The 72,089-nt window shown below is 38.0% G+C and overlaps 1 protein-coding gene and 1 long non-coding RNA gene across 2 annotated transcripts in view; one reads left to right on the top strand and one right to left on the bottom strand.

Annotated features, from left to right (window-relative positions):
* Positions 1–4,901, bottom strand: part of LOC118020764 — a 6,454-nt gene extending 1,553 nt beyond the window's left edge. The window contains exons 1-2 of the long non-coding RNA XR_004682001.1: positions 4,633–4,901; positions 2,490–2,543 (exon numbers count right to left, since the gene is read on the bottom strand). This is a non-coding gene — a long non-coding RNA (uncharacterized LOC118020764). The remainder of the gene's footprint in view (positions 1–2,489; positions 2,544–4,632) is intronic.
* A 6,913-nt stretch (positions 4,902–11,814) lies between these two features.
* On the top strand, positions 11,815–69,530 carry CALCR (calcitonin receptor). The gene is made up of 12 exons (XM_035021389.1): positions 11,815–11,904; positions 12,907–13,063; positions 15,409–15,519; positions 21,536–21,648; positions 24,783–24,874; positions 32,486–32,612; positions 50,666–50,819; positions 55,987–56,047; positions 56,133–56,199; positions 58,545–58,763; positions 59,469–59,510; positions 69,294–69,530. The coding sequence occupies exons 1-12, from the start codon at positions 11,815–11,817 to the stop codon at positions 69,528–69,530; spliced, it is 1,470 nt and encodes a 489-aa protein (XP_034877280.1).
* Positions 69,531–72,089: the final 2,559 nt, after the last annotated feature.

Genomic DNA, 72,089 nt, shown 5'->3' with positions numbered 1-72,089 from the left:
AGATGACCCTGTTGACAACTCAAATTCCATTTGTCCAAAGCTGAGTATTCCTTTCATGTCAGATGGTAGTATATATGTAATGACTAAGAACATGAACTTCAAAATCAGCCCAGAGTTTCTTCAACATATTCAGTGATTCCCACATCCTCATCTTTGCTTATGCTGACCCTTTAGACTGGACTATTTTTCTCCCAACCTCTCACATATTGAAGCTAAACTTTATCTTGAGATGGTATTAAAACACACATAATAAGTGCATGATGTGTTTTTAATTAAATTGATTTGAAGCAAATAGTTTCTATCTCTCCTTTCTCTATCATGGCTGCTATTGCAGGTCCAGTACTAGAAAGTATTGATGAGGTCACAATGCCTTTTCCTCAAATTAGTCTTAATTAACGAAATCCTATCTAATTATTCATTAATTGTATCCATTTGAGTAATGTCACACTTTTGAACTACACATGATCCTGAACCACTTCTCCAAGATTTCCCACTGATTAATGTTGCCTAGCCAGCTGCTTAGAGGCAATCTATCTTTTTCATTCGATAAATGTTTATTGAACACTTACTATGTCAGGTCCTTGACAAGAGTCAAAGAAAAAGTCACTTTCTCCCAATATGACATCATTTTTATTCCACTACCCTTCTCATCTAGAGTCTTTTACATGATGTGCCAACCTGTTTACCAAAAACAGCTCCCCAATGCAGAAATACCAGTTTTCACTAACTAAACTTGGAGCTTGGAGTCAGATGAGCATTTTAAACTCACAATGAGGAGCAAGGTTATTCTGCTTTGCTCAATATCTCAACATAGATTGGGTTTATGACAACATTATGTCTTGGCAAGTGAGTTCCTGTAGAAATCAAGAACGATTTTCTAATAGATTGTGTAATCAAGGAGTTATCCAAACAGAAGGCATTGTTAAGGCAACAAACCAGCAGACCCTGTGGTTCCACACAGTGTATTTACCTGTTCACTTGGACTATATCTACAGAAGCTTACTGGATAGATCTGTCTTTAAACAAATGTCAAATTTCAAATTTGAAACAGATTCCAGGCCTTGGGTGACAAAAGGCTATATAGCTCTTCTGAGATAAGCAGTGCCTGCCTCTTCTCTTTCCTGCTCTTTGCCCCTACCCTCATCCCACTCCTGTTCTCATAGCCAGGGTATTAGGGGAGAGGTTCTTAACGAATAATGCTCCAAAGGAGCAATTGCCTCTGAGATGCCTTTTATAGCTTTGGGCTTTGTACCAAGGCTGGGGAATATTTAAGACCTCAGAAATTCCACTTTTGCTCCATGGAGAAGAAAAAAAGAAATTTTTAAGTAAAAGGGCAGCTCTTTCTCATGACTTGCAAACTTAATAGACTATGGTGGGTTAGAAATTGCCATTGAGCCAAAAGAGCATTTTCCAAAGTATATTCTGTAGATGGGTTAATAATTGTGACTGCAAAAAAAAAATTTTTTTTTTTGTTTTTCATAGTCAAACAGGTTTGGAGAATGAAGATTTAAAGTCAAACTAGTGCTTTTGGTATAGGAAAATTAGGTACTTTAAAGTGCTAATGTCTATGGTAGATCTCTAAGAAGAATATAGGAAATGCTTAATTTCCTAAACATTTTTGGCCATGGAAACTTTATTTTATGCTGCTTCTCATGGGATTACTGCTATTCTATGGAATACACTTTTGGAAATGCTGATCTATGAGAATAGACACATTATTTTCAGACATTGACATTTCATATTCTTTCCACAAAAAAACAAATAAATAAAAATAATGTAACTTTACATGTCAAGGAAATTTGTTCTCCTTAAATGAAGATTATTCTATTCAATCATCATCACTGAATTAGTGATTTAGTCTGTGTGTATTAATAGAAGTGGTTTCCACTGACCAACTCATCCCTGCAACAAAGGAATACAATTTTCTAGAGATGAGATTAGTGATGAGTGCTCATTTGTGGATTCAGAGCAGTGCAGATTCTCTTGTCCCATCCAGTAATTGAACCACTGTCCAAGGTTATTTCATTTACATGTTCTGAATCACGCTCCACAATCAAGTTTTTAGATTCCACATTCATCTGGTTTATATATGGGGCTCCCATAAGAGCTTTTGTTTTGTTTTGTTTTGTTTTGTTTTGTTTTGTTTTTTAAAGGTGGCTAAAAGACATCTTGGAAACCACTCCCCTAGTAACTAGACTGCTGGACAGATCCAGGGGGATCAATATGCTTCACATATGGAAGTGTGTTCCTCTCCTAGTCAAGAAGGATTGGCTAAGGAGTCTTTCTATAGACAGGAAAATGGCATAGAGGTGAAGCTCCTTGCCCAAAATAAAAGAAATCATGAAAGTAAATGCAGAAATTAGAATCTCTTGGCTCTATTAGGGCTCTAATTAGGGCTCTTTAGGAAAAGAATAATGCATGCTGCCTTACCAAATTTTGACCCAACATCATCCCTTGAACTAAGCAACCAATATTTACTGAGCACTTACTGTGTCCCAGATTTCTTTCTAGGTTCTTGGGTGACAAAACTGAATAAGTCCTTCCTGTAGAGAAAGAATAGGGAAAACAACAGGAAGTAAACAAATAAATAATCTAATGTCAAAATTAAGCTTTGTTCTGGTTTTCTCGGAGTCATCTTCCAGGTATTCCAGATGACTGTCTGATCACAGGCTACCTGTCTCATCTGTACCCAATCCAAATTGAACATTTCCAAATTCCATTTTTATCTCCATTAGCTGCTATTTGCCTGACTTTGTCCTTTCCTGTTTGGGTGCAGGTTTAACTCCCTAAACCTAAATCAAAACTGTTCTCCTCAGGGTCATTGAATTCTAAACCTTGCCTATTGGAAATTCCATGTTAGTCTTTCCATGTTAGTCTTTCCCGAGATTCCACCCTGCAATCTATCCATTCTTTAATCATCCATTCAACTAAGCTATAGGTCTCTGTTAGTTCATTTTGGGTTCTCCACGTCTGTCATTCTTTTTAACTTTCTTCATTCTTTTTTTTCTCTTTCCTTGGAAGAATCTTAGCAAAGGTGAATTACTTCATTCTCCATTCTGATTCTACTCTTCTTTGCCATGTTTTTCTCCCTTAAATTCATAAAGACCCGTCTTCCTTCACAATTCTACTTACATGTTCTTTCTGTCCTCTTCACAGATCACCACGAAATACTTCTCTCAAAGAGAGGCATATCTGCAAAGTACTGTTTAACCCTGGAGAATTATAACTGAACTTTTCTAACTAGAGGCAGGTTTAGTACAGCCCCGATCTGCTATAAAGTTGCACATGAGAAATTTGTTATAGTTCAAAATAATGCAAGATTATTTAAAATTATTGACCTCTCCACTTAATAGGAAAAAGGAAAGGACTTTGTTTCTTGACTAAACCCCTCTGTCATTTCCAAATGTTCACTCTCAGATCCATGTTCATACTATTTTCATTCCCCTTAGTTGTTCATGGTACAATCATAAAAGCAGTGTGTGGGGCTTTGAAACCATGGGGCTCTCCTTTCCTACAGCAAAATGACTGTGCAGCCTCATTCACCTTCAGCAGGACAATTCTGCCACAGCCTCTCATGTTCCCCATGGTAATGATACTGTTGAGCCAAAACCTAGCAACTCATACTTTATAAAATTTCAAATGACACCAAATATATTACATAGATAGAAAAAGCCAATTAACTGCCTAATCACCCCATATTCACCTTCATAGAGAAACTGACTTCTCACTGTGCTTAGCCCTTACATTTGAAATTAATGAGTAGGACTTTCATCTGAAGAAGAGATCTGGCTTTTAATTCTGGCGCCTGTAATGTTCCACACATCCTGCTTCTCTCAGAGGCTAAATCATAGGACCACCATAAGCAGCAGACCTTTAGAAATTCAATGTATGTCTATATTTTCCTTCTTAAAAAAAAAAAAAGCAGGATCTAGTTAAGAAAAGCTGTGTTAATTTCATGAGTACACATAATACATTTCAAAAGTCCTACCTTTCATTCCAGAAATAGGACTCATCTGATACTCAGGTAGTAATATTTTCCATTAAGGGAGAGGACAAATTAAAAAGTCCTTCTCTTTCCCTTACTTCCCTTCCTGAATCTCTTCACTATCCATCCTTGTACCCATGCTAGCAAGCTGAGAGAAAACTTTAATTTCTCCTTCTTCATTTTCTGATATATAGTACTGATATATAAATGGAATACAACTTACTCTTTTGGGAGCAAATATATCAGGCAAACAATGTAAATGCTAACTTATACCTAGCAGAATACATTAAGTATAAGACATATGATGCGATCATAACCACTCACCCTTAGGTGAAATAGTTTCACACAAATCCCACTGATGAAAAAAATACATATATATTTTAAATTTTTCTCTCTTTTATTATTTTTCCTTGGGTAAAATTATCTGTACAGTCATGCAAAACTGTTATTTGTGACACAGCAGCATGTTTCTGACTATTATATGCTTTTGAGAAGGAATGGTGAGCTGTTAGGTGACATACTCGATCCTTGCTATTGAAGAAATTTATTCTTAGTCCCAACTTGAAACTTGTAGAAAATTTTGTAGGAAAGAAAAATACTCAAGGCTCTAAATAAGACTACTTAAATCAAAGTTGGCCTTAAATTACCTAGAGGGCATGACTAACGGTCCTTTACAAATCATAGGTTGTATTTGTTCATGTCCAATGAAGTGATTTCTTTGTGGATGTTTCCATTGAAATTTTCAGCAGTTTTACTGATGCCGCGGGTTAATGGAGGTCCACACTGGTTGCTCTTGATTTCTCTGAATCCTTTGTTTTGGTCCTGATATGTAAATGTGGCTCCGGAATTTCTTAATAGGAGGGCTTTCAACAAAAACCAGACACCAGTCATTCCCGGCAGAAAGGAAAGGAGTGGAACATGCAACTGCATTTGCATCACCGGCATATTGCTTCCATACATGAATTTTATGCAGCGTGTCTTGGGACATGATCCTCTCCAAGTCAAATAGAAAAAAGAAATTGATTATAGTCAATATGAAAGCTATGTTTATTAATGTAAATGTCTTTTTTACTTTATATTTTTCTAGGACTTAGAAGATCATCTTCAAAAACCAAAAATGAAGTTCACACTCACACGCCGGTGCTTGGTACTCTTCATCTTTCTAAATGTAAGTAAAACATCATTTAAGCTATGTTAATCAAGAATGCTGAAATAGGGCGCCTGGGTGGCTCAGTTGGTTAAGCGACTGCCTTCGGCTCAGGTCATGATCCTGGAGTCCCGGGATCGAGTCCCGCATCGGGCTCCCTGCTCAGCGAGGAGCTTGCTTCTCCCTCTGACCCTCCCCCCTCTCATGTGCTCTCTCTCATTCTCGCTCTCTCAAATAAACAAATAAAATCTTTAAAAAAAAAAAAAAAGAATGCTGAAATAGAGCGTACGATTGAATGGGCATTTGCAAGGGTAGACATCTTGCCAAAGCTAAGTTTCACCAGCCAAAAGTTCCTCAAAACTATTATTTTCTTGATATTTTGCTAATAGATCCCCACTCCGAAATTTCACAATTTAGATTACTGTTATAGTTCACTGAGAAATGTGAGCTTTGTTTACAAAAATTCAGCATTAACTTGAGACATCTCCACATTATCTTGGAATTTAACATGGAAGGTTAATAATGTTCTTGGGTAAAATGTTTTTGATGTTAGAAGGTGGATTTGAAACACAGTTTCTGGGCTCCTGTCGTTTTCAAACATCTGAACTCTTTCGGTCAGGTTATTGATTTTAAATGCGTCTTTCAAAAGAACTGACTAAGAATCTTAAGTCTTAACAGACCAATGTCACTCCATAACTCTTTCTCTAACCTTTTTTTTTTTAATTTTTTTATTCTTATGTTAATCCCCATACATTACAACATTAGTTTTAGATGAAGTGTTCCATGATTCATTGTTTGTGCACAACACCCAGTGCTCCATGCAGAATGTGCCCTCTTTAATACCCATCACCAGGCTAGCCCATCCCCCCCACCCCCTCCCCTCTAGAACCCTCAGTTTGTTTCTCAGGTCCATAGTCTCTCATGGTTCATCTCTCCCTCCAATTCCCCCCGCCCATTTTTCCCTTCCTTCTCCTAATGTCCTCCATGTTATTCCTTATGTTCCAAAAATAAGTGAAACCATATGATAATTGACTTTCTCTGCTTGACTTATTTCACTTAGCATAATCTCCTCCAGTCCCATCCATATTGATGTAAAATTTGGGTATTCATCTTTTCTGATGGCTGAGCAATATTCCATTGTATATATGGACCACATCTTCTTTTTTTTTTTTATGATTTTTTTTATTCTTATGTTAATCCCCATACATTACAACATTAGTTTTAGATGAAGTGTTCCATGATTCATTATTGGTGCATAACACCCAGTGCTCCATGCAGAATGTGCCCTCCTCAATACCCACCACCAGGCTAACCCATCCTCCCACCCCCCTCTCCTCTAGAACCCTCAGTTTGTTTTTCAGAGTCCATCGTCTCTCATGGTTCGTCTCCCCCTCCGATTTCCCCCACTTCATTCTTCCCCTCCCGCTACCTTCTTCTTTCTCTAACCTTTTAAATCATGTCCAAGTTATGTGATTTTATATTGTTTTATTCCTAAATGGTTAGCAAGTAGTCAGAACTGCAATTATCTTAGAAAATACTACCAGGGCCTATCTATTTATTTGTTTTGATTTTGCTAACCCACCATCATATCAGCTTCCACAACACATGAAAGAGAGATGAGTAAATTTTACATAAATAAATTAGGAGTTGTCTTGATCCTTATCCTTTCTAGCACATCAGAACAACATTGGCCAATGAATCATAGAGGCAATAAAAGTAAGTCAGTACCTGATATTATTATATTCACCCAAACAAAACTTTCCCAGGGTTCCAGGATTTACATTGTTAATTCATGAGTAGTCATAGGCTTACAAGTTTGCATAAACTGTTTCTCTTAACATTATTCAGGGAAAAATATTACTAATATTCCAAAAATGTTCCTCTCATTTTTAAGAGAATTTTTATTTTGTAATGTTATACGTCAAATAAGTGGTTTATGGTTATGATTGTTAATGTAGCCCTCTTGTATCTACTTGGATATTGAGTATAGTTTATTATGTAATATTGTATTATTTTAATCTTTAGATAAAATACAGTATAATTTGCTAAAAGTAATCCAATATTTGGAAATGCAAGTAACTTCATGTCATTGTAAATATAATAAAAACACTTAAACAAGAATATTGTAGGAACTACTAGCATATTTTATTTTGTCTCTAAATGCTCAAGCCTTATATGAGATTCTATAGTGCAGAAATAGTGGTATATTCCATTCGTAATTGATATTGTTATCTTTAGAGCTTAAATTAAATTCTGTGTGATCAATTACATGTAAATATTTCTAAATAATTTTATTTCATAAACCATATAATTATATTAGACAGTGACAGAAGAACAGTTCTAAAGTAGTTACTAAGTTACTAAAGTAACTTACTAGATATGAATAAGACAGTTTGAGTACTACCAGAAAGACTACAGATCATTTCTGATGTGTTAAAAAACTAAAGTAGATCAATTCTATTGAAAACTTTTACCCAATATATCTTAAAATTCAGACATTAGAAGAATATCATATATTTGAGCCACGGGCAGAAATGTCTTCTGGTTTGTGGGCATCTCTTTGCTAGCAAACATACTGCACAGGACACTTTTTTTTTTTAAAGATTTTATTTATTTATTTGACAGAGAGAGACACAGCGAGAGAGGGAACACAAGCAGGGAGAGTGAGAGAGGGAGAAGCAGGCTTCCCCCTGAGCAGGAGCCCGATGCGGGGCTCGATCTCAGGACCCTGGGATCATGACCCGAGCCAAAGGCAGACGCTTAACAACCGAGCCACCCAGGCACCCCTGCACAGGACACTTGAGTGGCTTTGTGCTCTCTGCTGTGACAAACAGAAATTTGCTTCTCTACCCTATATTTGGATCATGTATTTGATTTGGAGAATTTTTCCATAAAAAAGTTTTGATAATTATCTCAGTTTCCTTCTAAAACATTCATTGTGTTCCACATGGATACTCCTCCAAGAAAATTAAATTTTTTTAAAAAATGATATTGATTTTAATTACTATAAAATATTACTTCTTAAATACATTAGTGTGAAAAACCACTACGAGTATATTTGTTGAATTCTATGAAATTGATTTCCAAATGCTCTTTAAAGTATCAGTTTGTCACCACATTCCATGAGTCTCAATTTACATTAAGCAAAACCACCCACTCACTTCCTCGCCCTTATCTGCAGTAATGCAATAGGCTTAGAACAGTGCTTGACACATAGTGAGCACTCAAAAATGTAGTGATGATGATGATAATTATAACAACAATGATGAGGACCTAGAAAAACTAGATTCTTCTGAGAAGCATTTTGTTGTTAACTAAGCTGTATTCCCTCATTTGCTTAGAATTTATCATCATGCAGCAGTTTTGTTGTTTATGTAATGCTTACGTAGGAAGTATGTAGGACACCAACCATCTGATCCTACCTGGAAGAACCAGGGTTAACAGTCTACAAAGTTCTATTTTATCCATTGCTATTTTGAAAAGTATAAGTAACTGAAACATACAAATAATTCCAACATCTACATTGTCAATATTAAGGATGGGACATCAAAATCCTGTTGGTTATATCAATTTGTGGATTCTAGAATCATGTTCCTTTTAGAGTAGTTCTGTCTCTGGCAATCATTAAGAATCTTTCCCGTCAACACTGTAGCGTGGGTTCCCACATTCATTAGGTTTAAACCATGGCAGAGATGGGCCATTTCTTAAAGGTCTACACAGAACAGTCCTGTAATTATTTTGTCTCTGTGCTTCTAGAAACCACCTGGATCCCAAAAGTAGGCTGGTTGTCTTACATCAAAGTAGGAATTGCTTGACTACATGACCATTCAAACCAGATTGCTTTCCACTGGACTCCATGATTAGTGTGCACGAAACCTAGAATGTAAGCCCCATGAGGGCAGGGACCTTACCAGTCTTGTTCACTGCTGAGTCTCCAGTACCTAGAACAGTACCTGGCATGTGGGAAGCAAAGTATCTATTACCCGAAAGAACCAGCGGTGTTTCAGCTGAGGACTACAGGTATTGGTGGCAGCTTGGTGGTCGTATGTGTGGCGCCATTTACTTGCACCTTTAGGAGTGACATCACATATACGGCGGCTAAACTGCTACATAGGACAACAATTAAGAGGTTGTTTTTTGTTTTGCTTTGGAAAAATCATGTTAAGATGGCTTGTATGCAAATCTTTGAACACCAATCTTTATCCACAAAAGCAGTGTGCCCTTAATAGCTCATCTCTATCCTCATGTGAGCATAAAATATTTATTTATGCCCCCAAATATATAATATAAACATAATACGATAAGTAAAATATGTTTAAGTCTTTCACATTGCTTGGTAGTCTTATCTAATCACTATGCTTCTATTTTGTCTCTATATTGCTGAAAACTACACTACCTCCTAGCCATTTTTATTGGTACAAAATCATCAGCAAAAAGTTTATATGTCCAATGAACTTTATGAAATTTTTATATGTGTTATTGTCAAGCAGTAGTAATTCCATTGTTGGAATTATATATATATATAAAATAGTTATCTGTCTATGCCCACATACATAGACAGAATGCCTCAATGTGTATGTTATTTTCAGAAGAAAATCACTGAAACATTCAGTTACCACTGGAAAAATTCCATCGTCAGTGCTCACACACGAACCAGACAAGGAGCGGACTCAGATCACTATGGCTCATCTACGACGGAAGTTCTAATTTCTCATTCCTTCAGTGTTGAAACAATCTCTATTGAACCAGGCTCCAAACCAAGTTCACTGGAGTTTGTTTCAATATTGCAAGAATGATAAGATTGATGCTACTATCGTCTACATGAACTACACCTGCTCTTTCAAATGGTCATATCTATACTGTTACTGATGTTAAAACTGCATTAAAACAAATAATGCTGTAATTGAAAAATACAAGCACAGGGTTTTCCTCTTGATATCCTTGCACATAATGCCTCCCCATGGCTTCCAGGAACATTTCTTAACTGGTTGCCCAGTCAATTTAAAGATAGAATTCAGAATATTACTTCTGGAAGGAATGCCAAACTTAAAATAGTCCCTAATATCTAAAATATAAATATTTATATATGACATCACATTCCATCTTCTAATTTGATTTGAATGTGGTGAGAAAATGGCCCATAAATAAATAATATATGAAATGGTAATTCTCGTGTCAATGAAAGATTCTAAGAATAGAGCCACAAAGAATCTAAAATAGATGCACAGGGTTAACCTATAATTAATATCTCTTATTGTGAGGACACAATGATCTATTAAAGACCATGGTTATGTGATCTCTAGTGAGATTATTAACACACACACAGACACGTGCTTTCATACAAATGTAGGCTCATACAATCCAAAATGAAGCCTTAACATGAAATTGCTTCAAAATATGTATTTTTTACTCACAAACCACATTCCAATTCCTGAGGGAATATCTGAGCATTCAGTGATTGATGATTCTTTACCGCTCACAATTTCTGGTGTCAGAAAATATTTTATAATGTTGGTCTTTCTTGCTAGTCTGTAAGCTCCTGGAGGGCAGGATCTATGTGTGTTTTATTCCGCACTGTATCCTCAGTTTCTAGCATAATGCTTGACTTACTAGCAAATAATAACTATTTGCCAACTGATTGGTCTTGAAATGAGTAAGAAAGGGTCATATGACAACAGAATGATGTTCAACTACATGGGTAAAGGATTTGTACATTTTAAATAATTTCTGTCAGTACATTAATTTCTCTTTTCGTTGTCATACATCCAAGAGGCATTAAAATTAGAAATAATCCTAATATTCAAAGAGTAGTATCAGCCATCTTCACGGTGTCCATCTGGAATTATAAGTAGTAAGTATTCACCCTCTTCTGTTTGCAAGCAATTTCTACTTAGACGGCTTGCTGACACCTTCAAAACAAGTACAAAAGAGAACTTACCTTCTTCCCCCAGTAAGGTTTCCCTTTCCCAACTTCTCCCTTCTCGGGGCACTCCCATTTTTTCCATTATGTAGGTTAAAATATCAGAGCTGTTTGACTCCTAACTGTTCTCCTTTCCGTATATTCCAAATACATCTTTTTGTTATTTGAGAAAGTGCCGAGGGCTGTACTTCCCCGCTGCCTCCTGTGGTGATCTAGTCCCTGCCTTGGGCTTCCTGGCTCCCTCCCCAGCTCTGATCTGTGCACATCTGACGCCCACCACATGAATTTTACTAACACTCTCCTTTCGCAGCCTTCACTGATCAAAAACCTGCATGACATCTTTATTTTATTGTCATGTTGTAATAACATTAGCTAAAATGTATTGAGCCTTTCATTGCACCGCACACTTTGTATTCATGTTTTCAGGGCTCTGTGTTATCTGATCTTCCTTGACTCCATTTCTTACTAACCCCCAAAGATACTCCCCTCCAGGAAGGATGGTTTCCTAACAGTGACTCACACATGCCATTTCCTACCTCTAGGACTTAGACGCATTCCTTTCCTTCCATCCAGAAAGCCTTCCCTCTCCTCCCTGTGCAGGCACTCAAAGTCCAATTCCAGTTCTACCTTGTGTCTGTAGTCATCCCTGACTGATCTTGTTCCATGCCCTCTGTCTGTTCTGAATTGTTGTTGTATTATGCATTGCACAGTTTAGCTTTTAGCACCATGCTATCTTATAGGACAGGACGCCCTGTCTACACAATGACATACGCTGGAAAACAGTGCAGTCCTACTATGAGTAGCCTGACGTATACAGTCCAACTTAATAAAAATGAGTTTGTTTTAGAGACTGTGAGGCATAGAGAAAAGTACATAACACTATTTCTGCCATCGATACATTTGGGGAAACTTTAATCTTAGAATAATTTAGACAGAATAAGGCCAAATAAAAAGTGTGTTTAACAGGTGTGATAGAAAGAGAGCAAGGAGTGTTCTAACTTCAGAAGAAGAAAAGTCAGTGCAGGCTGAAGCTTGCAGTCTTCTCTGAAAAAAGTCTCTACGCAGAACATGGATATAGAAAATCACGGATTCAGGCACCACCAAAAACATCATGGCCACAAAAGAGATTGAAATCTATGTAAACACAACTTAGGATGATGTGGTAGACGGTGATCATGACCAATGTCAGCCTGTACCAAAAATGCAGAAGCGCTAGGAGAAATATTTAAGATTTACATTGATTTTCAGCATTGAAAATAAATAACCCTGTGTAGGTCATCAGCTGATGAAGCCAATTTAAACATATTAAGGCCAATCATCCAATGCAGAATATCTCAGAAGAACAGATTTTGTTTGTTCTATGGAATAACTGGGGTGAAATTTTGTCAGTGTACATAATCTAAGCACAAATTTTTAAAAAGCTGAAATAATCCAATATAAAAGCTCATTTATTGCACTAACATATCTATTTTTAATAGCATGACTCATGATTATTAGAGGTTCCAAAGAAGGCAAAATTGATTTAATATTAGTATTTTTTTTTGGAAATCAGTTATTTGTTTTGTTTACTTCTAAACTTTACAGTGATAATAAAATTAAAACAATCTTATATGATAAAGAGGTACATGAGTTTGGGTGGGCACTATACATTTTCAGTAGTGAATGGGATGAATGCAAATATGAAATTTGTAGGTAGAATTTGTAGATGAAATATAAATATACTTTTTAGTTATGAAGAAAAACATCCTACATGGAGACCATTCGTAATTGTTGCTCATGAAGGAAAATGTTTTCAAACTTTTTGATTGTTTCATTTATCTCTGTATAAGTAACTGATTTTTCTTTTTAACACAGCACCCAACCCCGATTCTTCCTGCCACTTCAAATAACACCTATCCTCCCAATATGGAGTCCGAGCCATTTCTGTACGTCCTAGGACGAAAGAAAATGTCGGATGCACAATACAAATGCTATGACCGCATGCAGCAGTTACCCCCATACCAAGGAGAAGGTAAAAAGAAGGATGGGGGCGCCTGGGTGGCTCAGTTGGTTAAGCGACTGCCTTCGGCTCAGGTCATGATCCTGGAGTCCCTGGGTCGAGTCCCGCATCGGGCTCCCTGCTCGGCGGGGAGTCTGCTTCTCCCTCTGACCCTCCCCCCCTCATGCTCTCTGTCTCTCATTCTCTCTCTCAAATAAATAAATAAAATCTTTAAAAAAAAAAAAAAGAAGGATGTATGCAAATATGTGTTTCAAATATCATGAAAGGCTTATTTCCTTCCGTGGATAAATATGTGTTGACTAATTTTAATATGCCAGCATTTTTAACAGTGGTTTTCAAATTATGGTATGTTTGTGTATTTCATGCTGGAGACATGTCTACTTTCTTTGCCTAAGTTCACCCAATTGGTTTTGGGCTAACAGCTGCACCTATGACAAAATTACTACAATAACTCAGTAGTCACACCTGGCAAAGAGGAACAATACAGGGCTAAGTGATGGAGAGGACCTGGAAAATGACAGGAAGGGAAGTGGAAAATAGAGGGCAGAGAATTAGCCTCAGGTGAATCCTGTCAAAACCCTGTCTTGCTTGGGTTAATTAGGCAGTATCTTCCCTTAACTGTCAATGGGTTGGCAACTCCTGCTATTTCTTCCTCTTTTCTACCCCCAGTTCCCAGAGGAATTAATACAAGCTCTCTCCTAGGCAGGCATTGTTTATCTATCACCTTCTCTAGAATGCTCTATGGGACTGTACAAATATTTTCAGGGCCAAGCACATTCTCTTAGCTATAGAAGGCTATGAGATGGCCAAACCTTACTACATCCATCCATTTCAGTTCTCTCCCCTGTCACCTAAAGCATTTGAAAAGTCCCAACAAGATCATGTACACCCTTGTATATTCTCAGATAACACTGCTTGGTAGGGTGGAATATCGTTTAAGTATATTCTGTTTCTACGCATGGTTTGCCTTCAAATTGTTAAAGTTTTAATTTCTAGTTCCTATTTTTAGCATTTTCCTTTAAACAAAACTCAAGACAATTAAAAGACAGATACATGTTATTCTTCCATCTGCAGTAGTTTCAGTGTTTTTTAAGAACCTGAAAAGTCATTAGATGCAGCTCTGCCCAAAGACAAACCATTCCTCTGAAGCAAATGAAACTATTTTCAGAGACCAAGTGAGAACAGCCTCCTTCACTTCAGTCTTAATCAGAGGTTGAACTTTCGTACTATGATCAGTATTTTAAGATTTCTTTTTTCTTTTCTTTTTCTTCTTTTAATCTTTTTTCTCTTTTCTATTCTATTCTTTTCTTTCTTCTCTCCTTTTTCTTTTTTCTTTCTTTTCTTTCTTTTTCTTTCTTTCTTTTCCTTTCTTCCTTCCTTTCTTCCTTCCTTCCTTCCTTCTTTCCTTCCTTTCTTAGAACTGACTTCAAAGCCTGAGGCTTATTCTTTTGAGTAGCTTTATAGAGGCAAATCTTCATGTTTTAGGGTAAATTTTGAAAGGAGGGAGAAACTACTTGGAGCCAATGCTGATAAATACATAAACTGCTCAAACTGAGCATTATTTTAGCCACTAATGAAGTGTGATTCTAAAATAATAAGACTAGTTTTATATGTAATCTATTAACTGTCTACAAATGCATCTCCAATAGGAATTTTGAACAATTGAATCTTAAACCCTTGGGTTAAGAATAGAATTATCCTAGGGACGCCTGGATGGCTCAGTCCATTAAGCATCTGATTCTTGATTTCTGCTCAGGTCATGATCTCAGGGTCGTGGGATTAAGCCCCGAGTCAGGCTCCGCACTCAGCAGGGGTTCTGCTTGAGGATTTTCTCTCTCCCTCTCCCTCTGCCCCCCCCCCCCTGCTTTTGTGGGTGTGTGTTCTCTCTCTCTCTCTCTCTCTCGCAAATAAATAAAATAATCTTAAAAAAAAAAAAAAGAATAGAGCCATCCAAGGCAACCTTTTTTAAGGTTAATGGTTAGTAGGCTGTATATGTTCTAAAGCTATATAGTTTTTTTCAAAGTAAGCCTCTTATCCAGGGGTGATATTGCATATATTTTCACAAGATTTCTTTGCAGCATTTCTGGAGATATTTTAAAGGAAAGATTTTGGAGGAAAGATTCCATACAGATGACATGTGTGTCTTTTGAAGAGCAAATGGAGAAAACCCTATAAAAATGTAAATTTGATTAAAATCTTTGTTTTGTTGCTGCGGCTGTTCTTTTTCATATTTCCATATGCATGTAGAGCGTTCCAGAATAACTATTAAATAGTTAGGTCCTATTGAACACTGTTAAATCCTGCTGATGATTCTGCAGCTTTTTCCAACTTTTTCCAATTTCTTTGTGAATCATCAGGTCCATATTGCAACCGCACATGGGATGGATGGCTGTGCTGGGATGATACACCAGCTGGCGTACTGTCCCATCAGTACTGCCCAGATTATTTTCCAGACTTTGATCCAACAGGTAAAATATTTCTTTTTATTTCATATTTTGCTATGAAGCTTTTAGAATTTTCATGATTCTGAAAAAAAAATCAGATATAAAAGATACCTATCTAATCATACTCTACATGTTTCAGCACTTTCTGAAGCATTTCCTTACTTGAAATATCACTGAGTTGTACAAATATTTCAAGCTCTCCTTATTTTTTAGGTCACGTTACTGGTCAGATGAGCACATTGGTCTTTAATTCTAAATGAAAGTTGAATTTTTATATATTTTAAATATTTAATATAAAATTTTAATAAAATTTTAAATTAATTTTTTTTAACTCTGTGAAGTTTTACTTAAATGTGGTTATCTTTCAGTTTTCAATTGTCGCACATTTGGTGGCTTAGGCAAATACTTGATCTAGACTTTGGGTATACAGGACTGATAGAGCACACACAACGGAAATTTTATATAACACTGAAAGTTATATAAAACTGTCATGTGTAAGGGAAACTAAATCAGAAAATGGTAACTCTAGACACTTGCTAGATTTCTGTTCCAACAGTAGATTATTAATATATGTTCAGTAAATAAGACTAATGAAGTTACAATGAATGGATCATACTAACATCCAGCTCCATGCCCAGCACAACACAAGCAGTCAACAAATGTGTGTTAAGTAAGTAAGTGACACCAAATTCATTTTAGCTATAAAAGTAACATAGGAGTACTTCTCATTGAGTATCATTTTTTACTTTTTAAAACATTTTCATATATATTATCTAAATTTATATACTCACACAATATTTGACACAAAATTGCAAGTGAACAAAGTCTCCTGAGCTCTTACCTAACCCTCTCTTTATAAGTAAGTGCAACAGTCTTGGAAAAGCATTTGAGAAACAGTACTTCTAAATCCCCATACACACTTGCGCAGATTGAAGTACTTTTAGAACCTCCTAGGGAAGACATGTTTTTCCTTCAGGCCTCAATCTAGCCACACTGGTATAATTGGAAGTTGGATCAGGATGCATAGACAGGATAAAGGTCTGGGAGTACCAGCTACCAAGTGGAGTAAGTAAGAAGCAAGGGGGCTGATGGGATGTATCTCAGAAACATCAGCTATCCAAAAAGATTAGAGGTCTGGAATCCAAGATGCCCAGTGGCTAGTGGTCAGGAGCAATGCAAGGAATGTGTAAAGAGATAAAATTTGAGTTTGTATAACAGCCTCAGTCCAGAGACTAGACACATGGGGATCAGGGGATGGATTTGGATAGGTGTTAGTAGTGATTGATTCTCAATTTGGCTAAGAATCTTGGAAACTTAACAAAATCCTCATGCCTGGTACCACCCCAGACATTCTGAATTAGTTTGGAGTATAACCTGGGCACGAGGATCTTTTAAAGTTCTGCTTATGACAAAATGTGCAGCCAAGATGAAAATGTGTTAAATAATAAAGAAAGTCCAGATAAGAAAGTGGCAGATACCAGAAAAGCTCAACCAATACACTGAGTAGCTGCGGTGGTAGGAGGTGGAGGGCAGAATCAGATGAGACTGATACAATGGAGGAAGGTGGGTACCAGAGGGGTAAAAAGCAGTAGCCAGCCAGCTTCAGGGACTATAGGTGTTGGGTCCAGAAAAACTCTGTTCCAAGAAACTAGATAGAAAATCTGTCCCATTGAAATATTAACTGAGATTAAGAGACTGAAAAGGGACTATACATCTTAGTTATAAAAGAGGCACCTGGGTGGCTCAGTCAGCTAGGCGTCTGCCTTTGGCTTGGGTTGTGGTCCCAGGGTCCTGGGATCGAGCCCCGCATCGGGCTCCCTGCTTGGCGGGAAGCCTGCTTCTCCCTCTCCCAATCCCCCTGCTTGTGTTCCCTCTCTCGCTGTGTCTCTCTCTGCCAAATAAATAAATAAAATCTTAAAAAAATAAAAAAGAGACTCAGATGCTGAACCTAAGCTACAGGCACACCGCTTAAGCCCCAGTTAACAGGTGAGCTTTGTTCCTGAGAGTAGAGTGAGCCTGAGGCTGCAGAGCATGTTTAAGTTGCTCCAGATGTTGAACTGGCTGGCTGTGGGGCAGGGCTCCATGAAGCTGGTCCTTCCACCTCAAGCTCCAGACCTCGTCTGATGGGATGTGATATAACAGAACACAGTAATCCCTCCACACCTCACAGTGCTCATCTTTCTCATTCCTTCAGTATCCTTTTGGAAGTGGTTCCATGGAAGAGAGTTAGAACATTCAGTCAGTGGAAGGGAATGCCAGGGTCCTGAAAGAAGGATCTTCATTGCATTATCTGGTCTTGACTAGAAATAGCATTTTGAAAAGAGGAATCAGTGTTTGTTTCATGCATAAGAGATGATGAAAAACAACCTTGCCTTTCAGATTTTTCCAAGAGTTGTTTGGTCAGAGTTTCTACCACATTTTGGGGTCAACCAGCCCATCTGTTTACCTTTGCTCACTGAGTATGAATGACAAGAGGTTACTTTGCATAGACCAAAAGTAAGAACATCAGTTAAGATAGAAAAACAATCATCAAATGGTAAAATCTAGGCAAGAAAGTTTCTGGAATCCAGATTAGAGCAGAGAAATCAGTCCATCCTTGTGTCAGTGTTTAAGAGATGCTTTGGTGCTTCCAACAAGGATGAGATCCAAAGTTCCACCCCAGTAAAACAGAGATAATGAAAATGAGATTACAGGGGACTACTTTAAAAACCAGTTTGGGCAGCCACTTCTGAAAATTTTCATTGTGCAAAGAGGAAGGTCTGAGTGTCCTGCCCTGCTCAGCACTACTTTCCTGTAAACTCTAACTCAGTGCTGTGTGATGATCATCTTTCTGGCTTTTATTGACTCTTCCCAATAAATGATGCTTCATTCATCTGGACTTGACAACTACATTAGAGATAACTTGATTGGCATAAAGAGCTTTTCTACAATAGAGGCTACAAGGCCATTCCAGAGCAGCAATGGGCTCTTGCCAAAGTGGCTGTAATTATTGACTAAAAGTCAAGGTTTTGGTCAGCAAAACAGGGATTTCCAGGCATAGATCCATCTTATCAGCCTTGTTTTTAGAAAGAACCTTCTCAAGTGGGGGACAAATCCACTTCAAAAGAAAAGCACATCTTAAAAATATCTATATTCAACAAACTTAAATTCGTTGGGATTTTACCATTGACCCAGTGCTATATTTTAATGATAAAACAGTTTAATGAAATGACAGAGATTTCATTTTAGACGAAGTGTTTGGTAAAAGACAGGTCATGATAGAGTGAATAACAGCATTGAAATTCAAAAGAGGCTGGTAGCCTGTAGGAATATGATAGAATGTAAAAAGCACATTTAACAAGGATGTACTTAAGGCCCTGCCCTTAATGTCAAACAATCAACATTAATGGCACAGAGCCAAGAAGGTCAACATATGGTTTAGGACCATGATTCTCAACCCTGATAGCCTTTGGAATTGGTGAGCTTTTTTAAAATGTTGATGCCTGGTTACCTCTTCAGATAAGCAAATTTGAATCTCTGGGGTTCAGGCCTCAGAATTTGTAAAAAGCTCCCCCATGTGGATCTGGAGTGAAATAAGCATGCTGTCCTCTTCATGGGGCAGTCCGAACTTAGAATATTTCAGAGGGAAATACCAAAATGGAGCACATGCAGAGTGGCTCTAGGTTGTGAAGGGACACCAAGCTGTGTAGTGTGAGTAAATGGGGATGTCTGGTTTGGAAAAGGAAGTTAGACCTATCCTTTCTTCGAATTTTGAAAGATTTGCCAGGTGAAGGAGGACAAGTTCTTATAGCCGCAATGGGTGGGTAGAACCAGGAAATGCCTAGACCCAGACTTCAGTGACATCGGAACAAAATAATATCTCCTAGAGTCTTGTCCATGATTGGAATGGATTTTTTCAGGAGGAACACCCCTTCCTCCTCCATAGAATATATTTTGCCTTATATAGCTAAATAACTTTGTTTAAAACAATAAGCTACTTTCTGACAATAGAAGATAAAATGCTTCGTTACAAACCACTTTTTTAAAATAGCAAATAAGCTTGGAATGGTCATCATCGACATCAATATCAGTTTTTCTATGCTGATTAGTGCTAACCCTTTTTGAAATATTATTGGTGTCCAATGGTGATTTGTTAAATAGTTTTTGTCCAGTGACTGTCTCAGCAAATTCACAATTTAAAATTTTTCTATTTAACTTTCTAACAAATTGACATTAAGCAATGATGATTCTAATAGGTTTCTTGAAAACATCTTTTGCTTGAAAAATGTGTTTTTTCAGCCACTTGAAATAATTGTTGGAGTACATACAGACAAATCTACAATTTTTAGTTTGAATCTTGTGTTTAGTTTGGTAGTACCTGTTTCAGTCATACAGTAAAAAATTTTGAATTATACTTAAAAACTGCCAAAGATAAAAGAATTTTCATACTAGCCATTAGCATATTGATTGACTAACCAGAACTACTGATAGAAAATTATTTTAAATATTATCAGACCTCAGTGATATTTCAGACAAGTTTTTTTACATGAATTGTCTTCTTAGCCTTTAAAACAATAATAGTAGCCTCCAAATATTAGTATGTGATTCAGACTTCCACATTTCTGCTAAAACAAATAAACAAACAAACAAAAAAAACCCCAGAAGTCATACATAAAAGGGTTATCCATTGGTGTGACAGCTCTTTACCTTTGCCAATGAAGAAAAATGCTTCAAAAATATTTTTCCCAAAAAATTATCAAAATTCAAAATTTTTGAAGGTTCCAAATACACTGGCAAAATCTTTTTGCATATTATGCCAATTTGGGGTTACTATATGATCTCTGAGGCAATAAACACATTGCAGAGGTACTTCAGAGAACTAGGGAAAGTCTGAATAACTCAGATTAAATTTGGCAAGTGCATTCATTTTAACGTTCACTTGTTCATTATTTCTATTTTATTTAATTCAATTTTTTTTCTTCCAATTGTGTAGCCAATCAGATTCGAATTTTAATACTATCTTGCAGTCAACCAAATTAGTTATGATTCTTTGGGTCACTGAATGAAGTGTAGATAACTTTGTCGCAGGACTATGAAGCTTCATACAGAGCTTAGTAGCCCCGCAATAGCTTTGGAATCAAATAGACTAGACCTGGATTTGACCCCTGGCCTTTCTACTTGCTATCTGTGGAAGGGGAATTCACTTAACTTCTCTGACCCTCAGTTCCCTCATATGTACAATGGGAAGACCAATACCCATCTTAAAGGGCCATTATTAACGTTGAAGAAGACGATTCTGCAAAGTGCTTAGCACAACACCCGGCCCATAGCAAAGTAGAGATCTTTAATATGCCAATCCAGCCAAATCAGCAAATTTCACTATCACCTAAGAGTTGATTCAATAAGTAAATAGTGAAGGCTAAATCTATAAATCCCTAATATGCCCTCTGTGGGATCAAGAGAAATAATTCAAATGAAATCTTTTTGAGAAGCATAAAAATGATTCCTTGATACATCCTTTAGTTTAGGACTTCTTTGTTTTATTGGACTTAACTATATGAAATTGCCAGTATTTGACCATCTGACCCACAAAAACTGCAGTTTCATACAGTCAACCTAATAAATATATATTGCATATAAATGAAGAAAAGTATGGTCTTGCCATTTTCACATAGTTCCTCTCTAAAATCAGAAACGTAAGGTTAAAAAATAGGAGGCACGGTATAGGTAGCACTTTTTAGTGCGATGGACCCAATATTAAATCCCAGCTGACCCACTCTCTAGTGATTTCAAACTCTATAACCTCTCTCACTCCCTGCTTCCTGCTTATAAAGTGGAGATAGCAACATCGGCTTTACATGGCTTTGCTGAAGATAAAATGAGACAACACATACTAAAACATCTTATAAAATGTATGATTCAGGGTAGTTTCCTTTGACCTATATTCACATTCAAGTTCTATAAAGTGATTAACTCTGTGGAATGGCTTTTAATAAAGCTTTATTTTTCCTTCTTGGTATTTTGAGATCACAATGTAATAACTGTTATGTTTCATTAACAGAAAAGGTTACAAAATACTGTGATGAGAACGGGGATTGGTATAAACATCCTGAGAACAATCGAACCTGGTCCAACTACACTATGTGTAATGCTTTCACTCCTGAGAAACTGAAGGTAGGTTCTATTTCACATTTCGGTATTGGGTGAGAATGCCATTATTTTTACATAGAAATGAATGCATAACTTTAAAATACCTGCTACCAAGAAGCCAACCTATTCTATAGAAGGAAATCAGATCATGGCCTGTGAGTTCTAGGGACTCTATGAAGTAGCATTAGAGAAAATGACATTTTACTTCTTGGTTGGCACTTGGTATCAAAGAGTTCCATGAGAATCAGGGCATTCATAACGAGGGAAATAGTGTCCATGGAAGAGAGATGGGATTCCCCATGATGCCAGATATTAGGCAGCATTTCCAGGGACTCTCTAAGATCTCTCTTCTACCGGAAGAGTCCCAAAATTACAGATCTTTTCCCCCAAGTCACAAAGTGACAGTTGCCTCCTATTCCCTGCCCCAAGATGCCCATTATAGTCTTACTATCCAGTCTTGAAGGAACCCTTAGAATCTGGCTTCTCATCTACCTATTGATACAGGTGTGGCAGTTTAGTCCATTCTGATTTGTTGGTATTTGTGTCTTACCGTCTGTTAAATATTCATAATATCATCTCTGCTTGGAAACATTTAAGCCAATGGGAAAAACCCAGATACCTACTCTCCAAGTACATGAGAAATCTGAAAAAAATCACTAAGCGCACAATCAGCCTCCTCTCCCCACCGTGCTGGCAGAAACGGTCAGTCAGTATTTAACCACACAGGCTATCCCTGAGCAGCCCTGGTGCTACAACGGAAACCTATTGTTCCCTTCAAAGATAGGCCTGGATACTAAGTTATTACTAAGTTGGAAGCTAAAAGCCCATCAGTGCTTCTGTTTGCTATAGAGCAGATTTAGGAGTATAGAAAAATTTCCTTTTGTTTAAAACAAAACAAGCAAGAACAAAAAGTAAACAAGACGAATAGGTAGCTTAGAGACCAGTTGACTAGAGACCAGAGGAATATCTTGTCACAGACACAGGCTGGGGGCACCAAATCCCGTCACCTCTTCACAAATTACTTAGTCACCCCCCTGAGAATCAGATGCATGTCTACATCCTAATGGAGAGCTATTTACTTAATAAGATCTGATGGAAATTACATGTCACCAAGAAAGGAATTTCTGAATGAGTCCTGATTATGATTTTACAGAAAAAAATTATAAACCTGTTACCTGAATTGTTACAAAGAGTGCTGATCCAAATAAATAATTCTTAGTGCTGCCATATTTGACCTCACTCTGGCCATGTCTGAGAAAATAGAAATAAAGTACTTTAAGAATAAATGTTCCCCTCCAAGAACCTAACATAATGATTGAAATTCTTTGCACAAATCTTCCAGCTATATATAGGAAAAAAAAAAAAAAAAAAAAGGGGGAGAAACCAACTTAAAATTTTTTTAAAAAAAAAAAAAGAAGAAGCACTTCTCAGTCTTAAGAATGACACCAAGAGGGCGCCTGGGTGGCTCAGTTGGTTAAGCGACTGCCTTCGGCTCAGGTCATGATCCTGGAGTCCCGGGATCGAGTCCCGCATCGGGCTCCCTGCTCAGCAGGGAGTCTGCTTCTCCCTCTGACCCTCCCCCCCTCTCATGTACTCTCTCTCTCAAATAAATAAATAAAATCTTAAAAAAAAAAAAAAGAATGACACCAAGAATGGCAACTAAATTATGAGCTGTTGGTTTAATCTTACACATTTAGACAACTTTATTTCAGAAGAATAAATATTTTTTAAAGTATTCTGGAGGCAACTGAAAGAAAATGAATTAGGTTATATAAAGTTTTCTTAGAAATAAAATATACAGAGATAAAAATAAAATAGTGACAGAGGTTAGGGGCATGGCTTGCATATCCAAATAAAAAACAGTATTTTAAATAGCAAGGGGATCTATATGGTGAACTATTTAAAAGGAAGAACTCTTAGAAAGTGCCACTCCTGGTTTTGTCTAGTGGTGAAGTTAGAAAAGTAGCCAGAAAATGAATTGGTGGGAGAAAAGACAGGAGCTGAGTATTTGTTTTCTTGCAAAGATTCCTAAATACTTTCTAAGAAAGGGAGTATCAGCTATTTTGAAGTCTTCATCAGCTCTAGCTATAAACCCATTATTCCAACTTGGTCATCATTTCTGCAAGGATAAAAAGGGTGCTGTTAGGAGAGTAGTTTATCAGTGAAAGTGGCAAATAATATGTAAATGCCCCATCAAGTGGTACAACAGCCACAATTCAGGAGACGTTGATTAGTTCATTTTGAAATTCTAACGCCTAGAAAGGCAATATTTTTTTCTGTCCAGCATTAATGCACATCACCAAACAAAAGACTCTGCAGGCTCCAAGAGCCTTTTAGCAGAATCAGTGCTTCCATATCAGGCTCTTCACAAGGAAATTGACAAGAATCAAATGTTGAAGGGTAATGCTTTGTACATAAATGCCACAATTCTCCCAGGAATTAAAAAAGCTTCATAGAAATTATCCAACTTACCTACACTGCATTTGTACCATATGTTCTATTGATTATTAAGTGGTATCAGCTTTTGCTTTATGCTTTATGTGGTTTGAGTTTATATTATTAGGTGAATAGAAATTAAAAATTGTTTTGTCTTCCTGACTTAACATCTGGACCTTTATGATATGATACTAGTTATCTTGTGGTTAGTGTTTACCTAGATCATCTTTTCCCATCCTTTTATATTCAGTATTTCTGCATCCCAGTAGTTAATGATGTTTCTTATAAGCAGCACATAATTGTTTTAAAAATCATTTAGTTTTGACCAAATTATTTTAGAGAAGAGGACTACTGAGATCCAGAGGGGGGAAGTGACTGACTTATGAGAGTCACACAAAGACTTAATGATTAGTACTCCAAGTAAAGAACAGAGTTGATGAATCCAGTCTTACGTTCTTCCCACCACATCATGCATCTTCTAATATAACTGGTAATCTTATAATATTTAACCTGTTAACCCCAAATACTATGATTCAATATAATTTCTCTGAAACATTTGTTATAATTTTAGAAGATTTTTTTTAAAGGATGAGAACAGTTGTTGGTTTACACTGATATTAAAAATAGAAACTATTTTCCCTCCTCTATTATCATTTATTTGCCTGTTTATTTTTATAACTGTTTTGTTGTTGTTGTTGTTGTTGTTGTTGTTGTTGTTCCAGAATGCATACGTTCTGTACTACTTGGCTATCGTGGGCCATTCTTTGTCGATTTTCACCTTGGTGATTTCGCTGGGGATTTTCGTGTTTTTCAAGTAAGTACCCTCATAGCATCTGCTTTTTATTTTCTTCTTTAAGGTACTGAAATAAATGGCAAACTGCAAGAGTTAGGGGAAGGGTGGTCTTCTGCAAACCACAAGAGAAATGCAGCACTGGGAGTTATGAAGTAGCAAGGAAAATGAAATTAATTAAAACATGCTTTTTAACGCTATCTCTAAGGAAAATAAGATGGATTCAGATAATTTTCAAAGGTAATATGATTCTTCCCAAAATGAAACAGTCCTGTGAGCCCATAGGTACACTGTGTTAACATGTGAAAGGCTCCACTTACCATGGCTAAGGTTGCAGGAGGAACTGAGGAGAGGCTCCTCTTCCTTCTTTCACCCTCATCCTAAAATATGGAGGCCATGGCCAGAAGCTCAAATGCACCTTGTCTAATTATGAGTTTATCATAGGTGGATTTGGCTGGAAGAGAAGTGTGGCTAGGGAGCCCAGAATAGTGTTTAGCCATAGAAGGAAGGTAAGGCTCCCTTCTGGTCCTGACTCACTCAGCTGGGACCAAGGAGAATCTCTGGAAGAAGAGTTAAGTGTCAATGTTTTGCCCTTGCAAACTGAGCATCTTCAACCACAGTTATCTTCTAACACTCTGAAGAGTAAAATCTCAATGAGGTTTCTATTCCGAGGCCATGTCTGTGCACTTGATTGCATTACCTATGGCAAAATGATTAAGTTGGTATAAATATTGATTTTGAAATAACGGAGAATTTAAAACATTGAATCTGTTTTTTCAGGAATGACTTCATCATGCATGTGAGATGTTAATGTATGTTAAATTCAGTCCTAGAAATGTCCTAAACTTAGTGTGATTTCTTTAAATCAAAGGCAGGAGGCACTACATTACCCTTTCGTGAGAATTCTAACTAATGTCTATACTACTGGGCTGTCTCCTTCTACTAATATGTTCTTTAGTCGTGGTGGTATTATACAAATGGTCAAGAAAAGCTCCTTCATAGGCTCAGACTAAAATAATCCTCCACACTTTAAAGATGTGATAATGTAACTAAATATATAATGTAACTAAATATCCAGTGATTCATACATAGTATAACAGAATCTTAATTTGATTCTTGTTAAAATATTATCATGATACTACTAAAGAAAATTAAGCCAAGGGGAGAATCACCTGTAAGCACACCCTGAACACAACTACTATTATTATTTTTCCCTTGATCCTTTTTAATCTTTGTCTTCATCTTATACCATTATCACATTAGGTCTATATCTTATATAGTCAAGGTTCTTACTCTGACCAAGCAATGTAACTGAATGCAATTTTTTCTTAACTGAATAATAAATAATAGTAAACAAATAAATAATAATTTAAATTAACATGAGGTCCTTCCATATATGGTTTAACTGGAGAAAGATAAACACAAAGCAACAAGATATAAGGGATTAATTCCTAGAATTAGAAGAGTATTTTCAATTATAATGATCAGAATGCATCAGAATAAACACATAGCATGATTAATCTTGGAATTTCTATTCATTTTTCAACTGCACTTGACCACGGTGAATAAATACATCATGATGGCTCCCATACAACTTTGATTAAAAAGTCTGTCACTAAAAGTCTAACCTTTAAAATTTTTAATATAGCCATTAAAAAAATTGAAAGAAAAAAATTGAAAGAAACAGCCCCCAAATTTGTAATGGTGCAGCTAATAAATGTATGCAGGAGTTTAAAGATAAAAAAATGTCAACCGGACATTTCTTAGTTCTTTATTTCTGCAGTCATTTAAATAAGTGATGAGATGTGAGAGCCAAATCAGCTAAGAAAATAAGAATATTCCTTCAACACTCATTTCTGTATGAAGCCACTGAAGATGTGTGTTTAAAAGTGCAGCACATAAGTAAAGTAAAATATTTCTCAAATCCAGTTAGACCCAGAACAAAATTAATCTGGTTGAACCCTTAAGAGAATTTGGGGGCAGATTGTCTAGAAAGCATCTAATTTTGTCCTCCTGTCTCTCAATTCCAAAAGCCTACCAAACAGCAACTTAAATCTTAGGAGGAAAATCAAGTCTTATTGATTTATAATCTGAATACGGTAATGGGAAGACAGAAACTGAAATAGTTTGTTCTCCAGAGTGCACACAACCGGAGACGGTTAGGATATGAAAAACACACATGCTGAGATCTAAAAGCAGTCACATCTGATTTTTATACTTGTTCTTAATTTTATCTTAAACCTACCCAAACTAAAAATATCAAGGGCATCCGTTTTCTTCAAATTAAAGTATGAAAAAAAAATTAAAGTATGCTTCTGAATCTTCAGATTTTTTCTGTACATTTGCATTTCATAAATATTAAGAGTGAAAAAATAAAAAAGGTAATTCTGATCTATCACTGGGTTTTATCTTTTAATTACCAATATTTTCCCAGAATTGTTTTCAAATGCTCAACATCACCCTTAAAGTCTTTACTGCATATTATTACAATGGAAGCTTTTATGATTTATGTGCTTAAATGGTATCATCTGTGTGAAACCTGAGCAAAAATATAATCATCACTCCCTTGCTTAATTCTACATTCCCAGGCTTGAGTTTTTCTGCAAAATCTAATCAATTTCATAAAACTTTCATGAAACCAAAATGAGAAGTTACACCCAGCTCCACTTTTGAGACCTAATGCCCCATTCATAATCATCCCATTGAAATCTCACTCTCAACTCATAAAATGTGCCTTATAGGGTCTATAAAAAGGAATAACCCTGCAGGTGTCCCCCTCAAACCAGCAGGCTAAGAAAGCCTGCAGAGGAATTTAAAGTTACTAAATATATGGGAGGCTGTGGAACTGCCAATACTTTGCTGCTAAAAATCTAGGAAATTACTCATATATATACTCATTTTCTTTGCAGGAAAAAAATAGTTAGGAGCAACAATACAGAGAGGGATTAAATAGAAACATCAAATTTATTCAGCAAGACTCCTCACTACTAGATGCCAATAGTAAATGTCAACAAGAGAGTTAAGATGAAGATACCCTTAGGGAAGACTGTCTTGAGAAAGTCACATAAGTGGCCATTTATTTGTGTTTGTTCCCTGGCCATTTAAGCAAGTTTGCAATTAAATTCGCTTATCCCATCAGTTCCACTTAGAATGTATCAGTTGACATTTCTGTGGAATCGTCCTAAATTACTAAAACATCTCACTGTTTTCTCTCAAGAAAGCACCACAATCGAACATTCATTAACATCCATTTTGACTACTTGATACTCATGCCTTACTGATTGTTAAATTTTGAATATTAATTACTCTTGCCTGAAAATGAATAGAGATGTACGTTCGAAGGCAGGAGGTGTCTTTATTGCCTTGCATTGTCTATGTTACATTACATTAGCCATACCAGCACAAAAGAAGGATTTCCACAGGGACCTCCAGAAGCAATACTGATTCCTCTCTACTCACTCAGTATGCCCTAGTATTCTCTGTCACATCTACATAGTGGATGGAGAGATAACACTTTATCTTGTACTTGTATAGTAGCCACTATTCTACATCTCTGGTTGCCTTCCTATTGCTCCAGAAAACCCACTAAATCAATGGCACCAAGGATAGCTAGCCTCCTTTCGCCCAACCCAACCCTTGACCTGACTGGACACAAAAGATAACTGTCACTCACGTCTTAGCAAACTGTTCACTCATAGAACAGAAGTAATAGGAAAAGAAGCAAGAATTATGATTGAAAAGGAGTTCCTTAAGGATAAGGATTTTGTGCTAAATCCAAAGGTATAAAGTCTCTTGTCAGAGAGGAAAGATGTATAAGATACTGGGTTTCTAGGTAAAGGAAAGCTATAACTGCTTGTACCAGTCACAGCAGTTATACCAACGCATATTTTCGCATGCACCAGTAAACTCAAAACAACTTTTACTTGTTTTATTACTTGCTTCTTTCCTTATTTACTTTGAATGTGACTATCGAAACTACTTTGAATGTGACTTCGAAATGAATGTTCGATTTCAAAGTATTGAAAGTCACATTCAAAGAAATCCTTCTTTTGTGCTGGTATGGCTAATGTAATGTAACATAGACAATGCAAGGCAATAAAGACACCCCCTGCCTTCCAACGTACATCTCTATTCATTTTACAGTCTTATAAAGAACTGAACACTGCTGTTCCTTATGCTGTGATATCAAACTGGTTTATGCAATCTGCAAAACTCAAGGCAAATATTCAATGTCTCCTCATACAACTACAAGCTCCCCCAAATCACACACATACATACATACATAGGCTCCCAATTACTTGAAACATTTTTTAGTGTGGAAGATTTACACTGAGTAAACTAAAACCATGAAAATAACATTTAGTTTTAGCCTTAAAATATGGCATCTTGAGATTCATACCTAAGTAAATCATTATCTCTTCCTCACATATGAGTGACACTTTGGTTGGGCCAAGACAGAAGTAGATTATGTTGTCTTATCCTGCTATTAGAGAATCTATAGTACTTGGGGTTCCCTGTCATTCAAAAAGGAAGCAATGTTCGGTCTATCTAAATACCTATTTCTTTTCATCAAGAGGAATGAAGTATAGCTAACATCAGGTTTGTGCTATTTTCTACTTAAGACATTTCAGATCTGACAGATCATGTTCATTCAAGCAACAAGACATTTGCATTGAGAACAATTGAATACCTAATTACTTACGTTAAGTTCAGTTAATCTCTTTAGCATCCTATACCTCTCCTTCAGAACAGTTATCCTAATAAGAGTAAATAAACAATTATGTAGCATACAAGGTCCCTGTAAACAGAAGCTGTCTGTTTTGTTCACCCATATATCCCTAGCATCTACCAGAAGGTCCGAATCATACGGTAATGTGTGTTGGATTATTAAATGGGTACACAGTAATATGTGTTGGATTACTGAATGAATTTTAATAAACTTAAAGTACCTCTAACTTGCTTCAAAAAGCTGAGTGTAAATGTCATCAAGTAAGTGTAATAAAATTTTTTAAACTCAATAAGCAGAAATTATATTGAAACTTCAAGACACAGAAACTCATATTCTATACTAGTCATATTCTTCCTTTGGAGACTAACAGTTTATCTGGCTTTAAACCAGATAATTTTCTCATTATGTACATAATACTGCACTGGATATAGGTTTTCCCTACTGTTGAACAACAGCATAATGTCCAATATTAGTTAGCTAATACCTATAGCAAGAACTTGGCAAATGTTCAGTATGATACAAAGTATAAGATATGAGACAATCTAGCATTTAATGTAATTTTCTGATGTACTGGAAACCTGTTTACTGGTCACAGCTTGAAGAAGAAAACCACTCTTATGTAAAGATTTTTAATTTAAAAACATGAGTATCAAACCCTGCAAGGCATCAGACACTCCTCTAGGTGGACAAAACAAATTCCTTTAGCACCCCCACTCTGGTGAGAAAAAAAGAGAAAATAAGAGTCAATAAAGAGATAGATGTTATGTCAGGAGGTGGTGTTAAGAACAAAACATAATAAAGCAGGAATGAAAGGGCCAGGGAGTAATAAGCTAGCAGCAGAGGAAGTATATTTTTGATTTACACACTAGATTGAGCATTAACCAGTCCTTTAAACTGATGTCGTACACCGGCAGATTATTGAACTCTACCTAGTTAAAAGAAAACCAGGCACGAGAATAGCGGCACTGTTTGATGCATTCATCCATACTCTTTTTTTTTTTTAAGTTTTTTTAATTTATTTATTTGACAGGGACACAGCAAGAGAGGGAACACAAGCAGGGGGAGCGGGAGAGGAGAAGCAGGCTTCCCGCTGAGCAGGGAGCCTGATGCAGGGCTGGATCCTAGGACCCTGGGATCATGACCTGAGCTGAAGGCAGATGCTTAACGACTGAGCCACCCAGGCGCCCCCCTCCATACTCTTTAGTTCTGGATAATGTCAACTGTTGTTGGTTTAAGCCAGGCTGAATCCAATAATGAGACCACAGATATTTGCCCCCCAGTGAGAAGAACTATAAAATGCCATATGACTCTATGGAAAATGGCAGGTCACAGGTTTAATGTAGCAGTTGCAATATTGAAGAGTTTATGCAATATAAATGGGTATGATGTTTCACATAAATAATTTTTTCTTTTTAAAGCCTTAAGTTTGCAACCTACTTTTAGAGTACTATTATAAAACCAATTAGGTTTGGTTTATTTAACAGAGCTTTCTGCTGCCAAAGAAAGTAGTACATGGATGTGTGTGTGCGTGTGTGTGTGTGTGTGTGTGTGTGTGTGTGTGGAAGTTCTTCTCTAAACCCTTCCTGGATATAAAGTTCTGCATTCTATCCCTACTCAACAAGTTGCAAATTTTAAAATATTCTGTATTAACAATTTATTAATGGTTTTGCTTCCTGAAAGTTGAAAGATGTAGCTACAATAATCAAAATATGCTCTAACAGATGCCCTCATTACTGAAACCTACTTTTTACTACAGGTAATTGCATTTTCTTTTGATTTGAAATTTAGGAAAGCATTGTAAATAAACCCAGACCATTCTCATATTTCATCTTTCCCCAGAATTCCCTTTTCAAAATTCCTGGAATCCTAACTTTCTTCCATGAAGATTTTTTAGGAATAGTTACTGTGATCAATCATTGGCATCATTAACTGAATGTTTTAAATTTTCACATTATGTTAAACATTTTTTGACTGGATCAATTATGGTAAATGCAAGATTTTTGTTCATCAAGGATAATCATTCCAATTTTGTTGTAGCCATCCTGCAGGGCTCTCTCCATTTGCATCAAAAAGTGAAATAGAATATTCAAACTAATGTTTATTTATGTGCTCATTCACACAAATACATATGTACAAGCTTATGAAGTGGAGGAGCAAGGAATGAAAAATCCAACAAATTGTTTAGTATCCAAAAGGTGGGAAATGGCTATGCCAACAAGCAGCAGCACTTGGATGGGTTTCATCAGATGCAAACCACAATATGCCTCATAATGAGATCAAATTTGAGCCTATTTAGAATTCTCTGTGTCTCAGCTCCACCATCAGGAGGATGTGGAAAGGGAGAATCACAGAGTTGATTCTAGTTGGAATATGAGAAATAAGATGTTAGAAGAAATGGCAAAAGAGAAGAATGACAGAGACTTAATGAAGTCTGGGATGGGTCGGGGACACAAATTCAGTACTTTGTCAAGGGCAGCCTTGGTTCTGACTTCATGCTCTGTTATCCCATTTGCCACATGATTTCTGCCTGGTTACATCAATGAATATTCGACTTTTCATCTGAAGCACACTCCAAACCCTAATGGTTTCTCTTGTAAGAGTCCTTCTCTTAATTAATTTCATGACATTTGTTATAATTAAAAGTGATTTTATCACTCACTCTTTCAGTTATTGTATGAAGTCACCCTGAGGACTGAAAACTATGAGCTACCGTGACTGGAAAACTGTTTGTAAAAATCAGGCAGTAAAGTGGTAATGAGTCTTAAAGATGGGACCAGCCTCACTTATTCCTACAGGTCTCTCACTGATTGCTAAAGGAAATATTACAAATATTACCAAAATATTTTTTTTCCAGGTCCTTCCACATTTTGGCACTGGTTAATGCTTTCTATTACATTTTCTTCCAGGAGCCTTGGCTGCCAAAGGGTGACTCTGCACAAGAACATGTTTCTGACTTACATTCTGAATTCTATGATTATCATCATCCACCTGGTTGAAGTCGTACCCAATGGAGAGCTTGTGAGAAGGGATCCGGTAAGCATTGCATGACTTGCTTGTGATTTACTCTTAAAGACATAGTCCCCATAAATAGTGAACATGCTGCTGTTGTCTGACTTAAACAGCTATTTACATGTGTGATCGGATTTACTTTTACAGTGGAATTTTGCATAAGGCATGGTGTGTCATTTCTATACAGTTATCGGAAGTAATTGCTATATGCAGTAGTAATGGGTTGGGAATAATTCAATCATAACCAAATAAGAATTGTACAACAAATCATGACTTTTTACTACTACTCAAAAAATGTATTCACATCTATGGGAAATTTACTGAGCACATCTTGTGAACATAGGCAGTACGAGGTGTACTAAGGCAGTGCCTCAGTGTGTCACTAATGGGTTACAGGTAAGCCTATATAGGAATGCCCTTAGTGTCCTGGCACTGGACTGGGCTTGCGCCAGTCAACTGAGCTATGAGTAGCTATGCATTTACTCTGGTAAGCCATATAAATACTGTCTTGAGTTGAAAAAGATTTAAATACCCCGAGCTCACTCACTCTCATCTCCCAGTCTCTGCTGATGATCCCCTTTAACTTAGCTTAGCCATAAATCAGAGGGCAAGGAAACCCTGATGGAGATGTACAGATGGGTTTCTCTGGGCCCAGGGCGGTGGGAGCAGGGTGGAGAGTGCATTTGAAAGCACAAACAGAAGCTATCTAGCACACAATGAATGACCAAGGGATATTTTCATTTTTGTTTCCCTGCTTAACTATGTTATGCAAGCATCTGTAGATAGCCTCATCTTTCAAAACTGGCATTTGACAGCTCTGCCAACCCAAAGACAAAAATGCATGAAATCTGCCCAGAGCATGCATCCTGCGTGACAGTGGCATGGCATGGGAAAGCAGCTTAATTTGGCTTCTAATGAATCCACAGTGTTAATAATTTTTGCAGTGTGAATATATCCAGAAGGATATTATGGGTCATCTTCTAAAACCATGGCATCTATTATCTGAGACAGTCTTATCTTACCTGCAGAATGTGATCCAATGCGTTTATCTTGATGAGTTTTCTTTTTTAATGTCAACTGATTTTAATAAAAATAATTTCATTTCATCTAGTCTTCCCAAGACCCCAGCAAAGAATGGATATTATTCCTATTATTAACTGAGAAAACTGAGGATCAGTGAAGGGACAGGTCCTCTGTACTGTGGTTATTTAGGGGTGGGATTCAAACCCAGACATGTCTCACTCAGAAGCCCACCCTCTCTTCTATATACCACATTGTGCCCTTGCTTTATTTCCTTAGGAAGATGTGTTCTTAAAGAAATGGGCTCAATTAAAAAAAAAAGAAATCTTGCCATTTGTAACAATGTGGATGGAACTAGAGAGTATTATGCTAAGCGAAATAAGTTAATCAGAGAAAGACAATTATCATATGACCTCACTCATATGTGGAATTTAAGAAACAAAACAGAGGATCATAGGGGAAGAGAGGATAAATAAAACAAGATGAAATCAGAGAGGGAAACAAACCATAAGAGACTCTTAATCATAGGAAACAAACTGAGGGTTGCTAGAGGGGGGCTGGGTGGGGGGATTGGGTAACTGGGTGATGGACATTAAGGAGGGCACGTGATGTAATGAATACTGGGTATTATATAAGACTGATGAATCACTGACCTCTACCTCTGAAACCAATAATACATGTTAGTTGAATTTAAATTTTTAAAAAAGTAAAAAAAAAGAAAGAAAGAAATGGGCTGAACCATTCCAAAGTGGTAATTGTCCATATTTGGATACATACATTAGGGAAGCTGACTCCTATTAAGTGGTAGAAGCAATTAACTAAGCATTTCTCAGCAGAAAAGACTCAAATTTTTGGTTTCCCATATCCCATTAAGTGTGGAAATCCTTAAAAAGCTACTACTGTATGGAGGAGGCCAGGAAATGGCACTTTAGTCATTAAAGAATCAATGCAGTGCTCAGTCACAGTATAAAGTATTGTAAATTCTTGAGTAGGCTCTCTCCCATCACTCTTGTGGGGGTATCATACCCACGTGTCATTCCATCAGCCCACTCTCTAGAGGCTTGTAGGGTGAAGGGGGCTTCTCATCCATTGTAAGACCATACCAAACCTACTATCTTCCCTAATAGTCTAAATTCAGGATTTCTCTGGATTTGCTATTGAAATACAAAAGCCATTTAACCTTATCCATCAACAAGAAAAATAAAAACTGCCCTGTTTACTTCCAAGAGCTTGTCCTGGAGTCCCGAAAGAAGCATAAAGCTTTTAAAAATTCCCAAGGGCACAATATTGCAAATGATTGCTCACAGCGTTGCTGCTAACTCTTGCCCTATAACTAACGCCCTTGGTCTCTGCACTTGGCTTCCCTAACTCATCCATTAGTCGACTCATTGCTCTTAACAGTCTCATGAGTTATCATCACTGGATGTTTTCACGTTCATAGGACACTTTAGGGGCAGACGTGCCTATATACGTTGCCAGTCACCATGCACAGACTGCCTCCTAGCCACCACCAGGTCAACCCTGCTCTGCCTTGCAGCTTCTCTATTGCCTGGAAACCTATATTAAAGCCTCTAAGCAGATGTCTAGGGACCCAGTTCAACTACTATGCAGCTGATCTCCTGGGAGAATGTAAGTGTGAGCATAGAGGAGCCAGAGAAATTAACAGGAAGCTTTCTTATGGAGGAGTGAGGGTGGCTCTGTTGCACACATTAGGCACTCTCAAAGTGATCTAAGTTTGAAAATCAGGAAAGAAGCTTATCTTTATGGCATGACTAGCACGTGGTTCTGCCAATCAATATATTGTTAACCTAACAGACTTATTACTTTTAGCTATCCAAGAACACACTTCCTAGGGAAAAATTGTAAAATCTTGAAAGGTAGAATTTAATCCAATCAATCAAGTGTTTATTGAGTGCCCCAAACTCAAATTTTAGGCTTTAAGCTGAACTGAATTCATAGAATTTGGGAAACATAGCTATTTATGACAATCCCTAGAAATGGATCACACCTCATGTGGAAACGGTTTCCTATGTCTCGCAACCATACATGGGGGGTTCAGCCCTTTGTTTACCTATTTCCAAGTGTTTGCAAGATTTTTTTTAACAGAAAACAAAGGAGCAAAAAGACTGTGTGCCTGAAAGAGAAGCCTCATTCCTCTGAGGGCAGACCAAATGAGAATACACCACCAATAATAAGCCATTGACAGTGGGAAACAGGGAACGGTCATAATATGTGAACACCCTGTGCCCTCTTTCACATTTCCAAAAGTCTTTTTATTCCGTAAGACAAAATTTGGAAATTTGCACCTTTTACCAAATACGTATAAATAGTGTCGGCTAAAAAGAAATGGCTACAATGACAAAAATTAAATCATGTTTGTAAGTTGTGAAGCGTAATGCACTTGGCCCCCCAAAACTAGGTCATTTGTGTTTAGTATGTTTTCTATTTACAACAGTTATTGTTTTCCAGCGAGATCTTGCTAAATCTCTTCTCTAACTCTCCGTATGCAAACAACACAGGGCTGCTCTGTCTAAGCAAAGTTAGTTCAAGAAAGGGCAAGAAAGAACCCTCAAGTAGGACATGTCTTATATGTTATTCATCCTTGAAACTGCTTATTTCCAAAAGAGACACAATCTTGAAATCTGTGTTGTAGCTCACCTTGAAAATACATATTCTGTTATGAATGCGTTCATAGAAGCCCAATTTATTAAGTATCGTTTCCCATCCAGAAGACTCTGAAAGTGAACTGCAGTTGAAACTATAAATTCAGGCATCAAGAAAGGAGAAATTTTCCCTGTTGTAATATATTTAAATTTATAGGGGATAAAAAAGAAGTAGGAAAAGTTTAAGTAGGAAATCCCCATCTTTCCTAAGAGTAAAGTTCTCTACCTCTAAAGAGACAGACAAAATAACATCTCAACACTGAGAATCAGGTCATCAATATATTACTAAGTCACATGCAAAATTATATATTTAAAATTTACTTTAAATGAATTATTTGAAATACTGCATTTTTCTTGAAAAAGTGACATTCCAGAAAACTTAGATTAAGGTTCTCCATAGCCAAGAAGAGTGGAGATAATAAAGAAAAACCCAAGAAAAGGCCAAAAAATAAAAAAAACCCACAGTAAATTTTTGAAAAAGGGTAGTTATTGGACATTGTCAATTACAAATATCGATTGAAATTACAACTAACAAAAAATATATAACTGAGGCCATAAATTAAAGCATATTTATCAGCATTCCATTTACCTGTGATTCAGGTATGTGTCTCCTTTAAAATATATATATATATATATTTTAAGACACTTTTTCTCTTAAGCAAACTAAAGGCAGAGTTGTGGATTATTTTTTCATTTTGACCCAGTTCTTAGGTCACTGAATCAGCAGTTAAGAGGCAAAAAGATTTTCCTTCCCAGTGCCCAAGGGAATATATTAAAAAGAAAGTTATTTCTTGTAAAAGGAGGCTGCATCATCCCAAATGCTGTTGCACTGCTTCTATAAGAGTTTATTTAGTTGGGGGCAAAAGAAAGCAATGTTCTCACTCCTCAGTAGGGAATCCCCATGGGTTTGTGGTCCCTTTCCCATCAAAGTAGCTAGTTTCTTCCCTTGGAAGTTTTTTAGATAGGCAGAGTCTCTCCTGTAAAACCAAGGGTAAGAATTTCATTCCTTGATATTCTTTTTTAAAAAGTTAAACTCAAAATAACTCATGGCATAAATAAGGGCTGAATAGAGCCTCAGTTTATTGAGTGATGTGAAAATTGCCCATTGTCATTTGTGTCATTTGAGCATTTCATTTCCATAATATCTAAAATTTCATTTTCTTGTTCTATCTGCTTATTTGATGATCTTCATGTAGAGAGTCAGGAGGCAGAATTAAAAGCATTGTTCTTACTGAATCTAAAGGAAGCTGGCAGCATATTTGTCATTTTCTAGAAAGAAATGTCTCTCTGCACTTTTTCTCTGGGTCTAAAAGGGACAATACAGGCAGATTAGTTTTTACTGGGAACCTGGGCATTTTGCACTTCAAAAGCCAAAATAATCCAGTCACATTTTCTGTAGCCTCTTATATAAGTAAAGTCAAATGAGCCCCAAGTTGTGAAAAACAAAGTGAATTTCTTCTAATTCTAATTTGTTCGGGACAGATGAGCCACCAGACTGTCAGAACTTTATCCTAGTCACAGGAAGATCAGTTTGGAATGGATGCCCAGAACTGAGACATCAGAGATAGATGAAACCCAGGGTTGGAAACTGGGTTTCATCTCATACTCAGCCCAGAGGAGGCTGGTGCAAGGGAGGGCATCTCAGTGTGAGAGACGTGACAGGGACAGCAGAGTTTTTGAGATGAGAGAGATCAATGCAGGTAAAAATATATTGGAATTATCCACTTTAGTAGCTTATGGAAGAAATTAGACTGAGGATGAAAACGTATGATGGATCTGAGGGACAATGCAGAGAGAATGATGGTAAGGAAATATCCTACTCTGTCATTTATGCCATTTCACTTTTCTTATTTGTCAAAACCAATAAATGGTATTTTAACCAAGATCATATGGTGCAGAAAAGTATGGAGGATTTCTTTATTTCCTTTAAAATGTATTATTTATAATTGGCCATTTTCCCATATGGATTTGAGGAATTTTTTCCTAAAATGGCTATAAAACATCAACCCAACCTGTAGTTTCTCTCATCTGGCCAATCTGGGTGGTTCCTCAGCACAGGAAATCAGTGTCTTACAAATGGTACCTTGTGAGATGGTTTATGTAGTGAGGCTTCGTGTCAACATTTGCAGCTAGGCTATCATGAATTTCTTATAGATTTATTTTCATTCTCAAAAAGCTTCTACTTGAGATAGAAGGAATTTTGTACTCTCCCTTGGTGGTACATTCTGTTGGTTCATTGCTAGAAAGCCATGGAGCAAGTCAGTCTGATATTTGCTGTGCTTAGCTGGATTGCTCCAAATACTATAGCATTGATCCTACTGATCTTACAGGCTCTCAAATCCTTAGCTCTTATACTTACTTACAGATCATTCTGCAATGTTAAGCAATGTACTTAACCTCACTTTGCTAATGTGTAAAGAGCAGATGATAATAGCACCTTCCTCATAGAGTCATTTGTGAGGGTTAAATGAACTGATACACTTAAAAATCTTCAAAACACTGGCACATAACAACTCTCAAATGTTAGCTATTATTATTTATATTATAGTTGCTACCATTGTCGTTAGGCCTTAGGCACTTGCCATTTTCCCATGGTGGCACCTGGTTTCATTTCATTAAACAGCACAGATTTGGAAACTTCAGAGCATTTGTAAAACAAACAAACAAACAAAAAACTGCTTAAATCCAAAAGGGACTAAGTGTAAAAACAGAATGCAGAGAATACTCAGAGGTTAGTAAATAGGAAATCACCAAAAGGGCAGTGGTCTGAGAAAATAAAACTAAGTCAATCATGGCTTGAGAACCTCTAGTGCAGAGTGACATAATATCCTCATTATACCATATAGAGAAAGACCCTTGAGCATAGCAAGCTGTTAATTGTATTCCCGTGTTGCATTCCTAACAGGCTTTTTTTCCATCATATGTGTATCCTGCTTTTCTGTTTACTGTGGCTTTGTTTTCAGAACACTTCCAGAGTGCTTCCTTTGCCAATTTGTAGATCATCTTCCAACATTCTTATCTTAGATGGGACTTTTATCTCCAGTGCATTTTTTCCCCCTAAACACACCAAATCCCAACTACCGTTCCATAGATTCAAGCTCATTTTCTCTGAGGCTTTATCAGAAATCAGCTCAGGATTGCATGACAGATTCACATTTAATTGAAAATGTTACATCCTTAAATTCCTCTGGAGAAACACTGCAGTACTTCCTTACAAAGTTATTTAATGCTGACTTTCTGACTGGGGGATTTTTCTCCTTCATTCAGCTAGCTTTAAAGACTGTACAAGTTGACAGTTTTCGAGTTGATATGAGTTCCTTTTGCTCCTTCATTTATCAACTGCACTGGCATCTTGACAAAAAGTACTGTAATTCCTTCTCATGAGGTTTTAGTATACATGTGCATCAAAGTCAGGACTTTCCCCACTGCATTGTGAGTCTACTGGAACATAGATAATTAGGATTATCAGCACTGGAAGGCCAGCGAGTAACCAAAACAGGAATCAGGTACTGAGGAAGTTCCTTCTATACCCTAAACCCATTCAGGGTGGCCCATGGACCAACAGCATCAGGATCCCCAGGTGCTCCCTAGAAATGCAGAATCTCAGGTCCCACGTTAGACCTTCTGAATCATGATCTCTACTACTGGGGCCCAAGAACCTGCCAGTGATTTTGATGCATCCTAAAATTTGAGAAAATCAGCCCCATAGGAAGATAATTACTGTAGACGCCTTTGTTATTTACATTTGAACTGGACATATTTGGAGGGATGCATTTTAAAATGCTTTCAGAAACTCAGACTCCTGTAAGTAAGCCATAGCCACCCCTTTTAGAATTTAATATCAAAAAGTAGATTAGGGGCGCCTTGGTGGTACAAGTTGGTTGAGCATCCAACTCTTGGTTTTGGCTCTGGTCGTGATCTCAGGGTGTGGATCGAACCCCACATAGGGCTCCATGCTCAGCACAGAGTCTGCTTGAGATTCTCTCTCTCTCTCTGCCATCTCCCTTCTAAAATAAATAAATAAATCTTTTTTAAAAAGGAGTAGATTAAAGGGCATTTTCAACCTTGTAAGATGTATGAAGGGATGGAGAGGAAAAGTTGAGCAATATTCCTTTTTAGTTCTCCATGTATCAAAATAACCCTCTCACTTCAATAGAAGAGAGCTGGGGAAATTACCAACCTAATTGGATGTCAGTCTCATTTAATCCATCCTCCCTGATAGACAAACAAAACGTTTGCCCACAAATTCACGGTGTTGTTTACTCCAGTTCCAAATAATTTGGGGAAGATCATGGAGATGCAGCTTCCATTTCCCAAAAGTTTGTGCCCATACAAGACAGAATGATCTGCACATCACATGGATACAGGAGGCAGAACAAGCCAGAGCCATAGTGCTGGCTGGTGCCTTGTTGACATTCATACATATGTTGGCCAGCTTTTCCTGGAACATTCACAGAAGAACAAAAACGTGATTTCCAGGAACTTACCAGACTCCAACAAAATCGACTAGAAGATCAGAATCCTTTTCGTTTTGGCTTTTAGTTGTGATTAACCTACCTCTCTCCCACAAGGATTTTCTTCTCTACATTTTTACTCACTACTCCTCCCCATCTCCTAGTTCTTCTGGATGGTTGCATACCAGTTTTCACCTGTAACCAATCCTGGCGGTCTGTGTGGAAGTGACTAGAATGTGGACAAAGTCCTAATCCGAGCAGTCATTCACAGAAGACTGCATTGCCCCTACAGACCTGATTGCTTTTTCCAAAGGAAACCCCACATTGACTCTGAAAGTATAAAATACCTCTTCCATTGTACCTGGGCCCAGTATGGCATGTTTCCCTAAAGAAACCGTAAGAAGCCCTTTCCAGCATTTTCTGATTCACACAACATCCTGAGACACCCGAGAATGACACAAAATACTTCTCTGGAGGAGCACTATCGCAGCTCCCCAAAAGTTCTAAAGAGAAAAGTAATCAAAAATCTCCTGGAAAAAAGTAATAAAAAATCTCCCTTATAGGAAGATAGAGACCTTGAGGATTTAGAAATAAAAACACCCCAGAAAAGAAAATTTACACTCTTGTGACTACAGCAAGGTAAATGCTAATCTGAAAAGCAGACGTATGATAGGCAGGAAAAACCTAGGATGAAAACAAGAAGGTGAAAATCTTCACTGAAACCTGAAATTTGAGGGCATGAGGCACCAGGCCAGATGTAAGTTACCTTTGAAATAAATATATCACATTCCAGAGAAACATTCTCATTTCTCCCTCTAAACTCTGCACATTTGGAATGCAGTTCAGGGGTTGATATGTTGGGGAAACAGATGACATTCCTAACAGCATGAAATAATCAGTCACCTAATAAAGAAATTGATTTAAAGAATATAAAGTTCTGGGGCGCTTGGGTGGCTCAGTTGGTTAAACAGCTGCCTTCAGCTCAGGTCATGATCTCAGGGTCCTGGGATCAAGCCCCACTTTGGGCTCTCTGCTCAGCAGGGAGTCTGCTTCTCCCTCTGACCCTCCCCCCTCTTGTGCTCTCTCTCTCAGATAAATAAAAAATCTTAAAAAAATAATATAAAGTTTTGCTTATAAATTTACAAATTATTTTCCTTAAAATGAAGGCCTAAACAGAGAAGCAGAATTGTGGATTTGTGCACTAGGGGTGTTGGGCATTATTAACATTTGCCTATAAAAATAACATTCTCAGATAATCAAAATTATCCTCCAAAATTCCTTAAATCATCTATCAAGTACAATATACATTCCTGTACAGAAATACTTAGGCACACAAAAGTTTGAGGATACTTTGGGTTATTTTTCTGGGCAACTTTCTCTGCTGGGAATGCTGAGTTCCTTGCTTTCAAATAGCTTCCAGAATGATAAGGGACCACTTACAAAAGGGAGAAAATGGCAGTGATAAATAACATCACTAATTTTTTGCTAAGTCTTTTTGGAAACTTTGTAAAACTGATATTGTTTTGGAAACTTTGTAAAACTGATATTGTTTTGGAAACTTTGTAAAACTGATACTGTTTTAGAAAAGAAAAGCAATAGAAAAGACAAAAAAAGTGAGTCCTTGGCTCTAAAAATGTAAAATAATTTACCTTCCTTTGATTATATGTCAAAATACTCAAATACTTCATTCTCCCATAACATGTCTCAAGACAATTCACAACCTCAAATAAGGGAAATAAAACTCTTCTCAGCATCCCTCATCTCATCAAATCTAGTATCTCCCATTTTGTTTTGGTCTTATAACTGGGTTCAATAGTGTTTCTAATGAATGAGAAATAAACACACACTTCCCATCATATTACAGAGAATGGGAACACTTGCAAACTTTTTCATGTAAAACCAAAAGCTAATCATGAAAACCCTTCTCCAATAATAATACTTTAGAATGATCCTGAAATCAAAATTCCTTCTCACAGATCAGGGGCAGACTGATGAAGGGCCCATAAAGTAGGACCTTTTTCAATCATTGGAGAGCATGTTTTCTCTGGATTTTCTGTTTTCTAAAGAAGTGCTATTTGGAATGATGGGGTGGGGAGAAGAGATACTGAGTATATTTGACTCACACAAAAGCTTGTTTTCTTTTAATTGAAATGATAAGGGAAGCAGCAAAAGACATACTTTTAAATAGGTCTCATACAAAGATGGCCATTGGAGAAAAATGTTTCAATTGCATACATAAATAGTACTTCAATAGAGAGCATCCATCTTCCTGTCACATGCCGTTGAATTCAGCTGATAAATAAGTCTTTCATCTCTCCTTTATGAGAAAACAAGTGATTATGGATTTTACATGTAATAAGCTCAAAGGCCTTGAAAAGTTCTGGATGGTTTGCATGCAGTGTAAATAATTGAAAAATGTGAACCATTGTGACAGAGTAAAAAGTAGGTATATTATCAAAATTAAACTACCAGGTTTATAGGTGATTATAGTTTTAAATATGTTATTTAACCATTATTTCAAGACTGGGAATGTTTTAAGATAAACTGCAGGGCTCCTGGGTGGCTCAGTTGGTTAAGCGATTGCCTTCAGCTCAGGTCATGATCCCAGAGTCCTGGAATCGAGTCTCACATCGGGCTCCCTGCTCAGCAGGGAGTCTGCTTCTCCCTCTGACCCTAGCCCCTCTTGTGCTCTCTCTTTCTCAAAAAAAAAAAAAAAAAAAAAAAAAGATAAATTGCAAATCACGAAGATTGGAAGTGTTTTCAGAAAGAAGAATTTGTATGCTCAGCTTGAAGACTGTTGTGCAAAGAGAAGGAACTGCTTTAGCAGGGCTATAGGGCATAAATGACAGGGAATTGTTGGCCTTCTAAAGGTGCCAAAACTTAGAAGAACATGGCAGAGACTCAGGAGGGCACCCCTGCCGGGGATCCTGCCCAGCACTGTAAGTTTTTTATTGATGTCAATAGCCTGACCCCTTCAGACATTTGCGAGAACCATAGGTCTGTTAGAAAAAAAGGACCCTGGAATTTATTTGTCCAATCTTGATTAAGCAGCTCTTGTTTGGATACTTGAGAAATAATCAAATTAGGTATCAAAATGTTTTCAGTGGACAACATTATAAGCACTACCCAAAGCCATGTTCATTTAGATTTAATTGGCACCTACTGCTCACCTATTGTATAAATATTACTGGGTTTAAATCCCGAGGGTCAAGATAGGAGAAACAGCAGAGACAAAAAGATGATCAGGGAGACACATATTTAACAGCAATTACATGTTCACTCAATGTGTAATCTAAATGTCCATTAAGTAAAATGTAATAAATTAACCTGGTAAATTTAACCAATATAGACCACAAATCTTTCTTATTCACGGTTTTCAAAAATGTCTTTTCCTTCGAGCAAAATATCTAGAGATTGACTTATCGATTCTTCTTCCCTGGCTCAAGAAAATATGACTTTGCACCCTTCCTTCTGTGTTAGGGTGCCAGTTGAAATCCACTGTTCTACAAAGTCAGGCCATATTGTAGGGGGAAAGATTATAGTCCATGTTATAGATTTGGGTTATGGAATGTGTGTATGTTCATGTTTAAATTGTACCTTGACTAATGCACTTTCTAAAAGTCTTGCCATAGATTTCTCAGATCTGAAATCTTAAGGCAGCTGTATTATCCTCGAATGTTGTATAATAAATAATGAAGAAAAAGATGAGAAATTATTTAACAAAGCTAAATGTTCTGTAAATTCAGTAGAAAAATTCATTTCTTATTAACCCTGAACAGCTGACTTAAAACTTCAGGCAAGACTGGTGTCAAGTATTAATTTTTCTGAAAAGCAAAAACAATAAAAAGAATTACCACATTAAAAAAAAAACATTTTTAGAAGCTTTAGGGAAACATAAATAATCATGCTTAGTCACTGGAAATCACTCTGAACTTAGAGCAAACTTTAAACTTTCTACTTTAAAACATGACAAACCTAGCAGCTTTGACTTGACAGAATTAATATGGAAGCCGAACCTATTCACCTGATATTCCATTTTACCAATGAAAGGGAGAAATTGCAAGTATTTTTTGTAACAGAAAAGAGTTTTTGGTCACATACAAAATGTATTATGTGAATGAAGTATGCACTGGCTTGGCCCTTGCCAAAAATTTCCACTGTAGAAAGCTTACCTTTGGCAGCACTTCTCTGGGCCTTCAAGACTCTTAAGTTTCTTGGGAGTACAGTTGGTGTTTGACCACTTTAATCTTCCAGCCTAATGCCTGCATCCAGTATAAGATTAATAAGTATTTGTTATGCCACATTCCACATCTGTGTTTCCTATGGTTCTCCATCCCCATTCCTTTTTAAGTTCTTCAATCCTTCCACTCTAAGGTTTCTATGAATGATAGGATTAAATGTGTAATCCTTTCCAGAGGTATGGCATTTTAATAAGGAAAACAGTCTTAAGCTAAAGAAATGAAATTATGTGGCATTTCAGACATTATGAAGATGGTGGAGTGAGTTCTGGGAGGCAAGATGGTATTCTCTAGCTCCCTTTCAGACCTGGTAACATACCCATAGGGCAAATGGTACCAAGAATGGTTCATTGTAGATTCTTCAATGGCTTAAAGGTAGGATATAGGCTGTGACCTACTGTTGCCTGCATTGCTTCCATAGATCAGTGCTGATTTCCTTTCTACTTCTCATCCCCAAATCCCTCTCTTGTCCCCAGTACAACATAGGAACACCTCAAAATATTGACCACCTGTTCTAAGGTTGGTCTTTTCTAAAAAAACAAAAAATTCCAAAGCAGTTTTCATATGGAGGTACTCTTTACCCCACTGAATTTTTTTTTAAAGATTTATTTATTCAATAAATGGTGCTGGGAAAATTGGACAGCCACATGCAGAAGAATGAAACTCGACCATTCTCTAACACCATTCACAAAGATAAACTCAAAGTGGATGAAAGACCTCAATGTGAGACAGGAATCCATCAAAATCCTAGAGGAGAACATAGCCAGTAACCTCTTTGACATCGCCCACAGCAACTTCTTTCAAGATACATCTCCAAAAGCTAGTGAAACAAAAGCAAAAATGAACTTTTGGGACTTCATCAAGATAAAAAGCTTCTGCACAGCAAAGGAAACAGTCAACAAAACAAAGAGGCAACCCACATAATGGGAGAAGATATTTGCAAATGACACTAGAGATAAAGGGCTGGTATCCAAGATCTATAAAGAACTTCTCAAACTCAACACCCAAAAAACAAATAATCAAGTCAAAAAGTGGGCAGAAGAGATGAACAGACACTTCTCTGAAGAAGACATACAAATGGCTAACAGACACATGAAAAAATGTTCATCATCATTAGCCATCAGGGAAATTCAAATCAAAACCACATTGAGATACCACCTTACACCAGTTAGAATGGCAAAAATGGACAGGGAAAGAAACAACAAATGTTGGAGAGGTTGTGGAGAAAGGGGAACCCTCTTACACTGTTGGTGGGAATGCAAGTTGGTACAGCCACTTTGGAAAACAGTGTGGAGGTTCCTCAAAAATTTAAAAATAGAGCTACCCTATGACCCAGCAATTGCACTACTGGGTATTTACCCCAAAGACACAGATGTAGTGAAAAGAAAGGCCATATGCACCCCAATGTTCATAGCAGCAATGTCCGCAATAGCCAAACTGTGGAAAGAGCCGAGATGCCCTTCAACAGATGAATGGATAAAGAAGACGTGGTCCATATATACAATGGAATATTACTCAACCATCAGAAAGGATGAATACCCAACTTTTACATCAACATGGATGGGACTGGAGGAGATTATGCTAAGTGAAATAAGTCAAGCAGAGAAAGTCAATTATCATATGGTTTCACTTATTTGTGGAACATAAGGAATAGCATGGAGGACACTAGGAGAAGGAAGGGAAAAATGAGGGGGGCGGAATTGGAGGGAGAGATGAACCATGAGGGACTATGGACTCTGAGAAACAAATAGGGTTTTAGAGGGGAGTGGGGAGGGGGGATTGGTTAGCCCGGTGATGGGTATTAAGGAGGGCATGTAGGGAGCACTGGGTGTTATACGAAAACAATGGATCGTGGATCACCACATCAAAAACTAATGATGTATTGTATGGTGACTAACATAATAAAATTTTAAAAAAAGATTTATTTATTTATTTGAGAAAGAGAGAGAATGAGCAGGGGTAGGGGCAGAGGGAGCAAGAGAGAGAATCCCAAGGAGACTCTGAGCTGAGCATGGAGCCTGACGCAGGGCTTGATCCCACGACCCTGAGACCATGACCTGAGCTGAAACCGAGAGTCAGATGCTTAACCAACCGAGCCACCCAGGTACCCCCCATTGAATGGTTCTTAAACACATTGACACACAATATTTTCTATGCTATACAGTTAAGAAGAATTTTCTTAAGTGTGGTTGGGAGATATAATTGGAATAAAATCCACAACTGAACATCAACATTCTGTAGAATTTTGAGGTTGACTTAATTTGTTAGACTAAAGAAAATCTTTGCTCTATAATTCCAATTCCATTTTTAATCAAATTACTATAAAAGCTCTTCATGCCATTTGATGGTAAACATAGATTTGTCTAATGAGTGTACCCAATCAAGAAAACTGTAGTATCTCTTCTCTTGATAGTGACATTATTGCTCAACAAATTTTATGTTTTATTGAAACACAAACAGATAATGAAGACACTAAATGGTGTCTTCTGAAGCCAAAGTGGATAGTATTGCTTTTACTTCTTAGGATACATATCATTCACAGTAGAATTATTTCTTTGTTGCCCATATTAGTGAAGAAAATAAAATAGAGCATAATTCACAAATTCCATATATTTTTGGCTTGGAACATTTGTTGTTTTACTTGGGAGTGATCTAGTTATATTTGAATATAGATTATTTCTTGCAACTTGGGAAATAATTATTCTAAACAAAATTACAGTATTATGACTGCTTCCTGGAAGAATAGTCAAAAAGCTATTTAGCTTATTTGATCTCAGAGTTAATATCTTATTACCTCATGCTGCTAAGCAGAAAATCATCCCAGAATGATGGGAAGGACTAACCTTAGGCAAGAGGACCTCTCTGTTGAATACCTGCTTTACTCCATCCTTGAGGGAAGAGTTATAATCAAGTCAGAGATTATATGACTATACCTTATTCATCTTGATATTCACAGAGTTAGTGTAGTTCCTGGCTCCTAATAGGTGCTCCATAAATGTTTGTTGAATGCAACTGAATGACCTTGAATATCTCAGGCACATGATTCTTCATTAGGAACCTACATTAGAAACTCCTAAAATATTTTGAAAATACACAAGGGAGATGAGGTCTGGTTATGTATATTTTGTAAGTGTTCCCCAGGTGATACTGATAAACAACCCTAGTTATGAACCACTGATCAAAGTGGTGACCAATTTTATAAAAATTTTAATAATCATCTTGATCATCTAGATATATCCAATTATGTCCATGATATATTGGGGAAAAAACTAATAGGCTGGTGATTTTCAGAATTTTTGTGAACTTTTGAGCCATTTATCCTCAGAAAATATCTTACCCTGAACCCAAATACAATTGATCCTCATTATTCAAAGATTCCATATTTACAAATTTGCCTACTTGCTAAAATTTATTTGTAAGTCCAAAATCCATATTCTCAGTGCTTTCATGGTCATTCACAGACATGCACAGAGTAGCAAAAACACTGAGTCACCTGATGTACCTATTCCCAGCTGAGGCTGAACAAGGCAACACTCTGTCTTCTTATTTCATCTCTCATAGTGTAAATGTCCTTTTCACAGTCTATTTAATGCCATGCTTTTCACATTTTTGTGCTTTTTGTTGGTGATTTAATTGCTTAAAATAGCCCCCAAGCACAATGCCTAAGTGCTGTCATATTCCTAAGCACAAGTAGGCTATGATGTATCTTACAGAAAAAATAGATATGTTAGATAAGTTTCCCTCAGGCAGAAGTTATAGTGTTGTTAGCCATGAGTTCAATGTTAGTAAATCAACAATATATATTAAATAAGTTATCTTTAAACAGAAACAAATAAAAGTTATATATTGATTGGTGGATGAAAATATTTTGACCAGAGGCTTAAAGGAACCTAAACCTGTATTTCCCCTTGGAGCAATGGCTCAGCATTTGCTAATTCAGTTTTTGCAGTAACTTTGTAGAACATAACTACTGTGAATAATGAGAATTGACTGTCTATAAAACATGAAGCCAAACTGCTCTGGATGACAAAGAGCCACATATTTGCACAGGGCTATCATCTTTATCTTCTCCCTATCCCCTCCTCTACAAGTGGCAGACACCTAAGCATCTACACTGGGATTCTTGACCCAGAAGGTATAGGGCTTTGAAATAAGAGTAGTCTTCAAAAATGAATGCGGAGTATCGACTGAATTTCTTACTTCACCTATATGTTTGAGTTCATGTGCACCTAGCAAGTGTTTGCTTAGCAAATGCAAACTAATATAAAATTAAATCAAATAATTCCAGTCAGGAAGGTATTCAGATAGAAAAAAAAAATCAGTGCCTTCCTAAGCCAATTATAAATTATTTTGGATTACCTGATGTTTTGAATTATTTGCACTACTGTTCCACTTTGGTCAGAATCAGAAGTTGCTTCTGTCTCTGAAAATGCAATATTTGCCTTCTTGTGGACCCAGCTGGCTTTTCCCTATGTTCTATGAGTCCCGAAAGGACTGAGCACATTGGATTCTCAGTAAATAAATTATTACTGCTATGCATTAAATAGAAATGTGCAGTCCTGAAAAGGTTAGTGCAGCACTGGAAGTCATGTTATGGCTATCATACTTTGTAAAAAAGAAAGCCTGAAATCAGTCAGATTCAAAATGCAATAGGGAGCAACTGGTAAAATAATAATGCAAACAATCATCTCTAATACCTAATGTCTTGAATAGTAGATGTTGTGGTCACTGTTGCTAGACAGAGTTAAGCACAGCTAAATATCCTAGGGTAGTGATCCTCAACCAGGAACATTTTGCTCCCCGGAGTATATTTGGTAATGTCTGGAGACATTTTTGATTTCATGAATGGGCCGGGCTGCTACTGGTGTCTAATGGACAGGGGTCAGGAATACTGCTAAATACCCAACAATGCACAGGACAGCACCCCACAACAACAAAAAAATCATCCAGTCCAAAATATCTGTAGTACTAAGATGAGAAGCCCTATTCTAAAGATGACTATGAAATAATTTAGGGTATTCTGTTATGTAGTTTAAGCAATGATTATTTCTATACAGACAACAATATGTAGCTGATCCGATTCCCCCAGAGATGTGGTTCCTACATCTGCACTGAGTACTAAACAAGGATGCTATTCCTAATCTCTGTGCACCAAACATGTGGATCCTAATATAGAAGCTAAGGCTCCCATAACACTCACATCAGTTGGGTTCAGCATAGCTCCTGGCTCATATATGAGAAATTTATCACTTGGTTCTCTCCTCTCTATTGCTAACGAGACATCACCAACAGATCAATGAACTTTAGGAGCATCATTAACAATTTCTGGGTTATTTGCCTCATTGGCCACAGAAAAAGGGCCATAAAAGTCATGTGAAAAATCCTTGGATGCTCTCAAAAATTATGGGCCTTAGAAATATTGCAGGGAAATCAACCTGTCTAGTCTATATATGTCCCCAGAATGTAACAGGAAAAGAACATTTTGAGGACAAGGCTTCCATTGCCCTAGATGGCTGTTTACCTGTAATACTAATGCTCTATGCACTGTCATTCTGATTTGAGGAGACAGAGGGTGGCACGTGTCCACAGATGCTTGGGGAAACTCCCTCAAAGGCTGAATACAAATACTTTGGCTCGTTTTCACATTACCCTCTGTTCACGGTCAATATCTTCCACTGACTTTCTCCATTTCTTTCTGACAGCTGAGCTGCAAGATTTTGCATTTCTTTCACCAGTACATGATGGCATGCAATTATTTCTGGATGCTCTGTGAAGGAATCTATCTGCACACACTCATCGTGGTGGCCGTGTTCACTGAGGAGCAGCACCTGCGGTGGTATTATCTCTTGGGCTGGGGTATGTATTTTTCCAGCTGAGTTCTGAGCCACCTTCACCTCTGTCTGCATATTTACAGTCTTCTTCTAGTCTTTCTGGTCTCAGAAACAGATCAGGGGCCTAGGTCTTGTGAGGAATGATGGGACACAGGTGGGGGCAGGAGTTCAGTCTCCAAGAGAGCTTGGTAGAAGCCCTTTAACAAGTTCATATGGATTGTGACCAGCATGGGAGTCAGTGCAGAGAAGGAGGGGTGTGATTATGCATTTCTCCAGGAAACAAACCCAGCTACCAGATGGACAAATGTGCCCTGACTGAGAGATCTGATTAGACCCTCCCTTCAGTTTTATTTATCATCCTGTTTGGAACAAAGGAGAGTTTCACATTCTGAATTCTGTATCTCCTCCATCCAGGCACCACTTCCCTTCCTCAGAAACATTCCTTCTTATCAATCCATCAGCAGGACTCCTCCAGTGAAAGGTCAGGAGGTAGAATCCCACCAAACAATAGACATAAATAACCTCCTGGGACTCCAAGTGCAGCCTACCTGACACCACAGTGCATGGCAATGACTTTGAAAAGCCTGTGGTTGGTTGCTTAAACCATGGCTGCTTCTGTACAGATTGACTAAGGTGGGGTGTTGAGGTCGATAAGGCCACTCTAGAATTTCTCCCCTTCCCCCAGGGGTTGCTAAAGTCTAGCTCACTCTGATGGAAGGAAACTAGGTAGGTAGTGAGACAGGGAGAGGCAAAAAGCTCTGGGACAAAAAAAGCATGCTGCCTTACCAAAAAAAAGACACATCCTGTGAACCTCCCATACCAGAGGAGGATCCCGACTGTAGAGCCAAAGGCTTGCCCTTATTCTCCACTGATAGGGTGACTATGGCTCTTGGAGCAGAAGCTGTGGATTACTCTCAATTAAGCCTGCTCTTTAATGCAGCATTTTGCAGAGCCCCTAAAAATATTGATAGGAGAGGAAAGAGTTAATGAGGAGAGAAGATAATCCAGAAGCTTTCTGAAAACATCAACCTTTGTATTTAAACCCCTACTCAACAGGCATTGTCACCAACTGTATGGAAATATGTCTGGGAAGTCATGTAAGTGACCTAAAATCTTTCACAGTCTACACCAGGCCTGGCCCTATGCAATATTTGTTTCCATAACACCCTTCCTAACAGGTATATATGGACTTTAGCAAAACACATGACCCAAAACCAATAGGACAAAAGTATAGTGGTGGGCTAGTGGGGCAGATATTTGGGGTGTGTCATCGATGAACTGATGATGCTTCGTCTCCTTGGTTGCAAGTAACAGAGAATAAGATTTTCTAATTTAAGCAAAAAGAGAGAAATTATCAGAATCTAGAGTAGCTCATGGAAGTCAAGGGCTGAAATGGACCAAGGCTACTACAAGTGTTGTACACTGGGTCTAGAAAACCAGGAGCACTCTCCTTCTATCTTTTGTCTCTGTCTTGTGTGTGTTTTGTTTTGTTTTGTTTTTCCTAAGCATCTGTTTTAACCCTTCTCTTTCTCTACAGACCATAGATCATAGGGTCTCTGCTCCCCCAATCCTAATGGTCAATTAAAGCTACCCCAAATTTTCCTGAGCTCACATTTTTCTGTTCCAGGTACATAAAAAGACTAGGTGCTTGTCTTTAAGTCCTAATTCTGAATAGCAGGACAAGAGAATCTGATTGCTCCAGCTGAACTCAGGGGGCCAGCCACTGCTCAATGAATAATGGCCACGGACTTTGAGAGGGAGATTATCACATAGTGCAAACATGTCTGGAGATGGGTGACCCATCCAGAAAAAATGGGAGAGGGGTCTTTGCGAACTGGACAACCCATCTAGAATATACCCCAAACCACCTCACCACTGTTCCCCCACAACCCCCTTATTTTGTTACCTTAACAATCTAGCGAGATTAGAAAGCAGGCTTGTGACTGTCCTACAGTGCTGGGTTCTCTTGCTCTTCCTTGACCTCAAAACAGGTCAGAATACAAAGATCAAAATGGCCTTTTATTATTTTTTCTTTTAGCTGCAGCCTTCCACAAGAGGCTGATCTTACCTTTCCCTGACCTTCTCAGCCTCATATGTACCTTGTCAGAGATTTCTTGTCCTCCAAAGCTAATCATACCAGGAATCAATTGAATACAGGTCAATGCCCCCAATAGTAATTCTGATCATCACAATAGTAATGATTGGTGCTGGTCAGATGCCTTCCAACTGAAGACCTGAAAATAACATCCCACCCCTGGCCTGCCACACACACACACACACACACACACACACACCCCATTTCTGTCTGATGTATTTTACTTATTTCCTTTAAAATAAAATCTATGGCATATTTCTTATACTGGTTTTGACTATTCAAAAACATCTATCTGCCATACTCAGAAAATTTCCCATGGAAGAAAAAGGTTGTAAATTTATTCTTGCCTGTGACATTCAGCAGAGATGAGGACACCCTGGAAGGAACAATTTATAACTACTCTTTCCATTCTGATGCATTGTGAATTAGTTATAAAACTTTTGACATCATCATAGACAGCTCGATGAAGACATCTGCTTAACACGCATAAACAATTCAAAGAGAAAAAGGAACAAGCTGTTCAGCTGTATCAAAAAGAAGGTAATAAAAATAAGTAAAAATATTTATGGGATACCTTAACCTTTCTTAATCAGAAAATACTTAAAACTTTATCAGAATGATTAAAGTGGGATCCTAAGGAACATTGCACTCAGTAAGGTAAGCATGGAATCATAAATTTAAAAGAATGAGGATTTGCACTTCCCTCTAGACAGATGTTTGGAAAGACAGATAGTCAACCGATATAGTTCTAAAATGTAATTATTTTTTAGCAGGCCAGACTTAAATCTATCTTTCTCTACCCCTGCACACACGTGTGTGCATGTACATGCTCCAAAATTCCACCCAACTCTTTACCATGTCTGGGAACAAAGTTGAGAGACAACCATGATGATGTGTTTTGAAACAATTGTTCTGTCTCAGAACTTTGGGCAAGCATTATCTCTGGGTGAGAGGAAGACAGTGAAAAGTACAACTGAAATAACTTCTCAAGAAAAATAGTGTCACAGAATCTTTAAAGAATTTAATGGAGCAGGGAAGAAGAAAAAATTTCTACTGGATAATATTTTTATTGTCCTTTTGAAATTATTTTCACACCTAAAAAGTATGATAGGTCCTAAATTTTATGGTACCATGAAATAAGACATAACCCGTGCTTTGAAAAGAGTCTGAAAGTGGTACGGCAGAAGATTTGGCCCAAGAAAGCTATGTCCTAAGACATAACTTTGTTTGCAGGTGACGTACATCCCATCCATTCATTTCAGCTGTGAATAATACTACCCACTCCAGGATCTGGAACAGATCCTAAAAATTATAAGAGACTTGAAGAATATCACCCTCTGGGAGAAAAGTACCCAGTGGTGCAATTCTTCCCAACAGAAAGTGAAAGAAGGCTTCTTTCGGTAGTTACTCCCTTACAAATCTGCACGGGGCCGCTTACTAGTTGATTTCTCTCAAATTGAAGCAACTTCAAATAGTGAAGTTTAGTTCTCTGAAAAAAATCATTTATTTTACAATACTCTCCAGATTGATTCTTCACCTTGCTCGTTCTCCTCTTGTTAAATTTCAAAGAAGGAAATTCCCCCTGTGGACTTTTACAATGAACACATAGAATTTATTTGGTCCCCCTAAAAAAAAAAAAAAAGAATCCTAGGGAGAAGAGATTATTTTTACCCTCCCCAACTTCAGTGTCAGGAAGGGCCGCTATGGCCCTTGGTGCCTGGGGGATGAGAGGAAGAGAAAGGGTAAACAAACTGCATCAAAAGCGGTATCATGGCTAGAGCAAGGCAAAGAGCACCGGGAATGAACAGATACAGGGTCCGCGCTCCTCTGTATATTAAGGAACACATCTTCCTCTCTACAAAATGATGAGGTGGGGGTGGGGGGGAGTCTCCATATGCTTCTTCTGCTGTCTAATTCTAAAACGTATGTTTCAGAATAAATCAAGAGAATGAATTTCTGTTTCTAAAACCCAAGTGGGGAAATGATACGTTAGAACTGCTGTGAATAAAACACAATTATGTTTTGTGTAAAGAGTCTAACTCAAAATTCTCTCAGGCCAAGCATTTAATCAATGGCCCTATTGAATTATATGCTTCATGGGTTAAGAAGCTGAGGTTGTTCTCATGTGAAAACTCAATATTCTGAGGCATTCTCTTTCTGCATATAATTCACAGAAAATAAAAGTGTGGAGGTCTAACTCACTTCTGAGATACATTTCTTAATCCGATGATAGTTTTAAAAGCTCTTTCTACAAATGTCTCAAGCAATATTCTGTTGGGCTGGGGTACATCTGAGAAAAAAATCATTTTGCAAGAATCACAACTTTATTCTAGATGACACTTGAAAAATGATTTTAAAAAGAGGTACCCTGACCGAATGCATTGCCAGTAACGACCCCCATCGTTCTGTTTATAAATTCAAAGTTGCTTTTTACTAGCACTTGGAGTTTAGTCAGGGAAGTAGATGCTAAGCTGCCTTCATAGAGGTTCTGCAGGCAGAACTTACAGAGGGTGGGGAATGCAGTTGTGCCCTGAAATATTCTTATGGAAAGAAAATGGGATCAATATACGTGATACAAACAGACAGGAAAACAAAAAGCCTACAAGAAATACTATGAACATCAATAAGGCTTTCAGAGCAATCAGGCTTTTGTCTCCATAAGCTGCCCCAGGTCACTTCCCTCCATGGGTACCCAACTCCTCTCTATAAGAGAGTCCAGTTCACACACAGTGAAGAGCTTTCTGGTCTCAACTAACAGTCATCACCATCATCATCATCATCATTGTCATCACCATAGACATAACAATGGTATAATGGTCATAGAGTAATAAGGTGCCTACCATCTTGGATAATTTGTAAAAGGCTTTTAATTATCTGGATGCTCTTAATGAAACTCTGAAGACACATGATGTTCTAACCAAGAGACTTTTACCTGGTTTGACCACAAATAGTTTGTGTAAAAACATCAGGAAGTATCTTGACAGAGATATTACAATTTGCCACTATTTTTGAAAATAAACGACCATTTTCCATGCAATCACAGTTGTAGCTTATGACCAAGAAATCAGGTGTGATTTCTGCTTTTTCACATTTTCAGGGTTCCCGCTGGTGCCAACCACTATCCATGCGATTACTAGGGCGCTGTACTTCAATGACAAGTAAGTATTTTGGTGGTTTTTAAGTGAACATATTTGTAAAGAAAATGCATTTATATTCATGCATTCCCTCCCTCCTTTTTTTCAGCTGCTGGCTGAGTGTGGAAACCCATTTGCTTTACATCATCCACGGCCCCGTCATGGCAGCGCTGGTGGTGAGAATTGCTTTTTATTTATTTTGTTGTTGTTGAGAATTGCTTTTTAAATCCATTATTAAGTGTTATCTCTTTGTGAAGATTTCTGTACAGATGGCTCTGTGTCACATATGTATCATAACTTCAAAATTAGGCTAATATAATGATGATCTATAATGAGATCATCTGTAACAATTCAATTTGAGGGTCTTCAAATGAGAAAACTAAATTTTATTTAACACAGTTGGGGAAGGGGCATAAGTTCATTTGTACCCCCGCCATCACAAAAATACAGTTTTCTTTAAACAATGCTATACCTACATGCTCCTCATTAAAGGTAAAGACCAAGGGGCTAAAGAATGGTAAGAAGATGTTACTGATAAAGGAAGTGAAAAATCAGAGTCCCTCTGCACCTTTTTCCCTGGTCTCTGCCAAACAAAACCATCTTTCATTTCATCTTTGGTCCGTGAACCACCATCAGAACTACCACGGAGCATGCACTTAAAAGTATTTCAGGCCCTTCACATGCATTGCCAGGCTGTTCCTAACAGCAACCCTTCAAAGTAGATACATCAGGACTACTTTAACTCATTAGGAAAACTAGACCCAAAGGTTCAAGTAAACTCACCCCAAATCACATGACTAGTAAGAAGTTGGGTTTGGGGAGAATATGACCATCTGCATCTATTTCCAAGCTCTTTGTTTTTACCCAAGGTTTACTCTATGGTAGCGAGCATGACAACCATCCCATTTATTATTTAGACATTATTTTTCCCACTAACCTCAAAGACAGTGTTTTTTCTTTGGGTAGGAATGAGAAAAATGAAAACTTCTTCAATACGAAGTATCCATTAGTAACCCATTAGTAACCCATCAAACCGAGTCATCATCCAGCCTGACTTCCCACTGCTCCAGTCTTTCCAGTGCACACTCGATTTCTTTTACCCCTCTCCAGAGCAGTGATGGACGTACCAGCCCAACTGTCCAGTTATTTCCAATACCTCATAAGAGTTTTATTATTGCTAAAGGTCTCTTTCCTTTCTTGAGTTTTGGGGACAACAATGTTTACTTCTATTCTGGGTAGAAAAATCATTCTAATAACTTAAAAATAAATCATCAATTAAGTTTTAAAAACAACTTTGGTTTCAAAACTAATCTTCACAGTCAAAAGTAGTTTGGGACCTACCAGAATGGCTAATATTAAAAAGTGTGACCATACCAAGTGTTGGCAAGGGTAGAGAACAACTGGAATTCTCAACTAGAACTAGAGGGAACATAAAATGAAGCCACTTTTTTGGAAAATAGTTTGGCAGTTTCTTATAAAGTTAAATATATGCTTACCATATCAACAGGCAGTTACTTCTACTCCCGGGTACTTATTCAAGAGACACGAAAACATATGTCCACACAAAGACCTGTATACAAATATTCATAGCATGTTTATTCGTAATAGTCAAATTGTGAAACCATGCCAATTTCCATCAACAATAGAATGAATAAACAAATTATGTGTATTATCCATGTAATGGAGTACTACTCAGCAATAAAAATGAATGAAATGCCAGTATATACAACATGAATGAATCTCACAGATACTATGTCAAACCAAAGAAGCCAGACACGAAAGAGAACATACTGTATATAACACTCCACTTCTATGGTAATAGAAATTAGTGGTTGATTGAGGTGGAGGGGGTTGTTGACTGCAAAGGAGCAGGAGAGAACCTTCTGGGGTAATGAAAATGCTCTTTTCTTGTTTGGAGTGGTTGCTACCCAGGTACATACATTTCTCTAAACTTCTTGAATGTAAACTTAAAATCTGCAATTTACTGAATGTGCCTTATACCTCAATGAAGTTATTTTCTTTAAAAAATGTTATTAGAAAGAAAAGAAGGCTGGGTTAACTGTCTCTACTACATAAACTTTACAGACAAATTCTTCAATCCTCATTTCACTTTCCATGAAGTGGTCCTGCCTAAGGGGAAAATCTTTGTAATGAAATGACCAGAAAGCAAGATCTAAAAGTGTCATTTATGACTCTCCTTCATAAAAATCATAAAAATCAAAGTAAAGAATAAACCACCCTCATTGGAATTGAACCTAATATATTTACTTATACAGGAAAAAAAAATTTTCTCATTTGGATAAAAAAAAAAAAGGAAATGTTAATTCAGGTCTGGGGAGGGTCTTTGGTTATATGGATGCTTCAGGCAATGCTGAGCGAATTACACCACCTCACAGGCCGTCTGTCCCATCCTGTGGGGTGACATCTGCTCCCAGGACGAGATAAACAAGAACCGAGGAAAGCAGGCATCCTTAAGTCGGTCCGACCTGGATGATTTGCTCATAACATCGCATCTTGGCAGGTCAATTTCTTCTTCCTGCTCAACATCGTCCGGGTGCTCGTGAGCAAGATGAGGGAGAGCCAGGAGGCGGAATCGCACATGTACCTGAAGGCAGTGAGGGCCACTCTGATCCTGGTGCCCCTGTTGGGAATCCAGTTCGTTGTCTTTCCCTGGAGGCCTTCCAACAAGATGCTTGGGAAGATATATGATTACCTGATGCACTCTCTGATTCATTTCCAGGTAAAGAAGCCAGTGGTGTATTTATTCAACTATTCGCTCAGCTAGTTGACATAGGGTGAAGCATTTTCCAAGGCCCATCTGTGATTGGCCTTTTCAAATAGATGTAACCTGGAAGGGATACAGCTTCTCTCTTTCTCATTACCTGTTTCTTCCTTTTTTTTAAATCTCAAAACTGAGGAAGGAAACAGGGGGAGTATGAGCTTTGAGAACACATCTTTCTGAGGACAAATATTTGTCCAGGGACGAACCCACTGCACAGTACTGAGTACTGAGGACAGAATTTCTATTCCCACTGTCCTTTCAACCTTTCCTTCCCCTTTCCGGTAGTTTGAAGGCCACATTTGTTTTGCCTTCATGAAGGGGAGTTTTGAAGATCAACATAACCAATGCCAATCAGTTTCCCAACCTGGATTGCTAGCATCATAGTCACCAATGCCATGAAAACACAGAGCAGAGAGGCAGATGTTCCTAACAGTCAGAAATGCCTCCACTGGACCCCAAGCTGGAAGCTACATCCCTCTTAAACTAGAATATTCTTAGAGTGAAGCACTGAATATGAGTGCGCTAGTAATTGTCTTTCATCAAACCTTGACTTACTAGTGCAATAGCGAGATGTTCCTCTCTGGGCTGTCTATTTATATTGATTCCTAAACAACATAATGCACCGAAAAATAATTTCAGTTCTATTTCTCCTCCTCTTTTTAGGGATTCTTCGTTGCTGTGATCTACTGCTTCTGCAACAACGAGGTAAGCATGCATTTCACATAATACCATCACTTGTTGATATAAAGCCAGCACTTTACAGTTCCCAGAGGGCCTCTGGACACATTTCATTTGCTCTCACTTATGCAGTTGACCTCGTGGGGTTTCGTGACATGCAGGATCATGTATTTTTCCACTACTTCAAGCCGAATCTTATCTATGTTTCTATGGGAGAATTGCAGATATTACCCACACGGGCAGCTATGTTCTGATTTCCTTGGATGACACCTTAAGGTGGTCAGTCCCTTGAGCAGCAAGTGAGAGCTATTCTGGACTCCCATAGAAAGAGAAGTCATGCTGCCATCCCTTTGGAAGACCCAGCTCCTCACTGGGGCGGAGTCAGTATCCAGCCAGTTTGTACTGGTTCACTGCTATCTTGTCCCACTGCTTGGTGCTGGTGTCATACCAAGTCTTTGACATTGTGACAATCCCCTTGAAGTTAAGACCCCAAAAGAATTCTCAAATAAGTAATTTAATATCTGAATATTTAGCTCAGTAAAATCTAGGGATCCACATGGCCAGTGTTGTCAGGGCGGGGTTAGCCAGAGTTCCCTTTCTTCCAATGAAATCTTCTTGCCTGGGACCCCAACTGGTGAAGCAGAAACATGGAGCTGCTTACTGTCGTTGGGAATGCAAACAGGAGCAGCCACCGTGGGAAACAGCATGGAAGCTCCTTGGAAAATTAAAAATAGAACTATCCTATGATCTGGTAATTCCACTGCTGGGTATTTACCCAAAGAATATGAAAACACTAATTCAAAGAGATATGTGCATCCCTAATGTTTATTGCAGCATTATTTATAATAGCCAAGATATGGAAGCAGCCCAAGCATCCATTGATGGATGAATGGATAAAGAAGATCTGGTATATACATACAATGGAATATTACTCAGCCATAAAACAATGAAATCTTGCCATTTGCAACATATATGTTAGTTATACTTGAATTAAAAAAAAAAAAGTGGAGCTGCTTAAATTTGTACCAAAGAATATTCAGGGCTTCAAGAAACATGGTTTGTATGCTCCCTCATTTTTTAGGAAAGAAATCTACTCCAGGAAGAACATGTGACTTGCACAATGTCACAATCATAGTTGTATAACCAGGACTAGAACCAAATTTCCTGATTCTTAATTAAATGAACTGACTCTCCCAACTGCACTGTAATATGTCTATGATTCCTCCCTGGAGCTTTGTTAGTATACTTTCTCTAGTTATATACCACATGAATTGCAATGTACAAACATTTTTTATAATTTTACATTGATTCCTAGTAAAAATAATTCTATACCAAGGAAAATCACATTTGGTTAAGAGATCAACAAACATGATTTTCCTGTTGCTAATTAGAAAGGTTTTCTAACCAGAGTCAATTGATATTTAATTGATTCTCTACTCTTTATTTCTTGAGGTAAACAGGGAGCACCTATAAGATTTTGCTGTTCTGTGACCTATTATTTATCTCCAACCTTGTCACTGCATCACAAGATTTTTGTCGTTCTCATTCTCCTTTTTAATTGGTACATTTTATTCCTCCCTTCATCCGTTCCTCCATAAACTCATCCCATCACTCAGCAGAAATATGCTGTGCATTCACTCTCACTAGGGGCTAGACTAAAGGCCTGAGATAGGAATGAAAAGACATCCTTCTGCTGCCAACTGTTAAAGTCTCTTTGTCTTTTTCTTTGTTTGTTTTAAGCATAGAAAAGCTAAATAAATAAATAGGGCTCAGGGCATCCCAACTTTCTATCAATTTCTGTGAATGTATATCTCTGTTGGAGTTGTTTATATCTTTGAGTTGTTTCAGGTGCCATACAAATAAATTTTTCCACCTAAAGCTGTATCTATGTAGGGCTAACGTAAAAATCAGGTTCAGAAGGGCCATACCTTGAAAACACGAGAGGATTGCAGGCATTTGTAAAAGTGCCTCATTTTTAACCATGACGCTGTCTTTGGAGCGTCAGGTCTAGGAAGCAAGCCAAGAAGTCCTCCTAACAATTGAATGTTTCTAGTTCATTTGAGTATGATATCTCCGCTTTTCGAAGTCAAGAAACCATCTCCCGTTTAATTAAGATTCTGTTACCGGGGAAAGCTACAAGTGTGATGTTTCTAATAAGATAGAAATTGTGTACTGTGCCAAATGTAACCTCACAGCGCCATGAGTTTTAGGCCTGCGGCTCTCCACCCGGCCTTCTGTGAGGGTGCCGTCTACACCCCACGAACCCGGTAGGACACGCGGACCTGCGGGATGCCCTTGCAGCTGCAGCTGCCACAGAGCAGTGCTTGGGCTTTGCTGGCAGCATGCTGAGTTTTAGCAGGGGGCTAAAGTTTTAGTCTAGGGGCTGAGATGGCAGTTAGACGGTGCAGACTGACGTTTTCATTTTCATTTTTTACCTGTATGTTATCAGTGATTCCCATTATGAAAATGGATCAGAGAGTCGACAGAGAGACTAGAAGCAGGGAAGGAATTTGGAGAATGAAAGTAGTACAAGTGAGGAAGCGCCCATGAGACCGCACTTATGGGTCACATATTTCCTACATGTCTTCCAAGAGTGTGGACGTGGACCACCCACACCTTTCAGTAAATTAAGTATCTAAGGGACCTCAAAAAGATGACGGTGGCTCTAAAGATGCCCAGTGGTTCCAAGCTGCAGCTTAAAAATTGAGAGAGCACCAACAACACAGTGGATATTCTCCCTTTTCATGTCTCCTGCCATTGTCCATGCGTTGTGGGTAAAATCATTTGTCGATCAAAGTAGCATGATCAGAAAGATCTCAATTTAACAGTAACAGATTGGAGTGGATGGAAACTACAACTATTTTGTTTGTTGTAACTTATCCTGCTTTAGAGGGCCCATCCCACCAGCTTCTAAGAGACAGCAGTCTCTTTCTAGAAAATATTTAGTTCCAAAGCCTTTATCCAAAGGTGCAGTTGGGAGCCCCTGCTGACACTCAGGTGGCTCCCCTCACTTCTGAGGAGCCGAGAGATCCTTTGTACTGTGCAGCCTCCTTGGCCAGGCCCCAGCCCTGTTCTGCAACACCAGTTCTCTCTTTCAAGCCACCCGAGGAGCCTGCAGAGTCAGCCTCCTTTCTTCACACTGTGAAGGGCCCGTGAATCCCTTCAGCACATGTCATAGCCATGACTATGAGAAGAGAAAGATTTGCTCTACTGGGGTGTTTCTATCCTTCTTGCTTTATGTTTCTCCCCATTTCCCCAGGTATTTCCACCATGAAGGGGAAATGCAAGGTTATTTGTGTTTCTGTATAGCTCTCTCCTCTTCCTTTCGGGATTGGAAGGGCTTTGTACTCACCACTGCTCCTTCCAACTGCAGGGGACTCTCCCTATGCCATATCTTGCATGTTCTCTATACTCTGGCTTTTAGTAAAATTCTATTTCCAGAGTAGTATGGTTTTCACTTCATATGCAAAGATAAGCTTTCCTACTTAGAAATTCTTTTTCTCACTCAATAAAACCTGGTTTTCAAAGCTGTTGTCCTAGAGACTCAAGAAAGTCAGCTTTGAGACTCAAAGCTAAGCAATGATTTCTTTTTTCTAGACCAGTATTCTCAAACTTTAATGTGCATCAGAATTGCCTGGAAAAGTTTGTCAAAACATAGAGTGCTTGACCCCTCCCAGAAGAGTTTCCTATTCAGCAGGACAGGGATGGGGCCTGAGAATTTGCATTTCTAACAAGTGTCCAGGTGATGCTGATGCTGCTGATCAGAGAACCCACTTGGAGAACCTACTCTAGACAAAATCTAATTTGTTCTTCAAGCAATGAATGACCTTGACTTAATGAATGAGGGAGTTGCAGGGGAATGTTATTTAGGAAATACAATAGTTAAATATTTTGAAAAATACTAACCTTATTATAGATGCTATTTATTTATTGTTGTCTTCTAGAACAGGAAAGCTTCTACAGACATAGAAGAGTACGTAGTGAAAAGGAATTAGAAAGCCTTGATCTTATAATCATGAAGTACCCAATTTAACCTCAAACTGTAGGGCATGTACATTCTGTAAGATAAAGACCAGTAAAAATAATGCTCCAAAAGGGTGAAAGAAATATTAGTGACAACTTTATGAATAATATTCAGAAGTACCCCTCAGCATCTAATTAACGGGGTTTAATAGGGATTCCGCTTCAGAAAGCCATATAAAAGCATTTAAAGCATACTTCCAGGTGGATTTATAGTGTTTTTAAAACTTGTGATTTTTAATCTTAAATTTAGATTGCAGCAGGCCGGTTGAGTTGTGGCATCAGCAAGTGAAGGTGTGAGGGAGCAGGTCTGAAAATCTTGCTATCCATTGACTCAAAACTCCTGGGGGTAAATCCCACCTTCCATTCAACAGTATATAACTGCTGGTGCTTATACTGAACTTCAAGAAAACAAGGCCAAAGATAAAAGCTTTCAAGTCCAACCACGAAGATTCTGACCTGATTTTCTTTTTCACAAATGTAGAAACTGAGGCCCAAATATACCAACCTCATATAGATGGTTAATAATAGAGCCAGATGCAATAATTATGTCTTCATCAGACCAGGGCTCTATTTTTTTAAAGTTGGCAATAAATAAGTTGATATAATTAGGGAAAATGTAAAGTGATCTGTGTTAATTGCTTTTATAATGAGTGGTGAATCTATATAATTCAAAACTTTGTATGTTATATTTATCACATTGGCAACTCCTAACATTTCTGATGCTTTTCAGGAGCAATGAAAAGTCTCCCTGTTTGTTTTTTTTTTTCAAACAGATTCAATGCCCTTACTGTAGTGATCAAAGCAGCATCGAGCTCAACCTGTGGTATTGTAGGAGATAATTGCCCTATTAAACTATAATTATTCAAGTGTCTTTTACATCCAGCTAAAGGCCTATTCTTATATGTGTGGTTTACAAATTGAAGCAGACTGCCATCTCCACACAAAAGAATAGATTATAATTCAGGAATGCAATTATAGAAGGCTATCAACATTTCTGTAATAATAATATTAAAAACATAAAATAGGCCTCAAACCCTTTGGCCTCATGCTGGGCAGGATACTTCATTAATATGCATGGATACTCCAATGGGGATTATTTTAAAAGAACAGGTGAGGAGAAACAAAGACTTTTTTTTTTTTTTTTTGGTCTGCTGGGCACTTTTACAAATTCTCTCTAAACTTAAACTGTCTGCTTTGGAATGCCTCTAAATATCTGTGTAAGTTTTAGTTATAAAGACAGTGTTGGTATTTGAGAGATGCTGAATCCACGGAAACTATCTGTTCCTTTTGTCTGAGGACATTGCTTCTCCAAAAATATGCCGAAGGAGTATATTTCCTAATTCCTCAACAGGGCATTTGATGGTTCTAAATTATAAACCTGGCATTTAAAGCATTTAAGGGCCTACATTTAATAGACAGTACGACCCAAATAAAACCATGCCATCTTTTGACTAGTGCCAACAGAAAAATAAATTGTACAGAAATCCAAAAGAAATCCAGGAAGTAGCAAGCCCAGGCCATGGAGCACTCTGTGGAGACCTAGTTTAGAATGTATGAGCTCAGAAACTGTGTGTCATTGAGAGGTCTTTGTATTTTCTTAGCACCACCACCCTCCAAAAAGAATATGACAGAAGAGTTTCATTTTCGTCGTCTGAAGACTTGAGGTCAACATCCTGCCCTAATAACAGTACAGTAATAGCAATAATAACAGTAGCCTCCCTGTATGGTACTTTAAAGCTGAGATGCCACTTTGATATATACTGTCACAATTTAATCCTTCCAACAGCAAGGTGAGGTAGAAGAGTTGTATTGAAGAAAGGAGTCTCAGAGAGGGTAACTATCCTACCCAAGATTACGAGGCTAATGTGAGCAGAGTGAGTTTCTTGACCCAAAGTTCAGTCCTTCTTTTCATGGCATTGAATGAGATCCTGTGAAATGATGCTGTAGGTGGAAAAAGAACAGAAAGGTGGTGTGGTGTTACCCAGTGACAGTCTTCCTTTCCCGCCCAGCTGGTTGCCCAGGCAATACAACAAGTACCTGCTTCTGATCATTTCCAAAAGTAATGACTCATTGGAGCTAAGAGCAGTTCCCAAAAACATACACCATGGCATGAGATAAGACCTAGAGAAGACCAAGCGACAGTTGTAGATGATCTAACACCCAGTGGCTTACAGTTCACCTCCGGAAGGAATTCAAGTTCTCAAAAAGCAGTGATTCTAAGTCTCATATCAAAACCCAGTGTTTCATGTTTGCATGAAAGAAAATTTTAATTTCTCCATTAGGTTTGCCCCAGATGCTTTCAGCTCCCCACCCTAGTACCACTGGATACCAGTGCACTAATTATGGTCATTAGTGATCACTTTCTTGGCTGAAAGAGTTATGAACTCATTCTAGAATGGATGTTGACAAGCAGTCAACAAGTGTTTGTTGAATAACTGCTATATGCCCAACAGCATGGCACGTTCTGGGAATATAAAAACGAACGAGACATGGTTCCTGCTTTTAAGGATTTCCCCGTGCAGGAGGAGAGAGAGACATACCAAGTCATGATGAGATAACACAGTAAGAGCAATAAGGAATATAGGTTACTGCAACTAGAGTACAGAAAAGAGACTCCTGACTCTTTATCGGGGGTCAAGAAAAGTTTCCTGGAGAAACAGAGTTGAGTCCTGAAAATCAAGTCTTGACATCAGTGAAGGGTGGGAGAGGGCCATCCCAGGAGAGGGAGCGGCGTGAGCAGAGAGCCCTGATGGGAAGAAACGATATAACTGGTGGAGAGAAACAAGCAGTTGGTTAATTTTGGAGAACTCTGGTCAAGGCCGTAAGTGGCTTAAAACCACTCTGGCAGAGAGATGAGCCAACTCAGACAAAAGCAGCAGAATGATGGGAATTTTCCACTCCTGCCCCTGACAGCAGCTCTGTGCCTGGTGTCTAAGTGCTCTTACAGGACCCAAATCCCTTCTGTATGTGCCTGGCCGGGTGGCTGAAATGGGGGCATTAGGGGTAAACCGCTAAAGGACAAAACCATCAGACCAAGATTTCAGGTCACTTTGGGTGTGGACTGCATTCCTCCTGAAGAGAATAACCCTGATCAAGTTCCGCCCATTTGGAGTATGTCACCCTACTGCTGTTTTGAATGGCAGTAGCCGAGCGCAGGAAGCCGGTGTGTGCACGAGCACATTGTTTCAATTAGAGAGAATAAATGGACCTAATCCTTCAGACTTTGTCTTCTCTTTGTGTCTTGACCTCTAGACAGAAATGTCTCAGAGGGTGAACAAACCAGTCAGTGCTCAGTTATTTAGCACTAAATGTAGATAAACTGTCCTAATTGCTTTTCTTCTTTACTGTTTCATTCTTCCTCATCTCTGCCTCTTCCATTCCTCCAATCCATCCCGTCCCCTCTAGCTATATTACACCTTCCATTTGTACCTCTTCCACGAAGGTGCTTAGGAAACCATAGGAGGCAAAACACTTACATGAATCAATTTTCAACCAGTAAATAGCCCTAATAAAGAACGAGGCCAGATAGGAGCCTGAAGGTGCCCAGACTATCATAAGGGAGATACTTGACTCTCTCAAATCCAGCCACATGGGGAAGAAGCTTGGAGGTGGAGGGCGGGGGGCGGTCAGGATGGGGAGAGAATAGGAGAAAAAGTAGGGAGTTGTTGCTGCTACGCACCAACACCATACAAGGTGATTCAGATCGCCTCAGTAAATCTTACTCATAACTCTGAATTCGTGTCCTGATCTCCTTTTCACAAAGGAGAAAAGTCTAAGAAAGAAAGAAAGAAAAAAAACACGCAGGAAACAAGCTGGGACCCAAACCCAAAGAGTGCAGTCTTTGGAGGAGATGTGTCAACACTTAATGCTCTCATCCTGCTGATGCAGTGACCACAAGAAACAAGTCCTCTTTCCAGTTCAGCTCTGAACTTGATGGTCAGCTCTCTACAGCGTGTGCTGTGGCCAAGCAGCAAGGTCAGGAGCAGCACGGGCTTCCCCTGCCCTGGTGGGTCCACCACATTCCAACTGTCCGACCTGGACACATTACATCACCTCAGTCCCCATATGCAAAGTGAAGGGAACAGTAGTCATTAAATCAACAGGATTAAATGAGTTCATACCAATCGAGAGCTTGGAAAACGGCGCATGGTAAGCCCCGGCTACAGCTTTTCATGCCATGCTCGGTCCTGTGTACATCTTTTGTCAACACAAGGTTCAGCTGCATGGCACACAGCTTGACCATGGCACTTCAAGTTTTGGTCTTGGTCTCTTTTAAATGAAAGTAGATAGACACACCTTAGAGAGTACGCCCACACACTCATCACCTCCAAAAAAACACAAAGACAAAACAGAGTGTGTTGCCGCAGTAATTCCAAATGATCAGATTACCAAGTTCCTCTGCCATTTGTCACCTTGAACTTGGTGGCTGCTCTGTTGTATGAAAAGGAACCTCCCAGTGACAAGTTTCATACCCTCTTGTCTTCAGTGAATCCTGTGACTGCTTTGCCTTTTTCTGCGTAAACTATTTTAAATGATGTGACAAATACTAATAATTATTTGGAAAGATTGTTCTGCTATGATACACAGAAAATGTATTTGCCACAGAAATTATTCAGCCTTCTATCGTACATATCGCTTTATAAGATTAATAGGTTGGGCCATCATTTATATCTTCTTTTAGATTCATACAAATTTGGTTCTTCACAATTAACTTGTTACACACTTTATCTCATGTCATACTATTTCCAGATTCCCCCTCCTGTGCCCCCATAATGGTTAGGTCTTACATTCAAGTTCGGTAGCAAAATAATGAAAGATGTATTAATAAATCGACACAAATATTTTTATATAAAAGCTTGTCTCATGTACTGACTGAACAACAGAAATTCAGAAATGTAGAGTAGATATTGTAGCAATAATCTCCAATTATTTTAGTCTTGCTCAGCTATAGAGGAAAGCAAGAAGTTAAGAGACGACAGGGAAGATGAACTTAATGACTAAATTGAATTCAATTCTGAAGAAAGCCGAGCTCCACAAGCAGTGTCACTGCCCGTGGTGTTCTTTTCTGCTGTGGTTATTGTAGTTTTCATATTTAGAGCTTCCTGGCTTTAGCATCTTCTTCTCTACTGTATAGTTTATCATATTCGTGAAGCAAGTTTGGTAAGTTGGTTTACATATTAGAAGTTTTTCCACAGGAAGAGATTGAAATTTTATGCTTAAAAGCTTTGCACTCCATTAACCAGAGTTTTATCCGGCCCACCCCACCCCAAGCCGTGTTGGAGAAAGGAAAATCAACAGTATGAAGTCCTTATCATGAAACCCCCGAAATGTGCTGTGGTTTACATATATGTGTTTGTGTGTGTGTGTGTGTGTATTTACATGACCAATAATGTGTAGGTTTAGATTAAAGCTTCTGCATTATCAGAGGTGGTAGCAGATAACTTTTCAAAATCTTTTCCTCTGATAGGACACGTATACCATATTGGGTTTAAACCAAGGCAAATTTCATTCATTGGACAGAAGAGCTAAAGAAGACACTTTTTGCTCAAAAGGGCAAACGACCTTGCCAGTGGTAGCTTAGGCAAGCAGCTCGTTTCTCCGACTTGCAAATTCTTCTCCCAAGATGGTATATTCCCCAACCAAAGAGTGTATACTGCACGGTCCTTTGGATCAGAATTACAACTCGGCCTCCTCTAGCCTCTGATAAGCTCCACGAACTGTGCCCATAAGCTTGGCTCGGTCGTTTCTGACAATTATATGACAACAAGTTTCCCTTTTCTCTTCCAGGTCCAAACCACCGTGAAGCGCCAATGGGCCCAGTTTAAAACCCAGTGGGACCAGCGCTGGGGGCGAAGGAACCCCCGCCGCCGCCCGGCCCCTGCCGCTGCCGCTGCCGCAGAAGCCAGGGACATCCCGGTTTACATCTGCCATCAGGAGCCGAGGAACGAAGCCGCCAACAACCTGGGCGAGGAGGGTGCCGAGGTCATTGCTTTGGAAATCATTGAGCAAGAGTCATCCGCTTGAATGTGAAGCTAATGCAGCATCGTGATCACTGAGCCTCCATTTCCTGGGAGACAGACAGACCATGCGTTTAAAGTGATCCCCATCCTCCCAGGAGCTGAGCATATCATTTGTGAAGAATTATTAAGTGAATTTGTCCATAGTAAATCTGGAGAAAGTTATCCTTGGTACTATTGCTGTGGGAGACAGTCTAGGAATGGGGTCTCCCACTGCATTCCTTGTGAACTCCATCTTTCATCCGGGACTGAGATGCAGATGTCAGAGTAATGCAAGCAAAGTATCCAAGAAAAACACAATTAAATTGATCTAGTTCAGAAACAGGGTGCTCCTTGTTAATCTTGAGCCATTTATAACTTTGAAAAATTAAAATCACGGTCACTATTTTTCTTTTTAACTCTAGACTTTGAATTAGAATATTTCTGTATTTGGCTATGGATCTGATTTTTAATTTTTTTATTTCAGTCAATTCCGATGTTACTCAGATGTTTTACCATCCAAACAATGTAAACCGCACAAATTACATGACCTCTGCAAGACCAAGTGGCTTTCTAATATAGGGATGACTAAGAAGGTGGCGGGTGGGGTGGGGAGACCTGCATTTGGCAGGAAGATGTAATGCTTTGAATGAAAAAGAAATTTAGAGTCAATTTGCTCAAAACATTAGATGGGCCAATTTGTTAATTGGTTTATTAATATTGTATGCTCAGTGTGGTTTTGGAGAATCCTGTCCATTGAACAGGCCCTAACTGCCGTGAGGAACTGGCCTTCACATTGAATGTGCTTTGGTCACTGACGTTTATAAATTGGGAGGTCACAAAGAATCCATCACTAAATTTTTCACAAAACTGCCAAAAATATAATTTCTAGTGGAAGAGAATATTCTCTTTAAAGAGAGTTTTCCACTTTCTTAAGCTCCAGGATTTATAAAGCAAATCACTCTAAGGTTTATAAAGCAGATTACCTCTTGCCCTTGGGTGCTATCTAGCAGTAAAAGATAAATTTGTTTAAGACTGGTAATTAAAAGACTCCATATAAATCCATTAACTGCCTTCCACCCAGCTTCAAAGCTTAACAAGATCTCAGTCTTTTCCAGGAAGATTCAGTAGGGCTAATTAGAAATCAGTTTGTAGTTGACCTCTTGTTTGCTGCTATTAGCAAAACAGGAGGAGGAAAAGTAAGTGCTACAAGTTGAACCATCTACCAGTTCATTTAAAACAAAAGTAGAGGTTCTTATTAAAACCCAATATTATATTCCCACATCTCTCCTTACATCCTCAGTATAAAATCTTCAAAAATCCCTGAATAAACCAGTTCTCATTACTGGCACCTGAAGTCCATTTGTGGATTCGCAACAGTAATCAGAGTTATCATCTTTTGATTTTGTGCTAAATGGGGAAATCCATCGAAACCCTCCAAATCTCAGATCTCATCTATGTCGATGCCACTGCCTTTCAGAGGTGATTTAGTTGTGGAAAAACAAAAAGTCAGTTTGTTCTGGTTACATATTTAGTGCACCCAAAGAAAATTATATTCCTTCAGTGAAAATGTATTTTGGATACTAAAGTGGCTTATGTCTCCTTTACTGAGTGTAAGGGAGGAACTGAAAAGAAGGTATTTTTCCAATCACAGTGTTTATGTAGTGGTGTTCCTATTTTCGTTTACAAACATGGAAAACAGAGTATTTGAGGCAGCTCTAGTACAAATGTGATAATATATTGCTAAATACTCTAGACATTATTGTGCTATTATAGGGGCTGACGAAACAACACAGCTTACCATAGAATTATACATAGTGCCAAAATGATGTGAACTGCTTACGCTATGTATATGTATAAATTAATACAGAGTATGTTAAAAACAAAAAGATGTATATGTGCATATTTTTCTAAAGAAATATATTCTCATCTTTCATTCATTTATCTTGTCTCCTGCTCATTCCATGTTCATTTTTTCATTTCAGTCAAGGGCAGCTAACATCTCATTTAGTTTGGGTAGCAGGAGGGGAAAAGATAATCCAAAAGTATAGGTTAGAAAACCATATGCAAAAACATCGAGGTTATTGTCTTTGTCAGTGTAATCATCTTCCTTCTTCAACTTTACTATAAACTCCATAGCACTGTTCTCATACCCTTGATAATGCAAAAACCACACACAACTGTTGATCTCTACTGTGTAAGTTTTGGAAGCACAGCAAAGAAATCTAGGTCAAGAAGTATCACATCCTTTTATTGGTTCTTGACTTTTTTTTTCTTCATTATCCTGGGACCAGACTTGAACTGTCCAACATCACATCAGATCATTAGAATTGTTACAATCATTGATTTTTAATATAGTCTGGGAGAGAGACTAAGGTGGGATAAAAGGCAACTAATTAAATGTCATTAGAATGCATAAAGGCCACTATTGGAAAGATTTTCAGATCTGGAAAGCATGAAATGGAAAAAATGAGGATTAAATGAGAACTGTGATAGGCTAATAAAGGAGAACAGGAACAATTTGTAGGTTCTGCACACTATTCAACTATTGTCCTCGTGAGAGCTGGAGAACTTTTTCAGAAAAGAT

This window comes from Mirounga leonina, unplaced genomic scaffold (genome assembly GCF_011800145.1).
Source record: "Mirounga leonina isolate KUSES-001 unplaced genomic scaffold, KU_Mleo_1.0 Mir_174, whole genome shotgun sequence".
NCBI classification, from domain to species: Eukaryota; Metazoa; Chordata; class Mammalia; order Carnivora; family Phocidae; genus Mirounga; species Mirounga leonina.
This window is presented reverse-complemented; position numbering and strand designations above follow the sequence as displayed.

Bases quoted from the DNA above. Each gene is read 5' to 3' on its own strand.
- CALCR (XM_035021389.1), top strand. From the start codon at position 11,815: ATGACATACGCTGGAAAACAGTGCAGTCCTACTATGAGTAGCCTGACG. The intron at 11,905-12,906 runs GTGAGGCATAGA...TTTTTAACACAG, and splicing joins ATGAGTTTGTTTTAGAGACT to CACCCAACCCCGATTCTTCC. The intron at 59,511-69,293 runs GTAAGCATGCAT...TTTCTCTTCCAG, and splicing joins ACTGCTTCTGCAACAACGAG to GTCCAAACCACCGTGAAGCG.